At 42.4% G+C, this 56,407-nt stretch overlaps 1 long non-coding RNA gene across 1 annotated transcript; it reads right to left on the bottom strand.

The window, feature by feature from the left end:
- Positions 1 to 32,249: 32,249 nt before the first annotated feature.
- Positions 32,250 to 53,192, bottom strand: LOC125391921 (uncharacterized). Its single transcript, XR_007229319.3, has 3 exons — positions 52,998 to 53,192; positions 35,832 to 35,957; positions 32,250 to 32,948 (listed from the first exon to the last, which is right to left on the bottom strand). It is a non-coding gene; the product is annotated as an uncharacterized LOC125391921 (long non-coding RNA).
- Positions 53,193 to 56,407: the final 3,215 nt, after the last annotated feature.

The raw sequence follows: 56,407 nt of genomic DNA, 5'->3' as shown, positions 1-56,407 counted from the left end.
CTTCCTTTGTTATTCATGGAGAACACAGGAGCAATGAGGTAAGAGCCACCTCACTCTCCCCTCCTGCCCTGAGGTTCACACTCTGCCTCCTCTGCCTGCTGGAGAAGCACCAACCCTCCTCCACTTCGCTGCATGTGCTCTGGCCACCAAGTCTGACAGGACATGTGGGTCCTGACAGGAGCTTCTCACTTCCCTGTATCAGCAACTTTCTCCTCCTCCATCATCCAGTCAGTACAGAGGCGTGAGAATTACCAAGAGCATGCATGGCCCATGCGGAGAAAGGCAAGCTGAACTATGCACAGAGTATCCATCTGGATCTTATGCAAATCTAAATTTTTGGAAATCTACCCTATAAAAAAATGTATCAAACAGAACAAAAAATTAAAGTCTAAATATGTAATAGTAATAGTAATAAGGATTTCTTTTATATAGATATGGGAATTCTATTGTGATAGCTAATTGTGTGTTTGGTTGATTGACTGGTTTTGACACGGTCACACTTTGTGACCTAGAATTCATAATGATCCTCCTACCTCAGTCTTCTGGTTGCTGGGATTACAGAATGTGAGCCACCACATCTGGGTGATATTATATATATATATATATATATATATATATATATATATATATATGTATATATATATATATATTCTTTAGAGTAATTGAAGGAAGCAGAGTGGAATGGTATATATCTATAATCTCAGTACCAGGTTGGCTAGGCAGAAGGATTACAAGTTCCAGGCCAGTCTGTGGTACATAATGATACCTAACTCAAAGAGAAGGAGCAGGTGAGTACAGATAAAGATATATATATATATCGAACACGTATGGACAGTCATTAGGTTTGACAGGTTTGACAGGTGGGTTTGTAGTGCTCTATTATAATGCAGACTGGATGTCTTTAGTCTGAAAATCCAAACTCTGGAATGCTCCGAAACCGAGAACTTTTTGAGCACCAGCATGATTGCCACAGATGGAAAACCGAGCACCAGGAAGTTCTGTCTCACTAATAAAAAGTATTTTAAATACTATATAAAATTACCATCAAGCTTTGTGGATAAAGTTGTACTGGCTTTATTTCCATTAACATTGACAAACTTCTTCTCCAAAACAACTTATGGGAGAAAAGATGTGTCTTAGTTAGGGTTCTGTTGCTGTGAAAGACACCATGACCACAGCAACTCTTATAAAGGAAAATATTTCATTGAGGCCGGCTTACAGTTCAGAGGTTTGGTCTATTATTGTGGGAGGCTTGCAGGCAGACATGGTACTGGGGAAGGAGTAGAGAGTGTTACATCTTGATCCATAGGCAGCAGAAGCAACTGTGAGCCTCACTGGGCATAACTTGAACATCTTAGACCTCAAAGCCCACCCCCACAGTGACATACTTCCTCCAACAAGGTCACACCTACTCCAACAAAGCCTCACCTCCTAATAGGGTCACTCCCTCTGGGGGCATGGTCTTTCAAAACACCACAGGGTTTATTTTAGCAGTTCTGGGTTCCAGAAAAGTCAAGGCTGCAAGAGCTGAACACAGCTCATCACGTCACACCCACAGCCAAGAACAGAGAGAAATGACAGTGTGATTGACTCATGTGCTCAGACCCATCGGCACGCATAGTCCTGGAGACTCTAATAGTCCTGTAACCCCAGCCCCAGAGAATGGTGTGGCTCACAATGGGTGGGTTTCCCCGCTGTAATTAATGTAATCAGGACAGTCCCCACAGGCTAACCTGATCTAGGCAGGCTTCACACTGAGACTCTGTTCCTGAATGACTCTAGATACGTCAAGCGGACAATTAGAACCACCACAAAGACGCATAGGGAACATAATGAAGTCAGATGAGATGGGAGTCCCTGTCTCCATGCAAATATCCCTCAAATCTGGGAGAAAAAAAAAAACCAAAACACTTCTAGTCCCAGATTTCAGATAAAGGATTCTCAACCTGTTTTCTCACTTTTGTGTATGGCTAAAGATGTCTAGTTATAAGTCATAATAAATGGTGAACAAGGCTAGCTGACATTACGTCACCACTTGGAAGGGTTCTCCCAGAATTCAGATGCCTTAACTGGGAGTAGAGATAGGTGGGCTCCACAGACAAGAGCACTCATCTCCCCAAAACACAAATGGACAAGGCAGAGAACCAAGGGGCGTGTTCCAGGATCCCACCTTACAGTCTGAGGTCCCAGGATTCCCTGGTCCTAGGAGCAGCAGCAGTCAGATCCTGCAGAGATCTGGCAACCCAGAACCTCAGCTGTCCTTCTCCCCAGCAACCCAGTGGCCCAGGTCGAGTCCGTTTACCCAGTGTCTACTGCTTCCTTGCAACACTATCACTTTGCCTTATTCTTTCTTCGCCATTCCTTATAGGTTATTTTTATTCACCTCCATTTTGTTGATAAGAAAATGGAGGCTCAGAGTGGAACAGAGATGGGAGCGGAATCTCTGTGGAAGCTCTACTCTTTTCCTGTCTCCTCACTCAACATAAACGCCTAAAGTGTGGCGACTACATTGGGTTTTTTTTTTTTAAAGTCCTTGAATCCTAAATATAAAAATCATTCTGGAAACACAGTTCAACAGAGACTCTTTTCAGTAAAACATTTATTGAAACGTAGTGTCATAGGCATAATAAACACGTCTTCTCCCTCCTAGTAAGGGATGAAGCCCCCTCGTCCATGCTTCTGTGGCCCCCAGGAGTTCCAGGCCAATGGTCAGTCTGGGGAAGACGGCTAGAAAGAGGGAATGATTCCTTCAGCCTGGCAATGGTACGTGTCCCTAGAAGAAAGCAGAATATGTTGTCACACACTCTCAGTTGGAATATAGATAAAGTTTCCCAGTGGCACAGAACTCGAATTTGTGGTGTGCATGCTGATTTCTTAAACTGTTGACGTATGTCACTTTTACAACTTTTACAAATCATCCTCCCTCTGTCACTGAGAAGTCAGATTGGGATGCTGGCAGTCACCCTCATTCTCCATCCCTCCCTAGCTTCCACTCACTCTAGAGTCAGACGCTGGAAGGGCTACGATCCTTCTCCATCCGGTGACATCAGACTTCCCAGAGCCTGTCAATAAGCTGGCAGACACCTCCCGAATTCCCTGAGGATGCCAAGGTCCTGGCAAATGGCAAGACTTCGCATTCTCGGGCACAACGGACAAAATCGATTGGTTAACGGAAGGCGGGGAGGGCTGGGGAAATGCAACGTTTAATTTCCTTCTCTGGTTCCCTGTCAGCTGGATATGACAGCAGATGCTGGTACGTTTCAAACAGCCAGTTTCACACACTTGTACTGTAAAATCTGGGTTTTTATCAAACCCTGGGAAGCTAAAACAGTAAATGGTGACTGCCCAGGGCTGGCATGGTCCCCGTGGACATGTTCACAGGCCTTGACCCTGGCAGCTCCATCAGGCAGCAGCCGTTCACCAGCCTGGCCTCAAGTCCTCCCACCTGGAGTGAAGTGTCAAAAGGCCTGCCAGGAGTAGTGTGTCACTGAAGCCACCATGAGTTTTTAGTTAGGCCAGAAATTTCCAAGGGACTTTAGGAACAAAAAAAAAAAAAAAAAAAAAAAAATCAGGAGGACTCAGACAAGCCAGGCACACAGTGATTGGGGTTTTCGTCAGTATTTATCTGTGTGGCTCTAACCTGTTCCTGACATGTGGATACATGTCTCCCAGCAGAAGAACAGGCCAGCCAGGGTTTGAACGAGTTGATTGAAACAATGACCAATCAGGGTGGCTGACACCTAACCATGTCATTCTAAGACCCTCCTCCCTGACCAGGGACGCCAAGTGGACGGGGAAGTGGACCCTCACACCCCTCAGTGCCTCCAAGGAAAGAACTCACATGATGGAGACAGTACCAGTATGAACTGAGAACCCCACAGATTAGTTTCTAACTCAGCCCTTTGAGGAAACTGTGCCAGGTTCCTGAGGAGAGGGAGACTGTGGTTAAAAGGTCACCAATAAAGACTTGCAGCTTCTGAGGCCTTGAAAGCTCTGGGGACATTGACACAAATATGATCTTCCCAGACCCACTGCCCCGCAAAGTGAGCAATAGAACAGCAGGAGAAAACACTAATGACTGATCAGAAGTGGTCACCATGGCTACTGGCCTTTCCCCCATCCCCAACCTGGGTTTTCTCATTGCCAGACCCGATTAAATTATATGGTGAGACTCTGGAGCAGATAACTGAAATCAGACTTCAGTCCAGGTTAAAAAGACTACAATGCCCCCAACCCAGGAGCCCCAACTGCAATTTAATAAACATACCGGAAATTTTTATGGTTAGTGATACATCCAAGGGTATTCCCCTTATCAGTGGGTACCCCTAAAGTACACCAGAAATGGCAGGTGTCCAAATGAACCTGGCAATCAGTACAACTATGGAACACACACATGCACACACATTCTGTCTCCAAAGTAAGGACAACAAGTCGGGTGGGACCACTTTTGGAATTAGGAATGAGATTCTACTTCAAAGACCTCAGCCTTGACTTGGGGTTCCCAAGGAACTATCCTTAAAAGAGGTATGTTTGTTGCTTTGAGCCATTCTCCAAAAGGAATGTTTCCCATAATGATTCAAAAACTGTGAACTGGAGACAAAGGATAAAAGTGGTAAAATCCAAGCCTGGAACCCACATAAACACACACACACACACACACACACACACACATCATACGCATACATCGTACATAGTTACAAACATAAAAAATTTAAGTGAAAAGAAAGTTGTGGCCATAACTCGCCCAAAGCTCATGCCTAGCATGTGTGAGGCCCTAGGTTCAGTCTTACAAAATAAGTTAAATAAATAAACACATATTGATCTACAGGTAGAAACTGATTGGTTGGTTTCCAAACAGACCGGTTATCAGGCAGCCCTGCTCATGTATAAGTTGAGGCTGGTCAGGCTGGTCACCTTAGGTACAGAAGATAAACCAATTAGGAGCCCTTTGATTTCCACTGGCTCTGTAATTCATCAAAACTGCTAAGCCCCATCTTCTCACAAGGAGCTTGCATGGTTTGTTCCCTCAGCCTGTTTATTACAAAGGCTGGTGACTTCACATTTGCATTGCAAATAGCTCTTTTGTGTTGACATTTCATTTGGACTTGAAGGGCCCATAATATTTTTCCACAGTTTGGGCGGGGTTAGTGGCTCTCATCCAGAAAGCAGTATTTATTCATGTTCTCAAAATACAACAGATGCTCAGTAGCTCTAATTTGAATGAATGAATAAACGAATGAATGAATTTGAAGATAGGTTTCCAACTTTGCAGAAGCAGCACACATTCAACTGTCTCTAAACAATTATGAAGTTAAAACATTTTGATTTTTTTAGATTAAATTCTCATATTCATTATTTATTCATCCGTCTTTACAAATGTTTGCTCAATACCTCACTTAATTCCCTTGAAATGGAATCTAGGGACCACATCACATTCAACTATGCATCTTCAGTATTTCCTCGTATGTGTGAAATGCTCAATAAATATTTGGCTAGTGGAAATGGGAATTCTACATGCCATTTCTTTTTCAAGGACATGCCAAACACACTCAAGCTGAAAATCTAACTTATGCATCATTTCTGAAGCAAAGTGAAATAGTAGCACAGACACAAGCTTGGTGGCCCTTGACATGTACAACACACAGACCTGAAAAGGTGTAAGGACCCATTCTTATATGATTCTGGCCTGGGGGACACAGAGTTGAACCTGACCACAAAGACTTATTGACTGAAAAAAGCAAAGGGAGATCCGACAGCACAGGTATGGAGAGAGGTGAGGCGTAGACCATGCCCCTCAGTTCTGGATCCAGCTCCCCAGAATATTTACAATATTATTATTAAAATATATATCATTTATGTATTATAAAAATTATATGCTATTATCTATCATTATATCATCATATATAAATTATGTATAATAAAGTAGATATTATTATAAAACTAATATAGAATATTGTATTTAACATAAATATACATTATTTCTATCTCGTAAAACTATAGGTTATTATATACAATATTATTATATATAAATGTATATAATAAAATATATTCTTACAAAATAATATATATTATTATGATATTTAATGTAAGAGTGATATTTAATAGAGACTAAAGGCTAAAGACTGAGAGTCATACAAAGGAACAAAGCCTATGATCAAATTTGAGAAATGTCCCATTCAAGGTTGATCATACAACCAAAACACCCGTGGTTCATACGACTCCATCCTTGTATTGAAGGCCTAGGAGATGTTTGAAGGGAAAAAAATAAAACATCTTGAGCCAATTTTTTGTCTACCTGCCTCTCCCTCTCTTTCTCACTATGATCCATAGTAGACCCTGAGAAATGTGTTCAAGTTTCATTATGCTGCTTTGACAAAACACTCTGACCACAAAGCAAATCAGGCAGGAAAGGATTTATTTGGCTTCCACTTCCGTGTCACAGTCTGTCATTGAGGTGAGTCAGGAACTCAAGCCCGAACTAGAAGCAGAAATGATATGAAGGCATGCTGTTTGCTGGGTCAGTGGCAAGCCCAGGCTTAGCGAGCTCACTTCCGTAGCCAAGGACCATCTGCCCAGCATCATCATGCTGTCCACTGTGGCATAGGTCCTCCTACATCAATTAAAAATCAAGATAACTTCGTACCCCTAGACAACTCACAGACCAATTTGATCTCCACAGTCCCTCAATCGACAGCCCCTTCTCAGATGACGGTAGGTTGTATCAAGTTGAGAGATAAAGTTAACTAGATCAAAGGAGCTTGATGGAGGGGGGATTTTCATTGAAAGGGAAAGTATGTGTAAGACCTAGAGAAAAGAGGTGATGCTGAGAGAAACTCAACGGAGGAAAGTGAGGAGAGACAGCATTGTTGAGGAGACAGGATGAGCCTGCAGGACCCTTCAGTTCATGACAGAAATTCAACCCAGTTCTTAAGAACAAGAGGATAGGAGCCAGTGACCTCTGCAGGACCAGTCCCGAGCCAGCAACCTCTGCCAGAGCAGGCCCCAGTCAGGGACACACTCACAAGCAGGCCCAAGCCAACAACCTCTGCCAGAGCAGGCCTGAGCCAGAAAACTCCACAGGAGCAGGTACAAGGGAGTAACTTCCAAGAGAGCACACCTGAGCCAGCAACCTCCACAGAACAGGTACAAAGGAATGACCTCCAAGGGAGCCCTTCTGAACCAGTGACCTCTCCTAAAGCAGACCTGAATCAGTGCCCTCCATAGGAGCAGGTAGAAGGAACCAACCTCTCAGGGAGCAGTCCCAAGTCAGAGACCTCCACGGGAGCAGGCACAAGCCAGTCTCATCCACGGGACCCATATCCATGGGACCAAGACGGAGCCAGTGACCTCTGCAGGAGCAGGCCTGAGGCAGTAACCCCCATGGGAACAGGACCAAGCAAGCAAACTCTGTGGGAGCAGGCTCAAATGACCTCCAGGATTGCAGAGCAAACTCCGGGAGCAAAGAGCAACCTTTGGGAAAGCCAAGTGACCTCTAAAGTAATTGGAACCGTGATCCCAACTCCACCATGAGGAACAACCATTTGAGCCTTGGACCCACCAGAACCTGAAAGAGTAGTCATCAGAGGCATGGCCCTAACTACACCAATAAGAGGAAAAGATAGGTAGACAAGGTATGAATACATTCAACACCACAAAGAGCAACAAAACACAAATAAAAATAGTAACTCTAAAACAGCAAGACTTGAACACCCAAATACAGATGAAGCAGAAGAAAATGACCTAAAAAACAACTGAGGAGAATGTTTGAGGCCCTTAAAGAGGAAATAAAAAATTCTCTGAAGGAAATGGAGGAAAAGACAAACAAAAAAGTTGGAAGAAATCAACAAATCCATTAAAGAAAATGAAGAAAAAGCAAATAAACAAGTGAAAGAAATGATTCAAGACTTGAAAATCAAAATAGGGACAATAAGGGAATTTTAAAAATGGAGATTAGAAGAAAACAATCAGGAACCACAAGTGCAAGCATAAACAGCAGAATACAAGAGATGAAAAAGAGAATCTTGAGCACTGAGGATACAATAGAGGAAATAGACTCATTAGTCAAAGAAAACACCAAATATAATAATAAAAGCTTAACACAAAATATCCAGGAAATATGGGACACCATGAAATGACCAAACCTAAGAATAATAGGGATAGAAGAAGAAGTCTAGCTCAAAAGCACAGAAAATATTTTCAACAAAATCATAGAAGAAAACTTTCCAAACCTAAAGAAAGATATGCTTATGAAGATACAAGAAGCTTACAGAACACTAAATAGACTAGACTAAAAATAAAATCCCATTGCCACATAATAATCAAAACACTAAACTTATAGGATAAAGAAAGAATATTAAGAGCTGCCAAGGGAAAAGACCAAGTAACATACAAAGGCAGACCTATCAGAATTACAACTGACTTCTCAATGAAAACAAGTAGGTCCTGGTCACTTGTTATGCAATCATTAAGAGACCATAGATGCTAACCCAAACTACTATACCCAGCAAAACTTTCAATCACCATAGGTGGACAAAACAAGATATTCCATGACAGAACCAGATTTACCAATACCTAACCACAAACCCCACCCTACACAAAGCACTGGAAGGAAAATTCCAACCCAAGGAAATTAACTACATCCACAAAAACACAGACAATAGAAGATCTCACAGCAGCAAACCCTAAATAAAGGAAAAACACACACAATAACATCACCAACAGCAAAAACTAAAATAACAGGAACTAGCAATCACTGGGCATTAATATCCCTTAATATAGATGGACTCAACTCACCTACAAAAAGACATAGGCTAATAGATTGGTTACAAAAACAGAATCCATCCTTCTACTACATATAAGAAACACACCTCAACCACAAAGACAGACATCGCCTCAGAGTAAGGGATTGGGAAAATAAAATTTTTTCCAATCAAATGGACATAAGAAACAAACTCATATAGTTATCCTGATATCTAAAAAAAATAGACTTCAAACTAAAATCAAACAAAAGAGACAAAGTAGAACATTTTATATTAGTCACAGGAAAAATCCATCAAGAGGAAATCTCAATACTGAACATCTATGCCCCCAAATACTAGTGCACCCTCATATATAAAAGAAACACTACTAAAGCTTAAATCACACATTAAACCCACACACTAATAGTGGGAGACTTCAACACTCCCCTCTCACCACTGGACAGGTGAATCAGACAAAAAAAAATGAACAGGGAAATAAGAGAACTAAAAGATGTTATGACCCAATGGACTGTTATTCCATCCAAATGGACTGATACTCCATCTAAAAAGAAAAGAATATACCTTTTTTCAACACCTCATGGAATCTTCTCAAAAATTTACCACATACTCGGTAACAAAACAAACCCCAACAAATATAAAAAAAATGGAATAACCCAATGTGCCTTATCAGATCACTATGGTTTAACAGCAATACTAATTCCAGAAAACCCACAAGCACATGGAAATTAAACAATGCTCATCTGAATCATTAATGGATCAAGGAAGAAATAAAGGGGGAAATTAAAGATTTCCTAGAATTCAATGAAAATGTCCACACAACATACACAAATTTATGGGACACAATGAAAGCAGTGTTAAGAGGCAAGTTCATAGCACTAAAAGCCTACATAAAGAAGCTGGAAAAATCCCACACTAGTGAATTAACAGAACATTTAAAAACTTTAGAACAAAAAGAAGCAAACTCACCTAAGAGAAGTAGATGGCAGGAAATAATCAAATTGAGAGCTGAAATCAACAAAATAGAAACAAAAAAAAATACAAAGAATCAGTGAGACAAAGAGTTGATTCTTTGAGAAAATCAACAGTATAGACAAACCTTTATCCAAACTAACCAAAAGGCAGAGAGAGAATATCCAAATTAACAAAATCAGAAATGAAAAGGGGGACATAACAACAGACATGGAGGAAATCCAGAGAATCATCAGGCCATAGTTCTAAAACCTGTATTCCACAAAATTGGAAAACTTAAAGGAAATTAACAATTCTGGATAAATATTATTTATAATAATTAAATCAAGAGCAGATAAGAAAAATAAATAAACCTATAACTGCTAAAGAAATTGAAACAGTCATCAAAAATCTCCCAACCAAAGAAAGCCCAGGACCAGACAGTTTCAGTGCAGAATTCTACAATATTTTCAATACCAATACTCCTCAAATTGTTCCACACAGTAGAAACAGAAGGAACATTATCAAACTCTTTTTACAAGACTAGAATTACCCTGATACCCAAACCACACAAAGACATTACTAAGAAAGAGAATTACAGAGCAATCTCACTCATGAACATTGATGCAAAAATACTCAATAAAATACTGTCAAACCAAATCCAAGAACACATCAGAAAAATCATCTACCATGATCAAATATGCTTCATCCCAGAGATTCAGGGCTGGTTCGACATATGAAAATATATCAATATAATCATCATATAAACAAACAGAAAAATAAAAAACGCATGATCATCTCATTAGATGCTGAAAAATCCTTTAACAAAATACAACATCCCTTCATGATAAAGGTCTTGGAAAGAGCAGGGATACAAGGAACATACCTAGACATAATAAAGGCAATATACAGCAAGGCAACAGCCAACATCAAACTAAATGGAGAGAAAGTCCCAGTGATTCCACTGAAATTAGGAACAAGACAAGGTTGTCCACTCTTTTCATATCTATTCAATATAGTACTTGAAGTTCTGACTAGAGCAATAAGACAACAAAAGGAGATCAAGGGAATACAAATGGAAAAGAAGAAGTCAAACTCTCCCTATTTGTAGATGATATGATGGTTTACATAAGTGATCCAAAAATTCTACCAAGGAACTCCTACAACTAATAAACACCTTCAGTAATGTAGCAGGATGCAAGATTAACTCAAAAAAAATCAGTAGCCCTCCTTTATACAGGTGATAAAACATCACCCTTCACAATAGCTACAAATAACATATCTTGGAGTAACTCTAACCAACCAAGTGGAAGATCTATATAATAAGAACTTTAAATCTTTGAAGAAAGAAATTGAAGAAGACACCAGAAAATGGAAGGATTTCTCATGCTCTTGGATAGGTATAATTAACATAGTAAAAATGGCAATCTTACGAAAAAACCACCTACAGATTCAATGCAATGTCCAACAAAATTCGAGCAAAATTCTTTACAGATCTTGAAAGAATAATATTCAACTTCATATGGGAAAGGAAAAAAACCCAGGATAGCCAAAACAATGTTGTACAATAAAGGAACTTCTGGAGGCATCACAACCCCTAACTTCAAACTCTACTACAGAGCTACAGTACTGAAAACAGCCTGGTATTGGCATAAGAACAGACAGGAGGACCAATGGAACCGAATCGAAGACCCAGATATCAATTCACACACTTTCAAACACCTGATTTTTGACAAAGAAGCAAAAAATATCAAATGGAAAATAGAAAGCATATTCAACAAATGGAGCTGGCATAACTGGATTTCAACATGTAAAATAATGAAAACATATGCATATCTATTGCCATGCATAAATCTCAAGTCCAAATGGATCAAAGACCTCAACATAAAAACAACCACTCTGAACCTCATAGAAGAGAAGTACACTTGAACGCATTAGCACAGGAGACCACTTCCTAAATATAACACCAGTAGCACAGACACTGAGAGCAACAATAAATGGGACCTGCTGAAACTGAGAAGCTTCTGTAAAGCAAAGGACACAGTCAATAAGACAAAACAGAAGCCTAAAAATGGGAAAAGGTCTTCACCAACCCCACATTGAACAGAGGGATGATCTCCAAAAGATACAAAGAACTGAAGAAATTGGTCATCAAAAGAACAAATAATCCAATAAAAAAAATGGGGTACAAACCTAAACAGAGAACTCTCAATGGAGGAATCTAAAATGGTTGAAAGGCACTTAAGGAAATGTTCAACATCCTTAGTCATCAGACAAATACAAATAAAAACAACTCTGAGATTCCATCTTACACTTGTAAGAATGACCAAGATCAAAAACACTGATGACAACTTATGCTGGAAAGAATGTAAGGTAAAATGAGCATTCCTTCCTGCTGGTGGGAGTGAAAACTGGTACAGCCACTTTGAAAATCAGTATGGCAAATTTTCAGAAAATTGGGAAACAATCTACCTCAAGACCCAGCAATACCACTTTTGGGTATATACCCAAAGGATGCTCAATCATACCACAAAGACATGTGCTCAACTATGTTCATAGCAGCTTTGTTTTTCATAGCCAGAACCTGGAAACAACCTAGATGACCCACAACTGAAGAATGGATAAAGAAGATGTGATATATCTACACAATGGAGTATTACTCAGAGGTTAAAAACAATGACATCTTGAAATTTGTGGGTAAATGGACAAATCTAGAAAACATCATATTGAGTGAGGTAACCCAGACCCAGAAAAGCAAATATAATATGTATTCACTCATAAGTGACGTTTAGACTAAAGCAAAGAAAAACCAGCCTTCAATCACAATCTCAGAGAACCTAGACACCAAAGAAGACCCTAAAAGAGACATTTGTGGTGGATCTAATCTACATGAAAAGTAGAAAAAGACAATCTCCTAGTAAATTGGAAATTTGGAGATTATGGTGGAGAGTAGAAGGGGAGGGGGAAGAAAGGAAGGGGAGCAGAGAAAAATATATAGCTCCATAAAAAACAATAAAAAAGAGACAAGTTGTGCCCACTCCTGATCTCTGTCTCTCCCCCATGTCATTCTTCTGAAGAGGCAGGTCTCTGCCTCTCTCCCCCCACTCACTCTCTCCTTTCTCTCTCTCCCTCCTTCTCTGTCTCTGGCTCTCCAAACCTCCCATTTTCCCTTCAATCTCAAATAAACTCCACACTCAAGATCTCTCTGCATGGCATATTCTGTCACCCACCACGTCTGAACCCAAACTGTTCCGGGACACCACAAAGGTCGACCTAGCTCTGTATCTTAACAGGCGGTGCCACACCATCTTATCCAGTTCTATTGTGGCCAAACTAGTGTGACTGCTGTAATCTGGTTACAGGATAAGTTCAGATCTTTATCCAGATTCTTGACTCCCTGCTCTAGGGATGCAAGAAATGGCCATTCAGAACATCTAATCGTCTAAAATTGATTACCTCACTGCTTATTTCTAAGGTGAACTACAGTCGAAGGTGGAAAGGTTTTGCGCTCCTTCTTGCCCGTCCCTGGCTGTGCTGTGACTATACCAGCAATAGCACAAATTCAGTTCTTACACAGGCCCCTCTTCATTTTTAAGTTTGCAATAAAATTCAGAGAAGTTGGAGGGGAAAATAATAATAAAAAGAGAACAAGAGTATGTGGAGATTACTAAGCTGGTGCAAAATCACTATATTTATAATTTTGCCAAAAAGCACTTGCTCAGCTGAGCCATGACAGTGACTCGGGCTGAAGAGGGCATGGCAAATGTCACAGAGCAGATGAATATGAGGGACTGTTAGGAGACAGAGTCTAAAGTGCCTAATGAATCTTGGGCCATTTCTTGATCGATTGCCACGTGTCATCCATGAACTGTCGTCTTCAGCTCTCCACCCACCGCCTGAGAGTGCTCCTGTTCTTATCAACATTTTCACAAAGCAGAAATGGTGCTGGGACATCAAGCAGAACCACCCAGCTTGTAAGTGACAGAGCCAAGATGCAAGCCCAGCACTCAAGTACCGATCCTCTTATCCTTCCCTCTTTATCACCCTGCCACTCGGTTGGGGTTTCCGGCTTGGGCAGCAGGGAGAATGATGACACCATTTAACTGAAGGACAGCATTGCTCATGGGAGGATTCATGAATCTGAGTGGGAAGAAAATACACGTGGGAGGGACATTCAAATGCAAATGAGGAGCCAAGAGTGTCGAATTCAGAAGACCGATCTGGGGAGCATCGGGCACAAGACAGACAGAGATTTGAGAATCAGCTGGAAACAGGCAAGAATCACGATTCACCCTTTCCCTCCTTTGGAAGGATGCTGAGTTTGGATGCAGCTTCACTGCTTCTGGAGGGACATGGAGCTGAGAAGCTAGGTATCAGTAAAAATTAGACTACCTGGACCAAAGTACTGGGAGGTTCACGGAGGTCTCAGAATGGTCTCATCCATCTCTGATCCCGTGCCATACTCAGTAGCCGCATGGCACTAGGCTCCTGGTGCTCTGGGATCCCAGCCTTCCCAAGCCATCTGGGTACCGATGCTTCATGCCTGCGACACAGACAAGACACAGACGTCGTGCGGCTTTCATACCGATTAGCTCCTCCTTAAGACTCTCACGTCTCCACGGCGCCTGCCAAAATGGTAACAGACAGATAATACACTGTCATTAACACATCCCTGTCTATTTAAAACTCTCCGAAGAAGCAAGCAGATGAGTCTTGGAGTTAGCTCAGCAGTAGGGATTATTGTTTGGCTAATTATAAACAGCGCTGTCAGACTGCAGCAGATACTAAGAGGCGTACAACCACCCTGTCGGCCCTAAAGATTGATGTATCTCTGTTGAAAGCCACCAGCGCAACACTCAGGACAACTGGAGAGCAGCACCCGGGAGGCTGAGGCAGGAGGAACTTACAGACAGATTGTGTTTTGTAGAGAGACTCTGAAAAACAAAAAAACAGACATAGAAACGTAATGGGGCCGTGACTCCCTGGCTACCAGTAATCCCCACACCCATCACTGCCTCATGTCCCAAATTTTACTGTATTTGCATGTTGTGTGAATTTGAAATTAAACCAGTTTGGTACTAAAATATGATATAAGTATGAAAGTTTCAAAGTTAGATCACCAACAGCTTTGCAATTTTCATATTTGTCTTTTCGGTGAGTCTTTCGGGTGACTAACTGTGGGGACCTAGATGGTGCCATATGAAGCAGCCCTTTGAAGAGGCCCATGTGGTCAAGAGCTGAAAGCCCAGACAAGTGCCCATTCCAGTCTGCCAGTGTAGTATGACTTTTCCTGGGAAGCCCACAACAAGCTCTTCACCCCCAAATAGTGCAGAGACAACAGACCAAAGGAAAAGCCTCGTTTAATGAATCAGTGAGTTCTTTGGACTTTTTTACAGGGACATGGGTGAGGAGTTCATTAAAGGAGCCTGGGTGAAGCAGGTGCATCACCAAAAGGCTCACTCTGGCATGGGCGATGAGCCAGGAAAGCTGCATCCTACAGTGGCCTGCCCAGCTCCCAGACTCTCTCCTGACAGGGACTTAGGAATCTTGTCATTTTCTGAGCTTTCCGCGTCTTCGAGCCTTTTCTCCCATGGCTAGGAAGGACGTGTGCAATCAGGGTTTAGACACTCTGGTCTGTCTGCCTTCAAAGTTCCATCGTTAGCCTCCACCGTGCTGAGTTTTCTGGAGATAACACAGGACTCTCTCCAGCTCTGTGGCTGAAGAAACGATCTGTCATCCAAGACTCATTTTCTCCGCTACAAAGTCGCCGGCTTCTAAGGTCCCAGATATTTCTAATACTCTTTAGCACCATGTTCCGTCTCACGATCAATAACATCCGCCTTCTGTCAAGAGCAGGTTTTTCTCAACGAGTTTCTTCTGGCTTGGCTTCAGCTCTCATGAAGATCTGGCTTTAACTGTAGCAAGGGGGCCTTAAGAAACACCTCTAAACTGAGTGTGGTGGCTCACACCTTTAATGCCAGGATACCTGGGAGCCAAAGACAGGTGGACTTCTGTGAGTTCAAGGCCACCTTGGTCTACATAGTGAGTTCCAGGAGAGCCAGGGCTACACAGAGAAACCCTGCCTCAAAAAAATCAAAATAAATAAATAAAAGATATATGATAGATAGATAGATAGATAGATAGATAGATAGATAGATAGATAGATAGATAGATAGATAGATAGATAGATATAGATAGATCCCTGGAAGAACTGAGAAATTTAACTTATGAAGAAAGCAGAAATTCTCTTTCTAGAGTTTTTCAGAACAATTTATGAACACCATCTTCCCAGGTGCTCTTCCATTAGCTGAGAAAATCAGACAGAAGTAATTAGGTCAGAGGGACTGGAGATGCTGTGTGCTCACCACCATCCTACTTTGCCCCTTCTTGTCCTGAGTCTAGAACACCTGCCAGATTTAGAAGTCTGACTGATGGGTAGCGACTTCATCCAAAGACTCTAGAGTCATCACTCTCACCATTTACCAACAACTGTTACCTGGAGGTTTTCAAATCTCCGATTAGAAAACCCCCGTAAAGGGAAGCTGATGGGATCACTGCTACACATTTCCAGAACGTGGCGCCTTGTTAGGTCCTGTTAACACTTTACTGTTTCCACGGGAACTCATCTTTCCCTCCTCTCTCGTTGCCTTTGTCCATTTCATCCCCTTCCTTTCATTTCCTTTCTCCCTCTACTCATTCCTTCCTCCTATACTCTTGGCTTTCCATACTCTGTACCAAGAAACAAAATGAAATTTTAAGAAAGTTTAAGAAACTGATACAGTAATCACACAACACACACATACACACACAAGTGTGCAAGATCTCTCAGATAAGCCAGTGATTAGAACCTAGTGTTATATGAGGGCGAAGACAAAATGAATAGGAGTAGAGAGGAAAGGATTTTGTCTGAAGACAGCAGGAAAAGATTTGTGCAAACAATTGAAGTAAATGAAGATATATTTCCAAGTGAACTGAGAAATTTGCTCGAGTGTGGAAAGCCTAATGTTCTAGCAGTGGCCTATAATTGAAGCATATCTAAAAAGTGCAGATGTTTTATAGAGCTTGAACTCTGAGTGTTTGTGGGGTGCTGTGTGAGGTGAATTTGCTGCCCCAAACTTATGATCTTCTAGGTTTGAGAAAAACTCACAAAAAATAATTCCATGCGTGTATAACAGAATAATTGGCCCACACACATTTTATTATGTTGAATTATTCTTTATAGAAAAATATCAGTTCCTCAACAGGAAATGCCAGGCACTAATCCTCCTCTGCTAGAGAGAAAGGAGCTTCATTGTACAGAACACAGAAACGTCCTGACACGTGACAAGATGGGGCATCTTTCACCTTCTTTCAGGACATCTCCATTCATCTTTCTCATCTCCTCATCCTTCTTATGAGCAAAAGATAAGAAGAGAATAAATCTCTTACTTTAACTTGATTTCATTTAAATGATTTAAAGTGGATGTTCCAAATACAAAACAAGTTGTCGAACCAACCTCCTATGCCGCTCTCTCAGCCATGGGGACTGACTTGGTTGATCCACCTTCAAGGCCACAGTCAGACACATATCGGGCACTGAAGGGAAAGTTTCAGATTCTGGGGTCATTGACATTTCTGGATCGGTGACTTGGCCCAAGTCATCACATGACCCTGCCTCCCCGGCCTGACACACTGAACAACAGACAGTAGATGTTCAATAAATTCTAGGTTGTCTGGGTTTACAGTACCAGACGTAAATTTTCTCTTGAGAAGGAGGCCTTAAATCTGATAAGAAAGCATCTGGTTACCCTCATAAGAGTTCCTCCATTCCTATACCACTGGGCTCATGAGTTGGTATCGTAGCTCACCAGGTTCACAGCTGAGTAAGACCACCAATGCCTTTCCTTCCCCAGCCATCTGCACTCCACACGACAACATCATAACAGTTACACAGCAGAAGGGAGCTTCCAGCTCAGGTCTGGATTAACTTCTCCCTGTTACAACCAAGACATGTGGTGTCTTCAGCAATAGCGTCTTATCAGTTCTGGTGGACAAAAGAGCAATGGCAAAGGCCTGTGTTGTTTTGGGAGCTCTTTGGAACTGACCTAACCATCAGTTTATAAAGATGTACCTCACAATTAGCACTGAGACTTTTACTTAATAATGTATGGATTCTAGAAACAGTGTTATCTAGCCAAACAGGGTATTTCCCTTCTAACTTTATTAAAAGAATTATTTTTCAGATTTATTTATTTTATTTTTTGTGTATGAGTGCTTTACCTGCCTACATATATGTACCCCACACACATACTTGTTGCCTGCAAAGTCAGTAAAAGGCATTGGAACTGGAGTTACACATGGTTTGTGAGCTGTCATGCATTCTGGGTTCTCTGTAAGAACAAGTGTTTTTTGTTTTGAGACAAGGTTTCTCTGTAGCTTTGAAGCCTGTCCTGGAACTCACTCTGTAGACCAGGCTGGCCTCGAACTCACAGAGATCCGCCTGCTTCTGCCTCCCGAGCGCTGGGATTAAAGGCGTGTGCTACCACCGCCTGGCAAGAACAAGTGTTCTTAACCCTTTTACCTGTTTCTCATGCAAAGGACTTCTCTCTCTATGGCTGGGGAAGTTCTAGGTGGAAACTTACTGTAAATGGATGTTTCTCTTCTGCCCACTTTCATCCTGGCAACTGCTTCCAAACCACACGGAGACTTAATATTATTTATAAATGCTCAGCCAGTAGCCCAGACTTGTTACTACCTAACTCTTATACTTAAATTAACCCATAATTCTTTTTTTAACTGTTTTTATTGAGCTATACATTTTTCTCTGCTCCCCTCCCTTCCTCTCTTCTCTCCTTCTGCCCTCTTCCATGGTCCCCATGCTCCCAATTTACTTGGAGATCTTATCTTTTTCTACTTCCTATGTAGATTGGATCCATGAACATCTCTCTTAGGGTCCTCATTGTTGTCTAGATTCTCTGGGATTATGAACTGTAGGTTGATTTTTCTTTGTTTTATGTCTAAAAGCCACTTATGAGTGAGTACATATGATATCTGTCTTTCTGGATCTGGGTTACTTCACTCAATAAGATGTTTTCTAAATCCATCCATTTGCCCACAAATTTCAAGGTATTATTTTTTCCACTGTGTAGTACTCCATTGTGTAAATGTACCACATTTTCCTTATCCATTCTTCAGTAGAGGGGCATTTAGGTTGTTGTCAGGTTCTGGCTATGACAAATAATGCTGCTATGAACATAGTTGAGCACATGTCCTTGTGTTACAATTGAGCATCCTTTGGGTATATACCCAAAAGTGGTATTGCAGGGTCTTGAAGGTTGTTTCCTAATTTTCTGAGAAATGGCCATACTGATTTCCAAAGTGGCTGTACCAGTTTGCATTCCCACCAGCAATGCAAAAGTGTTCCCTTTGCTCCACAACCTCGCCAGCGTAAGTTATCATCAGTGTTTTTGATCTTGGTCATTCTTACAAGTGTAAGATGGAATCTCAAAGTTGTTTTTATTTGCATTTCTCTGATGACTAAGGATGTTGAGCATTTCCTTAAGTGTCTTTTGATGTAGGATTCCCCTCTGTATGTTGTGAATATTATTGGTTAATAAAGGAACTGCTTTGGGCCTATAGCAAGCTATAGGGGAACAGAGCTAGGCGGGGAAAACTAAACTGAATGCTGGGAGAAAGGGCAGAGACAGAGAGAAGTCATGAAGCCACCGCCAGAGATAGATGCTGGGATATTTACCCGGTAAGCCACTGCCACGTGCCAATACACAGATTAATGGAGGTGGGTTAAAGTAATATGTAAGAGTTAGCAAATAAGAAGCTAGAGCTAATGGGCCAAGGAATGATTTAATTAATAGAGTCTCTGTGTGATTATTTCAGGTCTAAGCAGCCGGAACAAAACAAGCAACATTTTAGATTCCTCTGTTGAGAATTCTCTGTTTAGGTATTTGTAGGTGTATGAATTGATATCTGGGTCTTCAATTCAGTTCCATTGGTCCTCCTGTTTGTTTTTATGCCAATACCAGGCTGTTTTCAGTGCTGCAGCTTTGTAGTGGAGTTTGAAGTCAGTAACCCATAATTCCTATATAGGTTTAGGCACGTGGCCTGGTGCCTTTTCTCAGTACAGCATTTTCATCTGACTCTTGCTGCATCTACTGGTGACCCTCTAACTCTGCCCTTCTCCTTCCCATCATCTTTAGCTTGGTTGCCCCGCCTATACTTCCTACCTGGCTACTGGCCAAATCATGTTTTATTAACCCAATTCAAGTAACAAATCTTTACAGTGTGCTATTGTTGTTTAGTTAAATTGGCATGGGTCTGGATGGCTTCTAAACATCTTTGTTTATACCCACAGGCAAATGCTGCTATCAGCATTGGTCTGAGAAGTTTCTCTACAAGGCACAGTAATGACTGCAGACACCCACAGTGCTCCAGGTGCCGAGAATAAGGGATGCTTGTGTTCTCGGCCTTAAACAGAACATCAATACCACTGCCTCAAGTCTCAAGAAATATTATAGAAGAAAGGGTGGAAAGACTTCAAGAGCTGAAAGAGAAGAAGATGAAACACAAAACGCTGTCTTCTGGGAAAGATACAGCCATTGCAGTCATGAACTCAGAGCCACTTGAGATGTCAGCAGGGGGTCTGCAGAAGACTTTATTTGTCAGCATCCAGTCATGATAGAGAGAGGGGGCTCATAGGACCCTACCCACTCCCTGGGGATCTACTAGTTACTAATGGATTCGGGGGAGTTCAAGGCTCCATTGAATAGAACTGTACCCATATTCACTAAGATGGCCCTTGTTAAACTCAGTGAGTCATAAAACAAAACAAAAAGATGGAGGAAAGGACCTGGAGGGAAGAGAGGGTGTTGGCATGGGTGGGAGGCAGATAAGGGAGCATGGGGGGGTAAGAATGATCAAAGTACATGATATACACGTATGACATTCTCAAAGAACAAATTGAATTAAGAAAATAAATACTGACCTGTCTCTAAGCCTAATTTTCCACACCTGAGAAAGGGAATTAATGTTGTCGTGAAGATAAATTAAATGAGATAGTGCACATGTCCAGAGTTTATAAGTGGTAAGGGGAACACAGACTACACAGAATGATCTTAAGACTTGAATCTGTGTCTAGTCGTGTAAATTCCACACTGGTGTGACGCCGGCTGTTCTGTCAACTCTAAACTGGGCATGAGTCATTGTTAAAGTGAGGCTGATTATTTTGAGTCTTTGTATTTAGGAGTAAAGAGGTTGACTTTAAAGAGGCTGTGATGTGTTCTACAGTACTGTACTGAAATAAATAGCATATTCCTTAGAACCAAATGGGAGGAATAGGGAGAAAGCATCTCTGCTGGCATTGATAGGGAAGGATGAATGAGAAATAGGGGTCAGTTTTAGCAAGATGATCGCATTTTCTGCCTCGGTCCAACCTGATCTTATTACTGAATGTTCTGCAGCCCTCTGCACTTATTCAACTACTATGATTCCTAACTTATGGGTTTTAAGATATCATTATGGTCTCCTTGTCTAATGAAATGAGTGGTTTTAACTCAGTTAGCCCATTAGCAATCCTTGGCTAGGCCTGAAATATCATGTTAGGGACGTGACAGATGACAACAGCCATGCCAGGACCACTTTCTTCCCGTGATCTCACTTGGCCTTGCTGGGTACAGAGAAGTTATTTGTAATATCATCAGATCAGAATGGAACTAGTGCCTCCATGTGGGTCCTCCTGGAGGCCCAAAGGACCAAACATGCTTAGACTGCCCTATGTGTGGATTACATTGCAAGGCTCAACCTCTAAGTAGTGGCTTTAAGGGTCCGAGCTAGAGAAGCACCCCTCTCGGTAGTACTCTGGGCAGTGTATTCAGGTGACTGCTACATATCATAGGTGGTGAATGTGAATGCCTCTTTTGTGAAAGGAACACCCTGATTTGGATGACCTACTAGAGTCTCTGGCTAAAGTGGCCACCAGTGCTTCAGTTAAGAACCTAAAGAGCAGTAAGAATGAACCAGGGGTACTCGGGTTCTTACAGAAAGCGACTCAATTTTCTCAAACTGAAAGAGGGCCAAGGTAGCCTCTGGTTGCTCAAGCACTTCAAAGAGCAGATACAGAAGCCCACTAAAGGTGTAGGACAAAAATGGAATTGGAATAAGAGCATTTTCAGATCAACAAACCTAAGAAAATTTGTCACATGCAGACATGCATTAAATGAAACTTTGGAGTGTTTCAAACTGCAAAGAAATTATCCCAGATGAATGGGCATAGATGCAGCGAGAAAGAAAAAGGTAGAAGGAAAAAGCAAAGTATGCGTGCAATGTTGGCTGCAGAACTAATAATAAATATGTCTTGCAGAATTTGAAATACACATAAGCCAAAAACATGACAACAACAGCGTGTAAGTCAGCAAGGATAAATGGAGTCTAAGCACCCCAGGCTTTCTGGGACAAGGTTAAACATATCAATTAATAATAGGCGATAAGTCATAATTGCTGTCACTTAGTTATTAACAACATGATAAAAAATGGTCAACTTCAAACCTAACAGATGGAGGAGAAGAATATTTTAAAGTCAATCTAATAGAAAGGAGGAGACGGAAAATAAGAATTTGAAGCAGGTAGGATAAAGAAAATTAGAATGAGATAGTGGAGATACACCGAAATGGATGGTGATCATATTAAGTGGAAGTAGGGTGAATATTCCCATTGACAAGATCATCCTCCTGGATATAAGAACAAGCACGGCTGTGTCCTCCTCCCGGGGCAAACATGAGGAAATGAAGAGTTGACAATAAAATCATAGGAAAACTCACATCACACAAATACTAACACAGGAAAGGCTCATGGGCCCCGTCACAGAGCTGAAAGCAGAAAGCCTTAAGAGGATACTTCATTTTGATAAAAGGCTTAATTTGCTGGAAAGACATAACACTTTAAAATTTTTATGTACTTAATAACTTCATCTCAAAAATAAATGAAGCAAGCTCTGACTCAACGACTAGAACGATCAACAAATCTATAAAGGCAGCGGGAGATTTAAATACACCTCTCTCCGCAATTGCCATAACAAGCGAGAAAAGATAATAAGGAAATAGAAAATCTGAGCAACGTGTGTAACAAGCCTAACCTAACTGACATATTTAGAGCAGCGTAGCAGCAACTGCAAATCACACATTCATTTCAAGCTCACTCAGAACACTTTTCGAAAACTAACCATATGCTGCGCTGTAAAGCAAGTCTCAACAAATTTCAGAGGATAGAAATCAACTGACTATCTTTAACCGCCATGCAATTAAGCCAGAAATCAATAAAAAGATGACTAGGATCCCCATATGTTTTGAAATTAAGAAACACACCATCTAAGTATCTCCTAAAGAAATGACAATGAAAACGAGAACACAGTCAGCCTTCCATTTCTGCAGGCTGCACAGTCACAAATTCAGCCAATCAAAGTCCAAAAATGTAATTAGTGCCATGGTAAAATGTAATTTACGCTATGGTATTGGCATAAAAATGCAGTGGTTCGACCTATACTGAGTATACACGGCTTTACACGCCATTATTCGACAGGCAAAAGTATTTGTGTTATTACTGCATATTCTAAGTAATCTAGAAATTATTTAACAGATACAGGAAGGTCTACATAGGTTATATAAAAAATGCCCTTTATATAAGGAATCTTTGGCTCAATATTCAGTAAACAGTAGCATTTGAATTGTTATTAGGTATTATAAGTAATCTAGAAATTATTAAACACATACAGGGATGTACACAGACTATATTAAAATATACATTTTATGTGAAAGACTTCCGCACCCGTAAGAGATCCTACAACCAATTCCCAAAGGACCCTGAGGGACCACTGTATAGTTTAAGTGGTATAAAAATGGATCCCAGTTAAAATTAGTAACTGGGATCCACCTAAATCACCATTAGAAAAGAAGCTGAAGCTCCATGAATTCTTAATCATGCTTTGTAATTTCAACATTGACCCTCCAAAGGCCCGCCCACTTACCCTAGCCAGATCCCCAAGCCTGATAAACTCTGTCAGTCTCCTAGACTGAACCTACCACACCACTAATCTCATGTCTTCTTTTCTCAGTACAATCTTCAGTCTAAATAAAGTTTATTCTTAAGAACCTTCTGAGAAAAATCGTGTGAGAAAAAACATTGTATCGTCCTTAACTATATCTTCAGTTATTAATTTGGTGGGTGTGATGGTCTGACTAGTTCTCAACGGTCTTACTCAGCTGTGGACACTGGGTCCAACAAGACCAACTGGTCAGGCAAAGTGAGACCACTCACGCGATAGTGGAGAACCCAGCTGTTTCCTTATGGGGTTTGACACCAGTTCCGTGGGACAGAATCCACATCTGTTACTGTAAGCCTGGCCAAACACCCATAGCTGGGATTTCATAGACACTACTGAGGAAGTTTCTGGTAGTGTTTGGTTAAATGGAAATGGTGCGCCATCAAATTATCTTCTAAACAATTATGTCTGTGGCCATAGGTTAGTGCTGCTGGTGTCTGGTCAGAGAACAACAGTTTTTGCAGTGGTCTGCAGAGATGCATACTGGTCAAAGTACTAAGAATAAAAGACTGTTGAATGCCCAGCCATAGATGGGGCAGTTATACCAGCTCCTCTGAGGCTCAGGAATCTTTGAAGGAGAGGTGGAAAGACTGTTAAGAACCAGAGGAAGAGGAGGAATGGAGTAGGACACTAAGTTCTGAGCATGAAACAGCTGTTGCACCTTGAACTCACAACTGTGACCACCTGAACAAGATTAGACCCATCACACCCCGTCATGGATGGAGGAGGGGGCTGATGAGACTCCATCTCTCTCTGAGGAAATATATGCAATTAATGGTTACTGGGAGACAGAGAGACATTTCCTAAAGTGATACAGCCACTAGTAAAGTGTACATGCTTCTGTAAACACCCTAATGAAATCCATAGGGACAAGGACACACACACACACACAGAGAGAGAGGGGGGAGGGAATTTACAGGAATGGAAAGGGGACCAGAAAGAGTAAAGGGGAATGAAAGTGACCAAAATGTACTATCCTTGCATGTGAAAGTGTGATAATGAAACCATCCATTATATATAATTAATATATGCTAATAAAAGTTTTAAAAACACACTACAAAATGGTAGAAACCAAAATAGCACAGCATTGGTGTAAAAAGTCACATAGGTAAAATAGAGAGGCCAGAAGTAAACTATGTATTTGAGGCCAACTGATTTCCCACAAAAGCAACAAAAATATTAGAGAAAGGCTCTGCAATAAATGGTGAGGAAAAATCTAGGCCTCTATCCATCATTGTATATAAGCCAACTCAAAATAGATTTTTAAAAACTTAAATAAATAAATTTCATCTAAGCTGTGAAACTATAGAAGGAAACAGAAGAAATACTTCAGGACACAGCCTGAAAAAAAAAATTTAGAGAAAGCCCCAAGACACAGGCAACAAATGAAAAAAAAATTAAAAAATGGAATTATATAAGGCCAAAGTGCCTCTTAGGCCAGAGGAAACACTCACCAGAAAGACAACCAGAACAGGAGAAATGTTTACAAACATCTGACAAGAGACTGAATTCAAAATACATGAGGGACTCAACATCAATAACTAAAAATTCTAAGAATCCAAACAATTTGATCTGAAAAAATCAATGGATAGACATTTCTAAAAGGAGTATAAAATGACCAAATATGCTTTTTAAATCTTCAACATCACTAATCACCAGAGAATGCAAATCGCACGACAATGAGAGGTCATCTCATTCTAGTCAGAAAGGCTATTAGCAGCTATTCCACCTCAAATGGCACCAGCCCACTGGAGCATGGGTTGGTTTTTTTTTTTCTCAAAGTTTATTAAAATACAAAAGTCTCCATTTCCGCCCCTCCTCCCAACACCCTCCCACTCCCCCCACTCCCTCCCTTCCTCCCCATCCCCAATAGCAGTCAGGGTCTCCTGCCCTGTGGGAAGTTCAAGCTCCTCCCCCCTCCGTCCAGGTCCAGGAAGGTGAGCATCCAAACAGACTGGATCCCAGAAATCCAGTATATGCAGAGGAAACAAGTCCCAGTGTCATTGTCAATGGCTTTTCAGAAAGACTCCAGGCCAGTCACATTCAGAGAATCCGGCCTCATTCAGAGAATCTGGCTGGATTACCTGCTCGCTCCGTCCCAGACAACTGGCCTTGGTGAACTCTCATTAGATCAGTCCACTTGTATCAGTGGGTGATCGCACCCCTCGCGGTCCTGATTTCCTTTTTCATGTTCTTCCTCCTTCTGCTCCTCGTTAGGACCTTTGGGGACTCAGTCCGGTGCTCCAATGTGGGTCTCCGTCTGCATCGCCATCCATCGTCAGATGAAGGTTCCCTCTGATCTTGCCTTCCTTGCTCACGTTCTCTTTCCTTCTGCTTCTCGTTTGTACCTAGGAAGTTAAGTCCAGTGTTCCAATGTGGGTCTCCGTCTCCATTTCCATCCATCGCCAGATGAAGGATCTATGGTGATAAGCAAAATATTCATCAGTATGGTTATGCGCCAAGGCCAGTTCAGGCACCCTCTCCTCTGTCCAGAGAACAATCTGGGGATCTCTCCTTGGACCTGGGATCCCATTTATAATCAAGTCTCTAGTAAACCCTAAACTGACTCCCTTAGTTGAGATATATTCTTCCCTGATCCCATATCTATCCTTCCTCCCTCCCCCCTCCCAGTCCCCCGAGCATTCCCCATTCCTCCCCTGCTCCCTTCTCTCTAACCCTCTCCCCTTCCAGCAACCCTCCCACCCACCCCCAAGCGCCTGAGGTTACCTGGGACTCTTGTCTATTTCCAATCTCCAGGAGGAAAACTACCTGAATTTTCTTCAGGTTCACCCTCCTATCCAGCTTCTCTAGGATCACGAATAATAGGCTCAAAGACCTTTAATTATGGCTAGAATCCACTTATGAGTGAATACATACCATATTCCTCTCTTTGGGTCTGGCTTACCTGGCTCAGTAAAGTGTTTTCTTTTCTTTTTTATTATTTTTCTTTAATTTTTTTATTTTTTTATTTTTTTATTTAATTTTTACTGGGAACCCCTCCAGAATCAAGTCTCTTGCAAACCCTAAAATGGCTCCCTTAGCTGAGATATAAACCTCCCTGCTCCCACAACCATCCTTCCTCCCTCCCCCCTCTCCCATTCCCCCAAGCCATCACCAATCCTCCCCCTCTCCCCTCTCCCTGACCATCTTCCCTTACTACCACCCTCCCACCCCCCATGCACCCGAGTTTGCCTGGCAATCTTTCCTAGTTCCACTATTCAGGAGGATAACTATATGATTTTCTTCAGGTTCACCTTCTTATTTAGCTTCTCTAGGATCACAAATTCTTGACTCAAAGACCTTTAACTATGGCTAGAAACCACTTATGAGTGAGTACATACCATATTCCTCTTTTTGGGTCTGGGTTACCTCACTCAGTAAAGCGTTTTCTATTTCCGTGCATGGGTTGTTTTTATCTAAGTTGTCCTATTTACCAGTAAAAACTCAAGAGTCAGATGTTGGGGTGAAAACCTGCTAGATCAGAGAATCTGAGAAATAACCACCTGACCTTCCTTTGCAGCCAGACAAAGCAAGAGAGCATCTCTCCACCCATCCAAAACCAAAAAAGTCCTCAAGTCTCCAAGACCCTCCCTACTCCTTCCTGTGGGTCTCTCTATCCATCTTTCCGATTCCTCTGTACTTTCTATGGCTAATTCTTGTCAACTAGTCACTGGCTCTGCCCCACTGATCCAAGGTTAATTTTATTAACACAGTCTCAGAGTTTCACAATGCAATCGAGTAGTTCACAACAAGCACATGGCTCTGCCAGGTCTTGCCCTTCTTCCTGATTCCCTCTGACTTGCTAAAGACCATTCGATCACATTCCTGAAGCAAGCCACCAAGATCTATTCCCTTATTTACCACTTCCTCCTCCTGGACCTGACTACCAAGGTCCAGCTACCCAAGTATTGAAGTCCTGCAGCAGGCTTTCTTATAGATTACCAACCAGCTCCCAAGTCATGATATGGAAACTTAGTAGTAGTAGTGAATGATCAGCCTTATCTTATGTTTGTCCTACCAGTTCTTATAACTTAATTTAACCTGTTTCTCTTCATCTACTTTTTGCCTCAGGGTTTTGGGGTTTTTTTTTTGTTTGCTTGTTTGTTTTTTACCTTTCTTTCATTCTGTACACCCTACTCTGTGTCTGACTGGCTGGCAGCTGCTTAGCTGGCTAGCCCTGGGTGTCTCCCTTTCTCCCTCATTCTCTTTGCCTTCTCTCTTTATTCTCTCTGCCTGCCAGCTCTGCCGATCCCTCTCCCTACCTATCAATTGACCATTCGTTTTTTTATCAGACTAATCAGGTGCTTAGGCAGACAAGGTGAAACAATAATACATCGTTACACAATTAAGCAAATGCAGCATAAACAAAAGCAACACATGCTTACACAGTTAAAGGAATATTCCACAACAAAGTCCAGCAACCAGAGGCCCCCTTTTACTCACCTAACTCACATGCCCAATCAAAATTAAACACCTCATCCTAACAAGTGTTTTCCATTTTACCTTTATAAACCACCATTTGCCTATGGGCCACATCTATCTCCTCTCCATCCAGAGGCAGTCCTTTGTCGCTCTGGGACAAATACCCCTGCTCTCTTTCCCTTGTTTCCTTCCCCTTCTCCCTCAATCTCTATCTTCTGTCTTAGTCTCTTAGCCCCTGCCCTCTGTCCCTCTGTAGCAATCTCCTTTGTGCTGAGACTTGGTCTTGGGGCATCTTGAGTCGGCTTCAAGGTTCCCTACACCACCCATGTCCCATCATTAATAAATTTGTTGGGATTTCTCATTCTTTGTGTTGCTGAGAGATTTTAAGTGCTTTGCTGCTGCACCCTAGCAGTCCAGGGCAAGTTTGCATTATCCTGCAGAGAGAGGCGCTGCATCCATGTACCCATATCTCGTTCTACTTGGAAGCTGAGCTTTTGGGTCCTCAACTGCGGGGCAATGAGCAAAGAGCATTATGTTCCTTCATCTGTAACTTTAGTGCCATGCATACATGGCTAGCTAGGACTTGCTAAACATCTGCTCAGTTTAGTAGAAGCATCAGCATGGCTCAGCTCTCACGTTTTCTCTGGTAGTTAGGGTGAACCGGTGGCCTTTGGCACAGTAGGCATACACTCTGCCACTGACCACATCCTCAAGCAGCCAAGTGCCCAGTGTCTGCTACGAATGCTCACTCTCCCTATGGGAACTGCCAAGGCTTTAGGGAGACTTGTAATGATGGTTTTATGAGAACCAGTTTCCAAGCCAAAGCGAGGATAATATTTCTAACAAGTTCTAGTCCATTGGGAAGAGCTATGTCCGTTAAGACTTAAACGTGGAAAGCTCTGAGAAGTTTGAGTACCAGTACCAGCTTCATATACAAAGATCCTGTTAGTGTGAATTATTTTTCTTTCTTTCACATGTACAGGTGTTCACATGTGTGCACAAGTGTGAAGGCCTGAGGTTGATGTGGAGAGTCTTCCTTGATTGCTGTTCTCCTTATTCGTTGAGGCAAGGTTTCTCAATCAAACTCAGAGCTCACTGATTCAGCTACTCTAACTAGTCAGCTTGCTCTGGGTATTCCTTCTCTCTGGCTTCCGAGTGCTGGAATTATAGGCAGGTCACCACACGTATCTGACATGTACATGGCTTCTGGGTATTGAACTCTGTCCTCACACTTGGGAAGCAAAGGATTTAACTAATAAGCAATATCCCTAGCCCTGGTATAGCTTTAAAAAAAATAATAATAAAGTTAGGAGAAATATCACTTACTTTAAGCCTGACAGTGTCAGGTAGAAAGCAAGACCTGTTTTCTCCCTTTGTGAGTAATGGCTAAGTAGCATCCCAGACGCAGCCGCTTTTATTCTGAATTGATAAACTCTGAGGATACTGATCCATGAATTGGGGGATTTTCCTTCTTATCAATGACTTGGAATCCAGCTAATAGCAGATGAAAGAGTTCCATGCACAGACGATTGATTTTTTTCTTCTAGGCATTTACGAGAAAGCAGCCATTCAATGCCCGGGAAGAAGGGCAGCTCATTTCTCTCCCTTTGTCTGAGCTGGCTGCTAACCTACAAGAATCAGAGAGCAGCCTGGATTGAAAGGTCAGACTGGAAGGTGTAGTTATCTCCAGAAGAGGTCACATAAATCTTTGAATTTCCTGAGATAACAAAAGCCCACTGAAAACACAAGTCACATGATTCAGGCTGACTCCGCTATTCTGTTCAAAGACCCCCAGCCCTGGAACAGAACAAAAGCAAAAGCATGTTAGCTCCCCAGGTTCACCTGACTGCCGCTCCCCACCTGCGTAGTCTCGGGGAACTCTCTGGGGAAGCGTCAATCTCCTTACGTATAAAATTACTAAAGGGGATTAAGACGGTTTAGTAAATGTCGGTTCAACCTTTGCTTCCTAGGAAAGACAACCATGGCCCCTCCCCATGAGGGCACTCAGAGCAGCAGACTACATTGTCACATTGTGGAGTCCCGCCCTATTGGGTGGAGCTGACCACAGACTGGTGTAATGCTGCTATTTCATCTTAACGTATCTGCGAGCTACTCTCCCTTGCCATCTTCTTCCTTATTTCTTCTCTCTTTCTTTCTTCTCCTTCTTCTTTCTAAGTCCCAAGCCAAGTCATAAGAAAGGCCATGTAAAACAGGCAGGCAGCGTTAGGAGTGTAAAAGAGAGGGATAAAAGGAGGAGCAGGCTGGCATCTTACGCCCTGCAGTTGGGTCTGGCCTTTCCCACTCACTTCAGCAACCTCATCCACACCCTTCTCTCAAGGTAGACAGCACCTAGGTAGAACACTCCCAACCCACTTATTTCCAGGTCACTGCTCGGAATGCTAGGCTCAAATACCCAACAGCCATGACGCATCTCCACTTCAGGCTCCTCGCCTCTAGACTGACTCACCCCTCCCCACCCACTCTCCTGCCTACAAGCTGCCGGTGCTTCAGAGAAGCCCACTTTAAGTAATGGCGCCATTATATGCCCAGATTCCCAAGGCCAAAAGTGGAAGACAACCTCAGCACTTTCTGCCCATCAGCACCCACCCACGTCTGTCCCCGGCTCTCACCTGCCCACCTCTTCTGTCATCAGCCTGTCACCAGCCTGTCACCAGCCTGCCCCCACCAGGGACTGCTGACATCCAGCTCTCTGGCTGGTGCTCTCTTGTGACTTTCTGCTCCTTTTATATTTTTTTAATCTGTATTCTAAGTTTCTGTCACATGGACTTCCAAATCATTAATTTTGTTTTCAATACGATCGTTTCCTGTTTGATTTTTAAATTTAAAAATCACAGCTGCTGTTTGTTTGGGTTTGTTTCATTTTTCTAGCTCCAGGTCTTTCATACATGCAAATTTTTTTGTATTTTGTTTTTTGTTTTTTTTTTTAGTAAGATCCATGTCTATCTCCTCCAATTGCTGTCTTCAAAGGAATTTCTTCTCGGGGAGTTCTCGTCTCCTCTGTGATCGTTGAAAATGCCTAAGTGCCTTGAGCTCTTGGCTCTGTTTTTGCCCTGGATTCCAGGTCCAGCTATAAGAATGGCAATGACTTCAGGAGCCCTGGAAACTGTCGCACCCAAGGAGCCACTTTGGGTAGTGGGCTACACACACACACACAGCCTCTACAAGAAGTCCTACTGCTCCCCATCTGCTCAGCCATGGGACCACAGCTCTCAGAAGCGAGGGGACCCAGTTCATACCATGTATCTACCTAGAAAGCAGAGGCTAGCAACTATCCTGGGGTCACACTGGGCTGGCGCTGATCTCTGAAGCCCCTGGAGTTACTGTAAAGTGAAGAATGCCGAGACAAGGTCCCTTTCTTTCCTAGAAAGAGGAACAACAATGATTCCAGAATAAGAATGGCTGGATTCTGATCCCACCTCCTCCACTAGCCAGCTGGGTATCTTTACCAGCTCACTTCATCTCTCTGGACATCTGCTTCCTCACTGGGGAAAAAAAAGTGATAAAATGTGCTTTGTCTATTTCACAGGATTTTATGAAGTTTTAGTAAGAAAATGTTTTCAATGTATGTTTTTAAAGCTAAAAAATATATAGAAACTAAACTATTCCACTAAGTGTTATCATTTGAGGGGTGCTATAAACATGGGGAGCTGGAGAAATGGCTGATGACTAAGAGTATTTGTGGTTCTTACAGGGGACCCAGGTTTGCTTCCCAACACCCACATAGCAATTCACAAATACCTACAACTCCGGTTCCAGAGGATCTGACGCCCTCTTTTCTTCTTTCGTGGACATTGCATGCACTAACATACAATCAAGCAAAACACTCATACACATAAAATAATAAGTTTTTAAACATAAACATCACCCTGTCATGGAAGAATGTGATTTCCACCACAAAAGTCCCTCCTTCGGATTGAGGCAATGCGTCCCCAGAGTGACCCCAGAGTGAACATGACATTGAAGGAGGGGAGACTGAAGATAAAACAGAAAATCATTATGGTCCATTGCTATGGGATGTTTTCATGGAATTTACTTCTCAGAAGGGGGAATTCCAAGGGGTTAGGAAACGGGGCAGGTTGTGGTTTTTTAGGAGAAAAAAGGGAAGGAATCCAAGGGGATTACCCAGAGCAGGGTCCTGCAGCTCAACAGGAATGAGCGCTCCCTGGCCAGCGAGAGCAGCCAGAAGGTCTTTGGGAGTGTCCATATTCCTACCAATTTTACTTGGTAAGAACTCCTTCCTTCACAGAACCATCTTCCTCTCAAGAGGCAAGCATCTCATACATCAGGGACAGACATGAGAAAACCCAGTCCAGCTCCCCACTTTCCCTCAGCCGTGGACTCTGTGTGACACTCTGCTCTCCCACTGTTACTCTAAGATGCCATCGATTGTAAGACATCACAACTTCATGTAACACGGAGAAGGAAAGATTATTCCCAGCTTAAACTTTGACATATCAATGGTGAGAAGTAATTTAACTTCAGAGATGATGAATGTGAAAAAATGTACATTTTAGCATCCTGAAAATATAGCATCTATACATTGATTAGGTTGATCTATCAAGCCAGCTGCCATGAACAGAAAACCATCCATCTGTGGGGTTGGGCTGATCCAATACAGAATTCCGCAGGACTCAGAGTAGGAGAGGGTCTTTGGCTAGAGAGGTTGATAGACGGTGATCAATGTGATGATTTTTCTCATGGTCCAGATTCCTCTGAATAAAATGGAAGAACATACACAACATATAAAATGATCTTTGGGAAGGAAACAAATGCTTTATTCCCAGAGATAAGAAACAAACTTGACTCTGACTGCATTTCACAAAGCAAAGCTCAGGGTCGATCTGTAGACCTCAAGATCCCTGCAAGGGTCCCCGATTACAGTAAGCATCCCAGACTTCATGGTAGACCCTCAGAGGACTTGTCACAGGCCAGTCCCAGAGACTTTCTCACCTGTCCCCAGGGGCAGGAGCTCCCTGTCCTAAGGGTCTTCATGTAACCTAGGGACATTTATTTCATATAGCCTTCAGAGAATACCAATTGTTTGCTCAGAATCAAGAAGAGATGAAAAGTTGACCACCCATTCCTTGCCTTACTGCTACTTTGATCTTTTCTTTTTTTATTATTCCCATGCGATTCCTCTTTTTTTTTTCATTTCTCCCTTTCCTTTTCCTGCACATTTAAGAAGTTTTTGCAATATTGTGTTCTTTTAAACTTTTTTGGTTTTGTTTTCTGCTGTTTTGTTTTCAAGACAGGGTTTCTTTGTAGCTTTGGAGCCTGTCCTGGAACTATCGCTTGAAGACCAGGTTGGCCTTGAACTCACAGAGATCCACTTGCCTCTGCCTCCTGAGTGCTGGGATTAAAGGCATACGCCGCCACTGCCAAGTTTAAACTTTTTTGTTTATGTTATTTACCTTCATACAGTCATCTAACTTTTTATGTATTTTTCCATTCTTGAGTAATATTTTTCTTTTTCTTGGTGTTTTTCCCCCATCCTGTTTCCTCCCCCTACATTTTTGTACTATGATTTTACCTTATTACTTTAAAAAAATACTCTTACATTATTTCTGGGGGGTTGCTGTTGTTGTTATTGTTTGTTTTGTTTTGTTTTTACATCCTGATTGCAGTTTCCCCTCCTTCCTCTCCTCCCAATCCCTCTCCTTCCACCTTCTTTCTCCCCCCACCCCATTCACTCCTCCTCCTCTGTTTCTCTGTAAGAAAGAGCAGGCCTCCCATGGATGTCAACTAGCCATAGCACATCAAGTAACAACAATGATTCAACCAGAAATCCATGGGCTACAAGGAGAAGCTAAGATAAACACTAAACACAAAGAGAATCTATCCAATGAAATTCCAGTAGATTTCTCAAATCTAGAAAGAAAAAAATATTCATTCAAATGCAAGAAACATTTCAAACTCCAAATAGTCAGAACATGAATGAGGAAATTCCAGGATCCTGGGTGACTCCACCCAACTAGAAAAGCAACCAACAAAATAAAAGGAATGAGCGCACATCTGTCAACAATAATTCTAAATGCATATGATCTCAGCTCACTAATGAAGAGACATAGACCATCTGACTTGGGTTACATCCACCCTTTCCTTCTTTTCAGGATGTACCCTTTACTGGTAAAGAGACTGACAGACTAAAAGTCAAAAGACAGAAAATGATTTAGCAAACAAACAGAAGCAAAAGCCAGCTGCTGTAGCTAGTCTGAGAGCAGATAAAACAGACCTCAAATCAAAATTAGAAGAGATTAAGAAGGCCACACTCAATCAAGAAAATGTAGCAAGTGATAAGTACGTACAAAAAGATGAATCGTCAAAGCTTCTAAAGACTCAGTTGGCATCCTGCAGACTCTTCGGTCTGTTTCCACAGCCAAACATTGTTCCACCCATGATCAAAACATGTAAAGCCAAATCCAACCCTCATAAGCAACCTAAGATTAAACCTAGACCCTATGCATTCTACGCATGTGTTCTACAGGCTAAGAGGTTTCCATCTTAATGTGGCCGACATTGTTCTTCATTTTTATTGTGTTGTAGAGTCTGACATGGGCTATTTTTCAGATTAGACTTACAGGATACTTTTTGAAGAATCTAGGCTTTTGAAAGTTCTGTGGTTATGATGAAAATCAGGAAGTGATTTCATCTAAGAAATTTGCTGTTAAAGAGAACCAGAGTGGAAGGCGACGCACTGGCCTGCTCTCCCAGGGTCTCCAGGGAATGAACTGGGAACCAGGGAAAACAGGAAGACAGCTATCAGAAGAAATGAGTGGCAGCCAACAGTTTCCAGTCCGATAACAGAGTAAATGAGGAATCTTCACAAAGCAGGACAGGAAAAATACAGCATGCAGCCTGCAGGGATTAGAACAATTTGAGGAAGCCCCCATCGCAGAGGGAGTGACTGGGGCCAAGCTTAAACAGAGAGCCTAGGAAAAGTACTGTGCTCTTGCACCCCAGAGAGACATTTTAAAGAGAAAATCATAAATAATAGGAGACAAAAGTCATGTTCAGCAGCAGAGACAAAAGACTCCTTGAGAAAATCTTTCCTAGAGGAGGACCTACAAAATGACTTTTTAAAAAACGCCCCACTGAGCCCCAGATCCTGAAAGAGCTGCATTCTTAGGAATCTCCAGCAAGTGTCCCAAGGATATCTACTGAAACCCTGAAGTCAGGCCAACAGGACTTCTCTCCACATTTATTCCCCTGGAGATACATAAACAAAAATCTACTCCCTCCTCATAAGGCTCCAACAACAAACCAAACTACAGTTCTGCTATAGTGCAACTTGGGGGAATCGGTGAGTTTATTGGTCTGACTTACAGAGCATGGGTAAAAGGTCACTTCAAAGAACATGACTCCAAAGCAGCTTCACCACCAGAAAGCCTCTCCCCTGCCTGAAAGTGATATAGCTACATAGACGGAGTTCTCAACCCTCCCCAGGCCACATGCTCCAGCATCTCCAAAGACCCAAGACCATGGTAATTAGGTATAATTGCATAAAAATAGTTAGGAAGTGGTCAGTATCCCAGATGAGGGTCCAGCAATATTCCTTACGCTCTCCTTCTGTGAAGGAGTGTCAACAGTCAACAAACCTGATATCCAGGGTCTCTTGCAAGTAGTCAAATTGTTCTGACGGAAATGATGCCTGTTTGCTTGAAGGAGCATCCATGTTCTCCAATCGGGAGAGGCAGGGCTTTACAACACGACAGCACGGTATTCTGTGAGACAAAAATCTACTTGAAACTAAAGTTCACAGGTTTCAAGTGGCATGCCCAACAATGGGAAGGGCAGCTTTGAGGCAGAGATAGCTTTTACAATCAGTCTTCTGAGGGATCACCCAGAGATGTGCCCAGCACCAGTGACCTGATTCAAAACGGGTTTGGAGTGATGTATTTTATGCTATGAAAGGTGACATTAGTAAATCTAGACAACAACACTATTAGTTTGCTCCGTCAGGTTAGGGGGAAAAAAACTAACCAGCACAAATACTCAGCAAAACTCTCTGTCATACTTAATAGAAAATAAAAGGCATTTAATAACAGAATCATTGTAGGGGTTGAAAAGAGAGCCCAATGGTGAAAAGTATGCATTTCTTTTTCAGAAGACCCAGCTTGGGTTCTAGTATCATCAGAAGGCTCACAAACACATGCGATTCCAGCTTCAGGGAGACCCAGTGCCTCCAACCTCAGGTACCTGCACTAAAGTACACTGGCACATACACTTAACTAAAAATAAAAAACCAATCTTTTTTAAAGCATTCCAAAGTAATTTAAGGTCACTAAATCAGCTCTACAAAGGATACTGAAAAGAACATTTTGGAGAATGACAAACACAACCAAAAGGATGCAAGAACAAAGTGGTGATGCTTTGTAGTTAGACAAGTAAAGATTAGAGAAAAACACCGAACACTACGACGTCAACTAAGATTATATATATATTTCAATAGTAACTCTGAAGCCATATGAATGACTTCAATTCTCAAATCAAAAACTCACGGGTGTACATAGCAAGTTTCTAAAGCTACACAGTAACCCCGTATTTCCAAACAACAGCAGCAGCAACAATACCAACAACAAAACCACAGACTAGCAGATTGGATTGAAAACAGGATAATTTTATATACTACCTCCAAGAAATACATTTCATTATTGTATAATTGTTGCCTTACAATGAACAGATGGAAAAAAATATTCCAAGTAAATGGACTTGGGAAGTAAGAAGGTATCATTATTCTAATACCTGACAAAGTAGACTTCAAACCAAAACTACTCTGAAGAGATAAAGGTCACTTTATATTAATTAATGGAGCAATCAATCAAAAAGCTATTACAATTCTAAATATGCACAGACAAAACAATTTATGCACCCAATTTCATAAAACAATACTAGTAGATATAAAGTCACAGATCAATGCCAACGCCACAATTAGTGGGTGACCTCAACACCAGGCTCTCACAAAAGAGAGAGTCCTAACAAGAAGAAACAGAAGCATCTGAGTAAAGAACGTAGTAAATGAGATGGAGCTACCGGGCATCTACAGCACATTCCAGCTGAACTCTGCAGAGGACACATTCTTCTCAGCAGTCCATAGAACATTCTCTAAAAGAGAACATATTAAGACACAAAGCAAGCTGGAGAGATGGCTCACCAGTTAAGAGCACTCACCAGTTAAGGCTGCTCTTCCAAAGGTCCTGAGTTCAATTCCCAGCACTCACACAATGGCTTCTAACTCTACCTGTAGCCCAATGGGATCTGATACCCTCTTCTGGTGTGCAAATGTGCAGACAAAGCATCCTTACATAAGTAGATAAATAATAAATAAATATTTTGCTGGGTGGTTGTGGCACACACCTTCAATCCCAGCACTCAGGAGGCAGAGACGGGCAGATTTCTGTGAGTATGGGCCAACCTGGTCTACAGAGTGAGTTCTGAGACAGCCAGGGCTACAAAGTAAAACCCTATCTTGAAAGAAAAAAAATGCAAGCCTCAACAAATTCAAAAAACTGAAATGACTTCCTGTACTCTATCTGACCACAATGGAATAAAGCTGAAAATCAAATGCAAAAGAATACACAAACTCAGGGAGATTACACAACATGTTATTGGATGTTGAATAGTGTAACATGAGGGCCAGCTTCTGTGGATGTAGTTATCCATGTTGGGCACCATTTGTAACATGAGGGGGCCTGCTTGTTGGGGTATCTGTCCCGCCCAGTACCCCACAGCCAGCAAGCACCAAAGAAAAATCACACAGAGGACTCCATAAGATTATAATTGATTGGCCCCTTAGCTTGGGCTACTTATTAGCTCTTATAACTTATGTTAGCCCATTATTGCTGCAGCCAGCGCAGCCTGGATAGGCAAGACTGGTGGTGGGAGGGGGGGTGTCAGGATTGAGACACAGAGGTTTCTTTTCAGGTGGAAGAACAGCAACCTTTATTTTGCCCAGCAACCTTTTATACCTCTACTCCTTCTGTGGAGATTCACCAGCCAGAAAGAACACAAACATCCTTGTCAATTACAGACCACAAGGAAGTTCCGCTATCAGTCAGGGGGGAGTGAGGACAGCTGGATCACACCAATTATTTTTTATCTATGTTAGCCACACGACTCAGTACCTTTCACAGCTGGGCAACTTACATCTTGCTTCTCGGTGGTCTGGGCAAGAATGCGGAGGGAGTTTCCTGCTTCCCAGAATACTCCTGTTCTCTTTGCTCCGCCTCTACTTCCTGTCTGGTTTACCCCCCTATACTTCCTGCCTGGCCAATCAGCGTTTATTCAAAATAAACAGATTGACAGAATACAGACAATTCTCCCACACCAGAATAGCTCGTTAAAGAAATAACAATATTCCTAAAAGTGAAAGAAAATGAAGACACAATGTATCTAAACTCTTAGGATACAATGAAAGCAGTCCTATGAAGGAAGTTTATAGCTAGAAATGTCTACTTTTAAAAATCAAAATTCAACAGCTAGAGAGATGTTTCATTCATTAAAGGCTAGGCTCACAACTAAAAATAAAAGTCAGTGTTCTCTGGGCTGGAGACGGCTCAGCCCAGTTCAGTGCTCAGTACTGAAATGGTGGATAACCACCATAGGTAACTCCATTTCCAGGGGATTCAATACCTTCTTCTGACCTTCATAGCTACGAGGCATGCACCTGGTGTATATACATACATACAGGCAAAGACTCATACACATAAAATAAATCCTTTTCTTAAATTTTATTAGTGTTCTCAAGGAAACAGCTTCATGAGATGCTTTGGGACTTCACACATCAGGGAGTACCCTCAGCCCACCTACTACCAGTTTTGAGGTTGTCTTTGCCAGATGACTGATAAGTAAGATCCTTAAGATGACATCATAGTGTCTTCGTCCCAGGACCACTCCTTGTACAAAAGGTCTTCACTTGTATCTCTAGGAAGCAGAGATAGAGTATGCTATGTTGAAAGCAATGATGGCATGCCTCAAGGAAGGCAGCAGGGTGGAGAGACACCAGTCCTTGATGAGGCTGTGTAGCGACTCCCACCCATCTAACAGAGCATTCTGGAACAGGCTGCCATGCGGAGACACAGACTGAAGCAGTTCTTATTTTCCCTGGTTCACTGCTTACTGACTGTGCACCCATGTCCTTGCAAAGACAGGACTTGAGGAAGGCAGTCCTGAGTGCCCAAAGCAAGTCTCCCTGAGAGCCGGAGCAACCACTGAACTCCCAGAAGGTAGAAGTGATCGTGCTGAGCCTGAGGGAGAGCTCTGGGCATAGTGCTGTGTTCATTGCACAGATGCCAACCGAAGGAAGGGTTCAAAGAGTCAGGAGGGATTTAGAGATGGAAACATCTTTTTTATTTTTATTAATTAAAGTTTTCATTTATTTTACAACCTGACCAATGTTACCCCTCTCTCTTCTCCTCCAATTCCCTCCCCCCACCTCCCCTCTGCTTCCCCATCTACTCCTCCTCTGTTTCTGTTCAGAAAGGAGCAGGCCTCCCATGGGTGTCAACAAAGCATCACATAGCACGTTGAAGTAGAACTAAGCTCTCTGCCTTGTATTAAGGCTGGGCAAGGAAACCCAGTATGGGGAATAGGTTCCCAAGAGTCTTCCAGAGTATTAGGGTAGGCCCTGATGCCACTGCTAAGAATCCCACAAATAAACTACTCTACACAATTATCACATATGTAGAGGGCCTAGGTCAGTCCCATGAAGACTCCCTAGCTGTTGGTCCAGAGTCTGTGAGCGATTATGAACCCAAGGTAGTTGCTTCTGAGGGTTTTCTTGTGATGACCTTGACCCTCTTGGCTCCTACAATCCTTTTTCCCTCTCTTCAACAGGATTCCCAGAGCTTGGTCCAGTGCTTGGCTGTGGATCTCTGCCTTAGTTTCCATCAGTTACTGCATGAAGTCTCTCTGACGACAATCAGGGTAGTCACCAATATGCTTACAGGATGTTAAAAAGAACAGCACAGGAAAATTGACTTAAGCCCAAGGCTGGCTCCTGTGTAGACTGTGGTCAATTCAAGAGTGAACCCCTGATGTTGCCCTCTGAGCTCACGGGAACTCAGCTTCTGCATTTTGTAAAGTAACATTTAATGAAAATAAGAAACCACTCATTGGTATCAAAATCAATCCTGGTCTTCTTTTGGGCAAAGTTTCTAGTAGTGGAACAGAAGAGAAACATGGACCCCAACAGCTTAGGACCCCTTTCTGCTTGCTGCTGACTTCCGCCTCCAAAAAAGAGTCACATTTCATTCCCCGATGTAACCTTTATTTCTCATGCTAGCAAAAGGCTACCCTTTCTATTTCCTCACTAACTTTTTCCTGGGAATTTCTCCTACTCTCTTTATTTCATCTCTGTTTTGCAGAGAACATCATATGAGCTACAAGTGTACTGATTGCTCCTCCCAGGGACACACGGCAAGCCTTTGTTTGAGCCACAGGTAGACTGAATTATAGATTTAACTCTGTAAAAGAAAAATCAATCTATTATTTATCACTAAGGAGAAACCTATTAATGTCCTGTCCTCAGTTTGCAATAGAGTATGCCTATACCTTAGATAGGTTGACTCTCTTAATAGATGCTAGAGATCGGCTTACCACATTGGGTATCAAAGCACATTAGCAGATTACATGTATTACTTATTTAACCAGCGTGCTTCTTCGCTGGGTCAACTAACAGTATATTAAAATGCAACATCAATTTAGCAGGTGTGCACCTGCATCAAATATTTATTGCCAGTGGTAAACTTGCTTTAGAAAAAGACAACAGCCTCCCTGTTGGCCATGTGATTCTGGACCGCCAGCAGCAGCAACAATTGGCAGCATCTCTTAGTCAAGCCGTCCATGGCTCCCACAAGGACTTTGCTCTTAACAGCCTCAGTAGCCATCTTTCAACATCTACCAATTCTTACATTCAGAGTAAAATAGCTGTAAGAGAAATTGATTTTAATACGCTTTGTTTTCTGAGTCTCGTGTATCTGAAGCTAGCCTCAAACTCCCTATGCACCCAAGGATGGCCTTGAACTTCTGATCTCGCTGCCTTCACCTCCTGCAAGCTGAGTTTACAGACATGAGCACCATGCCCAGTGTTATACGGTACTGGGATCAAATCCCGGGATTTCAGCATGAGAAGTAAGTACTTCGTCACTTGAGTTATATCTGCAGCCTTCAAACTATCATTTTTAATGGATAGAGTGTCATTTCGGCAAAAGATAAATGAAATATTTACTACAGATACATCTATTCAATGTATTCAATAAACATACACCCAGCCCCTACGAAGTGCCAAGGGCTGTTTTAGGTGATGGGAACAAAAGGAGAACACTACACTCAATGTCTCTGTCTTAATAGCAAAGGTCCAATAAAGGGGAATGCAACAAATAACTACACAGGCATCAAGGTGGCCCCAAGGGCTGTGAGCCCGAGAGACAGTTCCGCAGTTTAAGGCACTTACTGCCAAGCCTGATGACCTGAGTTCAATCCCCTGGACCCACACGATGAAAGGAGAGAACAAACTCCCACAAGTTGTCCTCTGACCTCCACGTGAGTGCAGAGCGTGCCCCCTCAATAAGCAAATGCAACACGTTTAGAAATAAGAGCATTAAATGGGGGAACTTTCACAATAAGCAAAGGAAGTTCAGGCCACTGTAGAAAAACTTCTCATAGAAAGTGATAGTTGATACAGGATTGGAATTTTAAAGGGGAGCTCAGCCCTGGAAGTTCTGGAGTCAAAGCACCCCAGGCAGAATAAATAAACCCAAATGGTTTTAGACGTGGGCAAACTGACAAGTTCGCGTTGCAGGCGGGGATCCAGTGTGTCTGCCGTGATGTGAAAGGCTAGTGTAAGACAAGGCCCCCGTCTGCCCTGCTGAGCTATATTAAGAAAGTGGGATATTAGGTGGAATGAGATCTGAGCAGGAACTTATGATCTACTTTACATTTTTAGAATCTCAGTCTGGCTAATGTGCAGGAAAGATTCACAGTGGGTAAGAGGCTGTTTCAGTATCCAGGGTCTTAGTTTGGATTCCTTAAGAAGCACGAAGACAAAGTTTATGCCCTGAAAAATGGAGGGACACCTTGGCCAACACACGGAGAAAACATTGAGAAAAAGGAAGCAACAAAGAATGTATTATTAATCCAGCTTCAAGTGAAGTGTCTGGAGTTTAACCCCGCCGAGAAACACAGGAATCTAGTTCAAACTACACCATGAGCTAGTTCCTCCCAAACGCCAGGGTCTGGGATGTTTCCACACCCACTTGCAAAGTCTGTGGGTAATAATTCTTCAGAGCTTACACAGGTGCTACAGGTGTAGCAGGTGGACAGACTGACCTTCCGGGACTGGAAGACAGTGACCTCTGGCACCGAGACACAAGCACTAGCCCTGGAGAGCCGGATGAGAAGTGCCTGGGGATAGAGTGGGCACCGCACTGCCCATTATATCAGCTCAGGAGTGATAGAACTTGAAAGGGGACGTGATAGAGCTGGTGAGAAATGGGTAGAGTCAGAGTCGGGCTGACAAGCTTTCTGGATGTACTCAGAGTCATGGAAAAAGAGGAATTAAGGATGCTCCTAAACCAGGGCCTTTATCTTCTGGGTAGATGGTGGGCCGAAGTAATGGAAGGGGAAATACTAGAGGGGAAATAACTCCTGGGAATGTGCTGGAATCTTTGTCCACCTGACAAATACCTGACATAAACCACTTAGAGATTGGGACTGTTTCACTTGGCCCTGGGTGCCAAAGGTTTTGGTCCATGGCAAGCAGACCCCATGTTTCTGGACCTGCTGTGCAGACATCTTTCATGGAGAAACACGTGATGGAGGAGTGCTGGTCAGTTCCTGGCAGCCAGGCAGAGTAGCGTGTGGTAGGGATGGCTTCCTTCTTCCCATCATTCCCTCTGAGCCCCATAATCGATTGGACAGTGCCATCCACTTGGGTTGGGTCTTCCCTTCCCCCCAGCCCACTTCTCAATTTGATGATAATCAAGATTACCACAAGATGGGACAAGGAATCTGAAACTTCTTTTAAGATTCCTATTAAGAGCCAGGGGGTGGCAGAGCACGGCTTTAATCCCAGGACTCAGGGCAGAGGCAGGTGGATCTCTGTAAGTTTGAGGCCAGTCTGATCTACAAGAGCTAGTTCCAGAAAAGGCTCCAAAGCTACAGAGAAATGCTATCTCAAAAAAAAAAAAAAGATTCCTATTAAGACTCAAAATGGAACTGTCACATAGACAATTGGATTGAAGTATTGAACTCATACAAGTCTGTTATAGAGGATGAATAAATAAATTTTAGGTCAAGGACAGAGGCCATCCCTATTATTATGTTGTTCACTTAAAAATCTTAGAATAAGTTTCATATTACTGGTTATTACCACGATAAAATAAAATTTAAAGACAATTTAAAAATTGAACCATAGAAAATGTCCCTATTCTCAGCATCCAGCCCCTACTTCAAATAGAATATATGGCTTGTGCCTGCTTTGTAAGCTGCCTTCTTTGAACTAGTTCATCTAAATTAATTATTGTGCTATGTTCAAAGTATTTGCAAACCAACTATGAGTTAAAAATAGGCTAACAGCAGAGATCTTAGGTCTGACATTTTCTGGGAAGCTACAAAATAGACGAGACTGCCACAAACACTTTCTTATTTAAGCCTTGAAGAGACCCTTCAGTAATGACTCAGATTTATTATTGCCACCTCAGACGCCAAGCAAATTGACTCAGAAAGACTAGCTGATCTATCACCACCACACTGCAAAGGAGATTAGAGAAATCCAGTCCCCAAGCCTCAAATCCATGCTCACTCCCTTGTACCACATGGCCTGAGTCGACGGCCAAAGGCTGGTCTGACACTTCAGCTTGAGAGACTGATCCTGAGAGACTTGAACCTCACTTTTTAACCACTTGTGAGAGACCCCACCTAAAAAAATAGAAAGGATGACAGAAGGAAAAGTGACCATTTCTCAGGATGTGTCTAGAAGGCAGTACCATCCCCAAATTGTCACCTGAGCAAACACCACCTACTGCTATATGCTCCTCAGGGAAGGTCACATGGATGTGGATATCATCTTTATTACAATGATGATTTCATTGTATGTCAAACTATGCCAAACTGTATACTTTGAGTAGATGGGATGTATATTGTGCCTCAAATATATCTTAATAAAACTACAGAAAAAGTAAATAAAGCAGAATAAAGCAAAATAAAAAGGTCAATGCCCATGCCGCTTTGTTTAGTGTAGTTTTGCATTGTGTTCTAATTCACGCAGTGGAATACCTTCTGCTTTATTCTATCTGCTTGGGATTTCATTGGCTGTTTCCTTTATATTTCCATGCGCATTTTAGAATTATTCCTCCATTTGTGTGAACAATGTCATTGGTATTTTGTTATTGGTTGCATCAAGTCTGAATATCACTTTGGGTAGCATGAACATTTTAACAATATTGATTTCTCCTGTTCATAAAAATAAGGTCTTAGTCCTGCCTTAACGAGGTGATGGAAGAGACAGACTTAGTTAACTTCCCAGGGGAGGGCTTACCCTCTCTGAGGAGCAGATGGGGGTGGGTTGGAGGAGGATGTGGGGAGCGGGAGGAGAGGAGGGAGGGGGAACTGGGATTGGTATGAAAAAATAATTAATTAGTTGATTAATTAATTAAAAAAAGAAACCAAATCAACCCACGTGGGCACCAACCGACAGATGAGTGACGGAGATGAGATTATCGATGCACCTTGGAAAATCATTCACCCCAAAACCTGGATGAAAATTTGTCACTTGCATGGATGGAACTACAGGTACTGCACAAACAAACCGAGTACACAAAGACAGATACCACATAATCACACTCACATGTGTGCGTGAGTCTAAAAGAGTGAATCTCGTAAAACTCAATGGTAGAATAGCGCTTACTAACAGCTAAAGAAGGTTAAAAAGAAGGGACTGGTGAAGAAAGGTTGATCATTTCCTACTAACTTAGAATGAGATAGGAGAAAGAAGTTTTGGTGTCATTGTGCAAAGTAGGGTGACTGCAGATCCTGACAATGTATTGTACATTTCAAAATGCCTGGAAGGAGATTGTTTAAATAAATGTTTAGGAAAACAGACATGCTTACCTAGATTTGAGCAATACACAATACATTCCTGTATTAAAATACCACACGACTAATGCACGGTGGCACACACACTTTTAATCCCATCACTCCAGAGGCAGAAACAGGCAGAGGTCTATGAGTTCAAGGCCAGGCTGCTATACATCCTGTTATACATCCAGGCTAGCCAGGGCTATATAGAAAGAACCTGTCTCAGAAGAAAGGGATTATCACATGATCTCTCCTAAACAGATACATCATCTATTTCTCTGTGTCAATTAAAGATATAACATGTGTGAGAAGGTGATTGGATATATGTTTGGCCCTTCAGAAAACTATAAGATCTTAACATCAACTGATTTTTTTTGCCTGAATCAATCATAACTGTAATGACTAAAAACTAATTGTTGTTGATTTCTTTTCATTATATCATGGCCAGCTGCGTTGGGAGCCACACTAGATCATTAGGGCTACGTGGTACCTTTCGTACCTTTCTCTGACTTCTGAAATTCACTCCTCATCTTTTGCCATTTCTTTAAGCCTGCAGTCTCAATAGAAGGACAAATTCCCAGGAAGGGGTATGTGGCCCAGCTGATGACATCAAACACCCTGAATTAGTCTCTGTGTCCACCCTATTCTAGCTCTAAAAACAAGAAAGAGTCGCTGCTGAAGTCGGTACTGTTCCGTGTCCTTCTAGTCCTTCAACTCTGAGCTCAGTGGTCTTGACCTTGGTCTCATTTTAAAAACTCAAAAAATCTCTTTTTGTTTTGGCAAATATTTTTGATGCTTGATTTTTTATTAATTCTAATATTTTATGTGTGTGAGTGCTTTGTCTACACATATGTCTGTATAACGGGACATCAGGTACCCTGGAACTGGAGTTACAAATGGTCGAAAGCAAACTGAACAGGCCATGGAAAAGAGGCCAATAAGTCAGATACCTCCGTGGTTGCTGACTCAGCTCCTGCCTTGGGTTCCTGCCCGGAATTCCCTCAGTGATGAACTGTAGTCAAGACATGTAAGTCAAATAAACCCTTTGCTCTGCAAGCTGCTTTTGGTCACAGTGTTTATCTTAGCAACTGCACGCAAACTAGAACTGAAAAGAGATATCGAGGGTATAAGACCCTCTGTGTTTCCTACTCTAAATTCATTTTGAATCTAAATCCTTTTAAGTCTGTTTTCTACTCTAAATCTGCTTAAATATCTTCCTTGGTCATGGCTTGATTCTGAGTCCTGCTCAGCTCAGGACTTTTCTTGAATAAGTCCCTAGATCTTTGGTTCTGAAGCCACATCTAGATCTCTGATGTGTCAACAATGGTTTCTCAAGAACATCTTCATACGGCGGCATGCTTTAGGTAAGATTCTTTGATAAAAGCGCTGGTAAAGATTTCTGTTGTTCATCTGTGAATCTTGTGTGACTTACACCAGTGATTGGTTGGTTCATTGTTTTGAAAGGTTTTCTTGGGCCATGCTGGGAAACACACCTGATGTCCAATCATCCATCATCAATAGCATGTCGGAACATTAGCAATGCCGACCACACTGCGGTCAAATGCATCGCCTCTAGGTTTTCATCTTTAAAATTTGTCATACAATAAAGTTATCTGCAGACCTGTGTTCATCACAGCGCTATCCATGACAACCAAGATATGGAGCCCTCCTTGGGACCCATAAACAGATGTATGGATAAAGAAAATATGTGGCATGGGTCACAGAGGTGCCCCGGAAGTAAAAGCACCTGCTGGGCAAATTTGAAGACCTAAATTCAAGCCTAAAGATCCAAATAGTGGAAGGAAGAACCAACTCCCGCAGTTGCCTTGGACCTCTGCAAACCACGTGCAAACAAAACAGCCATAATAAATAAAATTAATTTTAAAAAAATTTAAATGGAAATATGAAAAACAGGAGAGTTTTACTCGGTCACAAAGAAGAAGAAAATTGTGCTATCTGTAGAAAAATTAAAGTAGTTGGACATCACTGTGTTGAGGGAAATAACTCATCGTCTGCCCGCCCAAAGATAAATGTCAAATGTCTTCTTTCAAGTGTGGAAACTGAGGTGATGGGACCATGAAATCAAAAGGCAGATGTCTAAGTGGCTGACGAAGGGGAAGAGGAAAAGGGGGTGGGAGTAAGAACGGTGACTAGAGACGGTTAATTTAGAACAAAGTACATTATATGCATGCATGTAAACATGCTAATGAAAGCCCTTTGTACAACTAAAACATGCTTACAAATACAAACAAAATTAGTCTATTTTTGTTTAACTCATTTCCTAAGCTCCTCTAACTGCACCCTGCTTTTATGAGAGCCCTATTCCCATTCCAGGGTTAAGTGTTCCAATAACTAAGTCCTATGTGGCATTCAGTCAGCACGGAGTGGCGGCACCCTGCCTCTGTCCCCCTCAACCCTGGACTCTGTGCCTCGAGCATTCTGCTCTCTGAAAGCCACCCTCCCCCGTGCTCAGGATGGCCACTTGCTGTTTCTCCACTCCACTCACACACGGAGCTGGTGTCAGGAGCTTAGCTAGGTCTGACCACTCGGCAGGATGAGTGGATCATGACTTCTTGGCTCCTACTTACTGCTCACGTTCCCGAGGAGGAAGCCACCAGCTTGCTGCAAATGTTCCCTTTTGTAAGAGTCTACTCAAGGCCTTTACTAAAGCAAGCTAAAAATATACATATCATCATTTGTCTACAGTGAATCCTAAGTCCAGCTGAGAAGCTGCCCTGGGAACAGTTCGCTGTGTATTTCTGTGAAGCTACTGCAAAGAAAAAGATGTCAGGTCCTTATTCAAGGAGAAGCAGAGGGGTTGGAGAGCCGGCTCTGTCCGCAAAGAGCTTTCTGTGCATGAGGACCTGGGTTTTATCACCTGCATGTGTGTAAAATAAACTTGGTGTGGTAGTGTCGGCCTATGCCTCGGCATCAAGGAGGCAGAGATGGGAGGGTGCCTAGGGCTTACTGGCCAGCCAGTCCAACCAAATCCACTGCCACAGATTCAGAGACACATCCTGCTTCAAAGGCAAAGATGGAAAGCAGCTGAGAACAACCTGACAGCGGCCTCTGTTCTCTCTCTCTCTCTCTCTCTCTCTCTCTCTCTCTCTCTCTCTCACACACACACACACACACACACACACACACACACACTCACATGCACACACATGGATCTGCAGGCATGTATGCACACACACAAATACACAAAAAACAAACTTAAAGGTGCTGAGATATAAAGGTTTTTTTCTTTAAAAATATTGTACAGTTCATAAAGAATGATGGGGCAGTAGTGACTTACATATAAATAGACTTATAAAATTATGACAATATGCACTATCATAATTGTGTATAACACAGTAACTAATACTTTATTAATGAGACATTGTCATCCTGTTTCTGTCTTGCTTTTCTGGAAACTCAGGTATTAAATGATCAAAATTTAGAATGACTTTATTTCCTTTTATAATGCAAAAGAGCACTTTCATTGGCTACTTAATATAATTACAGAATGAAGTACATTTTGATCCACACATGCAGTATGTATTGGTCAAATCAAAATGATCAATGTTTGCATCTCATCATCACTGCAATGTATATTCATCAGATAGGTAAGGGGTGATCACCAACTGCAGGTGCCCACCACACTGTTCAACACCAGAACTTATCACCTGCCCTCCCTCCAGTTCCCCTCCCTTCACATCCTTTCAGATACTAGGAGCCACTGTAGCGATGTTTTGTTTTGTTTGTGATCTAACAAATAAAGCTTGCCTGAAGATCAGAGTGTAGAGCTAAACCACTAGCTAGCCATAGAGGCCAGACAGTGGTGGCACACACCTTTAACCCCAGCACTTGGGAGACAGAGGATGTGAGTTCAAGGCCACCCTGGGCTACAGGAGACTGAATCTGTCTAAAAGAAACAGAGCTCAGACAAAGGTGATCCCAGCACTTGGGATCCCATGCCTTTACTTTCAGCACTAGGGAGGTAGAGGCAGAAATGATGTGGCTGGGCAGAAAGAGGGATATAAGGCAGGAGGAGACAGGAGCTCAGATGCAGTCTGAGGAGTCATAGAGACAGCATTTGGTCTGAAGATTCAGTCCAAGCATGTAGTCTGAGGTTTTTTAGAGACAGATTCAGTCTGAGAATTTGTAGAGACAGGATTGCCCCTTCAGTCTGAGCACTGGTAGAGGTAAGAACTCTCTCATGGTTGCCTGCTCTGCTTCTCTGATCTTTCGGCAATAACCCGTGTCTGACTCCAGGTTTTTATTATTAAGACCAAACAGAATTTGTGCTACAACCAATTGTTAGAGCTCCTGCCTATGAGTAAGAGCGTGTAATGTTTGTCCTTTTGTGTCTGACATTTCATTTAACACAACATCCTCCACTTCCATCTGTTTGGTACAAATGGTAGAATACCATTTTTGTGCTTGAATAATATTCCACTGTGCATATCCCTTGTTCATTCACTCGCCCACTGAGCGCATCTCAGTTAATTCTAAGGCTTCCCTGCCGTGAATTGTGCAGCACAGAAACATGGCCATACTGGTGTCTCTTTAATGTGCTAGTGTAAGTTCCTTTGGCTCTAAACCAGAAGTGGGATCGCCAGATCATACAACAGATCTATTTTTAAGTTTTGATGAATCTCCATATCATCCTCCATAAGTGCTAGGTTAATTTACATTCCCACCAATGGTTCATAAGATTCCCTATATTCTGTGGGCTGGCAAGATGGCTTAGTAAATAAAGGTAAACCTGATGACCTGAGTTCAATCCCAGGACCCACATGATGGAGAAAAAAAATCTCATTTCTGCAAGTTGCCATCTGCCATATACATGTCCACCGTTGTATATCACATGTACATACACATATCCACATGCAAATAAAAAATATGGCTTCTTAAAAAGATACCCTGTTCTCCATATCCTTTATCTTTAGCATGTCTCGGTTGCAAGCGGCCATTCTAACTAGTATAAGAAAATCTCTCACTGTGCTTTGATTTGTGGTTCCCCAATGGCTAATGGGACGGAGCATTTTCCCATAAATTTGAACACCTTCGTTTTTGGTTGACACAATGGCGAGCAACAACTCCACCTTGGCAAGGGAAAGATCAGAAAGGATCCTGGGTACTAAGTGTTTGTCTTCTGATATTATTGTTTCTAAGTTGTCAAGAATATCCTATAAATTATGATGTAAGAATACATATCTGATAAATTACCTTAAGACATAGCTTTCAGCTTACCTAGCACAGACCACTTTTATAAAAACAATTTTTCTAAAAAAGTGCTTAATTCTTCATGCAATTCAGTTTTGTGTAAATCTGGATTTATGCTTAAAAGCAAATTCTTAGGATGACATTTTAATGTCTCTTTTGCAATTCCCTGTGACTTGTGGAGGATGTACAGGAAACTGAGAATAGGGCCATAATTCAGAGCATCCCGAGGCATCAGACACCTGTATCTCCAGCTATAAAGAAGAGTCTCTCTAAATTCTTCTCATTAATAGTCAGATCATCCAGAGCATAATATAAAAATAATGTATTCAGGCTGGCACTGGGGAGGTGGAGGCAAGAGGATCTTGGACTTGCAGGGTAGCCAGTCTAGATGAACTAACAAGCTCCATGCTTGGTGACAGACTCCATCTCAAAAAATAAAAATAAAGCATGGAGAACAGTTGAGCAAGCCATGAGACGTTGACCTCTGGCCTCCACGTGCCTGAGGGGTGGCAATGATTTATCCTTCAACTTTCACTTTGCAGCTAAGGCTCACAGAACAGTGAGACACGCCTGTGAGCAGAAGGGATGTGTGCCAAGGGCTCCTGTGAGGATCTGAGCCACTGAGTCATCTCTCTAGCCCACACCTGGCTTTTTCATGTGGGTACTGAGGATAGAACTCGGTCTTCATGTTTGTACAGTTGATTCATTTCCCCAGCCCCAAAATCACTAAAATTTTCAAGAAGATGAAAGCGGGGCATGAAACCAAACACCTGACTCCTTCTGAAAGACGAGCCCTGTGTGCTGTGCTGTGTCATCCCCACCGGTCCAGCCCTGCCTGAGGCATCACCCTGAACGTTACAGTCCGTCCTGGCCAGAGCCCTCTACCATCCTGCAGCTTCCATTCTACAGAGCTACCATGTCAGCCCGCCCTGCAGAGCTGCGTTGCTGCGTGGCTTCACCTCCCTTGACTGTATCAAGTAGGTTCCCCTGCTGATTTCTTCAGAACAAAACCTCAGTCCATCTTCCCTTGACTTCTAATGCATGCCTTGCCTGAAAGAGTTCCTGCCATACTTTCAAACATCCCCCTCTAATGGGCCCACCCTTGCCTCTATCACAAGCTCTGTTGCCTGACTTTGCTGGGCTCCAACTTGATGTTTTCCAACGGCAAGAGGTTTGGGTTTAAAAATAAAAGGGACTCATAGTTGTGATAAGAATTAGCCAGCAGCACTGACTAATGGAGGTGCGTGTGGATGAATGACTAAGCAGAGAGTGGGCCAAGTCGCTATTATAAGAGAAAGTTCACTGCGATAGCAAGCAAAGCGCCCTGCTTTTCTGGCCCGGGTCCTGATCCGGCTCTCACTGCTCCCCATTTTCCTGGAATTGTCAAATTATAAATAAGAACTTTGATATGTCCCTTTAAAATAATTGTGCCTTGAGATGATGGCAGCTACTCTCTTCAATACCCAGTCGATGTCAAACCCAGTGTAGGGCATGTCCCCAAAAAACATTTACTCCCATGGTACTCCTATAAGCCATCAGATCCCCTCCCCAAAAAGATATAGGCCAAAACATTCAGAAAGCCTGGGTCACAATGACCCAAGATGGCTCTAGGCCTGCTGATAAGATAGCTTAGGGTGTGTGGTCACAACCAAAGTGTCAGGTTATGTGAGGCCATCAAGCAACCTAGAGGTGTAAGCTGTCCTGCCAGCAGGGTGAATGGCTCAGGAGACTTTCCATAGCTGTCTAAGAGAGTGGATAAATGTCAGCAAACAGCTGGGGGTCCCTAAGCTAGAGGGTTATGTATGGTTCACGTGGTAGCCATAGCAGCTAATGTGGGCAGGCTGCCACCAGCTAAAGGAACCAGGGTGCACATTCCCTTGAGAGTTAGCTTTACAACTAAGGAAGCCAGGACTCAAGAAGGTTAATAGGGTTCCTTAAGGTAACACAGTGGAGCTGCACCCCATACTCCAGTGGACAGTCTCATACCCGTGCACACATGGGCAGCATTAACTGGATTTAGCAGGTATTTTTTTAAGACATTAAATCGGAAGGGGGAAATGGTAAGGGGATAAGTAGGGAGTTGGGGGGAGAGAGAAGATAGATCATGTTTCATTATATGCCTTATGAAATCTCAAGAATAAAGAAAATAATCATAATGTAAATAATATTAGTAAAAATATTAAGTAAAATGGACATTTTCTAAATGAATAATGAAAGAAGCAAAGAGAAAATAATAATGAAATCCTGTCGGGATCTCTGATACTGCAGAAACAGAGCATTAAGTTGTAATGATTTCCTGTGACATGCAAATCACAACAGCTCAAGCAATTTTTAAAATCACTCTAAATAAAATGCGCAGCAATGCAAAGACAAAACAATTTAATACTTCTGAGGCAACAGAGTAGGAAACCATTAAGAGTCTTTGTTTTTCACCGTTAACCCACTGTTACTATGAGAGCAGAGAAGTCCATACATACAGTCAAAGCACTACAGTTCCTGGCGTGGAGTCTGGAATCAGAGCCATTTCTGGCCGTCCTCACTGGTGGTGAGCAGCCTGAGGGCGTGTGCAGGGCTCAGCGCGTGTGCTGTGTGTTCAGGGCTCAGGCAGCAGACAAGCCACAGTGCAGCATGGACACTGCCCAGACACCACAGTTTCTTCACACTCTGGGTTTGGAACTGATATTTTAATTCAAAAAAGGCCGCTGTGTGTCTTCAGAAATCTTTTACTGGTGCCAATTTTCCACAAGCCCCACATTCAGTTACACAACCCCATGTGGGTTTAGGAAGCTGGGTTCTAGCCTCTGTTTGTCTTGTTCCAGAAGTAATGGATTTCATTGATTCTGTGGGTGAGGACTTTGAGCAATTAGGAGCAACCAGGCCTTGCCAAGGACGAAAAATAAATGAGTGTGTCAAAATACCAACATCGTTCCTCACAGAGCTAGAGAAAGCCATCCTAAGTTCTTATGAAGGTACCAAGGGCCTAGAATCACCAAAGTAGCCCCAAAGAAGAAAACAGTGCTGGAGGCATCGCAATATCAGGCTTAAACTAGGCCATAATATGGTGAACGTCTTTATAATACCAGCACTCGGGAGGCAGAGGCCGGTGGATCTCTGTGAGTTCAAGGCCAGACTGGTCTACAGAGCGAATTCCTAGAGCCAAGGCTACCCAGAAACCCTGACTCAAAAAAAAAAAAAGCAAAACAAAGTAAAAAAATAATAATCCAATCAATAAATGAATGAACCTCAGCAGGTACTTCTCAAGAGAAAACAAGTGATCAATAAATACATGAAAAAAAATGTTTGACATCTTTAGCCACTGGAGAAATGTAAATCAAAACTACATGGAGATACTATCCACCTAACCCAGAATTACTACCATAAGGAGCTGTTGGAGAGGATTACACAGGCACTGCCAAAATACATCTGTGCTTACCCAGCACCGGTCTCAACAGCCACACTATGGAATTGGTCTGAGTGCCCATTAACAGATGAATGGCTAAGACAATATGCTATTTATTAAAAAAAAAAATGGTGTATCATTCAGACCTAAGAAAAAGGGCAGGAGAATCGAGAGTTCAAAGTCATAATCATGAATGCATTGGAGACCATCCTGGGTCCCCAATGGAAATCCTCTTAAAGAATCGTGTTACCTCCTCCTGCCGTGTTGGTAATGAACCTGTGTCGGTTGTAACAGCAGCAAGGAGGGCAGGACTGCCTCTGCTAAGCCTCGTTCTAGTAATATGGTGTGAGATTTTGTCAAACATCGTTGTCAAGACTTAGAAACCTGTTTTGGGGGGGGGGGTTTAGGGGGCACGTGTCATTGCGGGCCCTTCATTCTCTGTGATTCTTTCGAGTTTGCAGTGACCTTTCTGTGATCGCATCTACAATTTCCCCCCAGCACCCTTGGAAAAATCCATCCGGGTTTGAACTCATCTAGCGCCTCTCTGCCCGGCTGCCTCTCATTCCTTAGATTTCAATTCCCTCTTAATCATGGTGCTTGTACCCTTTCCAGTTCTAAGGTTATTCTGTCTGATAGAGAACACAGAGGCGAACATCACTACCCTCCGTTGCTATTAACCGGTATCCCATCTGCCCCAGGCAACGTGCCTATCGTCGAATCCTCACCGCAGCTTGTTCCCTCAAAAATGACCTCAACCCAAATTTCTTTCTTCCTTTATTGGTTCAAAACGCTTTTTGCAAGCCGCCGCTCATCTAGGATTTACACATTCCAATTGTATTTGATGCGCCTGTGCCTCTCAGCTTTCCTTGCAGGTCAGATTGTCTTTACAGCTCTTCTTATTAGTGGCCTTTAAATATTTAAACTACGGACTGGTGATGGGGCGGTACAGAGCTTTGTGAGCATGCGCAAAGCCGCTGGTTCATCCCCCAACACACTGTATACCAGAAATAGTGACACGTGCCTGTAATCCCAGCATTTGTGATGAGAAGGCAAGAGGACCCACGAGTTTAAAGTCACCTTGGCTACACAGAGATAGAGGTTAATCTGGGCTACAGGAGACCCTGTCTAAATCAGTAAGTAAATGTCTGGATTCGTTTGGTTTCTGTGCTGTGACAATACACTGGTCGGATGTAACTTAAAGAGCGATGGTATTATCTGGCTTGCGGGTTAGCGCTTCCAAAATTGTGAGAAACCAAGAAAGGAACTTGGGGTCAGGAACTGAAGCAGAGATCACCAAAAAACGCTGCTTCCCCGCCTGCTCCCCATGGCTTCCTCAGTTGTCTTTCTTATACAACCCAGGGCTCCCTGCTCAGGAAGGGTACCGCCCACAGTGGACTGGGATTTTCCACACCAATCAATCGTGAAAACGCCTCCAAAGGACATTCGCACAGGCCAATTTGATGGAGGCAGTCCCTCAGCTGAGGTTCTCTCTCCCCGGGTGACTCTCATATGTATCGAATTGACAAAAACTAGCCAGAATACTAAATAAATAAGTAAACAAAAACCAACTATATACCCCTGCCTAGAATCCCTCTGAGTGGTCAGTTTGCACTGCCTAGAATCCCTCTGAGTGGTCAGTTTGCACTTCGACTTCCTCATCCAGGTTCTGCATGCTCAATCTTTCTCGGAGGCCATATCACTTTGTGTTAAAATATTAACATTTTCTTATTTCTTCTCCACATTGCTGGATGTGCATCTATAGCCATGTGTATTATTTTTGTCATATTTCACTATTTTCCTTCCTTTAATAACTGGACGCCTCCACTAAATGTTTTATTTGCTTGGTTTGGTTTGGTTTCTAATGTCAGATTCTTTGTCCATAGTTAACCTGATAGACTGTTTTTTTCATTTTGTCCTTGAATACCTGTTTAAAGTCACCTCAATCATGTGGACATTGTCTTGTTGGCATGCCCCTCCCCACCTCCAATGCATTGTTAATTGCTGCCAAGTCACCATGGATAAACACCGAGTTTCACGCCCACGTGAACAACCCTTGCAAACTCCCTTTGTGTCACTCAGAGAACGTCAGTGTCCTGTCTTTAACCTGCATAACCACCCAGTTCCTACTTCTTGTCATTTTATGACAGCTAAATCAGAGGAATCTGCAGCAGTCCCCACAAACGACCCGTCAACCCATCTGGCTTTACAGGAACAGCTTAGTTGGTTCTTGTTTCTGTCTATTGCGTTTGTTCCTAAACCACAGTCTACTCTCTGCCACTGTCTACGCAGCCAGAACCCTGCGCAGATTGAATCCAGTCTCCTCTGTTCTTATTCTACTGGCTATGAAGGAGCAAGCTAGGCATGCGGGTCTATTCAAGGCCTAGTCCCAAGCTCTGATGTCAACTGTAAGAATACTCACTGGTTCTCCCCATGAGATCTTGTTTTCTCAGAGTTGAAGACGCCAGAAGTTCAAGCCCAAATAACATC

This window comes from Myodes glareolus, chromosome 5 (genome assembly GCF_982192425.1).
Source record: "Myodes glareolus chromosome 5, mMyoGla1.1, whole genome shotgun sequence".
Classification (NCBI taxonomy): domain Eukaryota; kingdom Metazoa; phylum Chordata; class Mammalia; order Rodentia; family Cricetidae; genus Myodes; species Myodes glareolus.
This window is presented reverse-complemented; position numbering and strand designations above follow the sequence as displayed.